This window comes from Cornus florida, unplaced genomic scaffold (assembly GCF_030987335.1).
Source record: "Cornus florida cultivar Cherokee Brave unplaced genomic scaffold, ASM3098733v1 CherokeeBrave_3.0.0_Hap2_Chr11, whole genome shotgun sequence".
Lineage (NCBI taxonomy): Eukaryota > Viridiplantae > Streptophyta > Magnoliopsida > Cornales > Cornaceae > Cornus > Cornus florida.
The window spans coordinates 7,363,549-7,435,637 of NW_026775581.1; the positions used below are offsets into that span (position 1 = coordinate 7,363,549).

Genomic DNA, 72,089 nt, shown 5'->3' on the forward strand with positions numbered 1-72,089 from the left:
TCCACTAGGAGATATTCATGTTTAAGTGAGATAGTATTAGGAATTCACTTAAACCACTATCTCACTTAAACCGAGAAGGGGTATTTGTGGGAAACCATATCTAAAGACCTTAGAACCCCTTGGGATGTTACTAAATGATTAGATTGAATTGATTTCACCTCATTTGACTTGTTTAGAATCAAATTTACTCCTTATTGGGTAAAATGCCCATTTAACCCTTAGTCCCATATTTTGTTCATTTTGACCTTAGCTTCCGCATTTGCCTTTGAGTTGAGTCTCGTGACCTCTTATGAGGTTATTTTGTTGTCCTAGAGGTGGTGTTTACCTCTAGTGACCTCTTCTATTTTTTTCGCTTCCGCATTTCAAACTCGATATCTGGTCAAGTTTTCGGGTTACTCGTTAATGCACCGGATCACGAGATTCGGGGCGTTACAATTTATATAGGCAATAGGCGTGTAAGGAAGTGGAGGCCGCATGACACCCCAAAACTCGAAACTTTATAGAACGCAACGATGGGCATTAACACCTACACAAACCGCTCCACTTCCAAAGGCAGTTAGAATTCCTTATATGAATCTGGTTCATAAAAGGAATTGGGGGCAAAGTGTGGACGGAGATTTTCCCACCAACTGTAAGACTCCACGTGTACACCATTGTATAAAGAAGCCAACCCAAGGAACTGAACTAGAAGGTGAAAGCCCAACTCAAAAACTGCCCAAAGGCCAAAGGGAGCCTCATGCACCTAATAGGCCCAGAAGCAACTTTACAGTCCAGATGGCCCAAAGCAAAGTCTTGACCAATACGGTGATGAATAACGCATGAACAAGAAAAAGCTAAAGATCAAGGATTGATTAATAATTTAAAAGGGAAAGTCCTTAAAGGGCTCTATTACGATTACAATGTACAATATAATTATAGCAAAGAACCCAAATAAAGCTAAGTTGTTCATGACCTAAGCATTCTTCTCATTTTTATCTTGAATAGTTCCCGTTCTGATTCATTTTTATATTTCTTTCTTGAGTATGAGTTCTTTATGATCTTCGGATCAAGCAGTAGTGCTCGACCCGAGATTTTGTGCACCTACATCTTTTAAAATTTAAATATATAAAACATAAGTTGAAAGATTCTTGAAAACTTATAAGGAATTATGAAAATATTGCATTGAATTTGTTTGAATTTTTAAAATTGACAACTAATTTGGGACAACCTAAAATGAAAAAATTTGATAACTAATCTTGGACTGAGGGAGTGCCTTTTTTTCATTTTGAAAATTAATAATTTGAATGGTTTTTTTTTTTCCCTGAATAATTTGAATGGTTAGATTGTCCTATGTATATCAAAAAGAAAAAACTATTGATAGAACCCTCATCTTGTGAGGTTTGGCGGTGTTGACCGAGTGGTAAAGGGCCAGGCCTTAAAGTACCCCCACCGTATTGATTGATGAGTACTGAAAAGTGCGCATTTAAACCCCTTAAGCTCAAGTATTCTAGGACCTTTATCTATCTTTTTTACCCGTTTTAGACTAATTTCATGTTATTGCCCTTTCAGGCGCTTATCCCCAAAATAAGTCAATTCAACCAAATTAGAGCATAAAAGAAGCAATCTCAAGCTAAATGGAAGAAGGAAGTAAAGTGGTGGAAAATAGCAAGTTTTGATCGATCAAACCAAGCTCAGATCGATCTCACAGTGATCGATCCAGCCTCACCAAGATGGATCAAACCCCTTGTCCTTATCCTCAAGAATTTCCATCTTCGATCGATCCAACATCCTTTCGACCAATCGAACTTCATTGATCTTATCCCCACCTACCACTTCTGTCTTTTTCCCAAAATATCTCAAAAATATCTCAGATTTGTCTTATTCCAAAAAGGCACTGCCAAGGTTTGATCGATCTGGCCATACTTTGATTGATCTGGCCATAGTTCGATAGATCTCATCAGAATACGATCGATCGAACCTCCTCAAGCTCAAAAACAAAAACAAAAAAAACAAAGTCCAGCTCATTAAAAGATGGCTCGTGGTGCAATCATTGGAGGGCCCCTAGTGCATGAGACCTGACCATTAGGTGTGACTCTTGAGCTACCTATATAAGGATTTTGAGCCATTTTTACAAAAAGAGAATAGAGAAGGGAATTAGAGAAAAAATCTTAGAGAGAAAGGTTGGAGGAGTCTAAAGATTGAGAGAGATATACACCATTTGGGAGTTTTTCCATTCATCTAGGGTTTTCATCGAGAAGAAGATCATTCCTACCATGAAGATGGCCCATGAAGGTTGGATGACTACATCAATGAGTGGCTAAACATCTTCTTAGGGCTAAAGTTAGCCCTAAGCATGCCTTCTAGATCTGAATGTTTTGTAATTTGAGGGGATTTGTGTTGTAATCTTGTCTTGACATTTGATTTATATATGAATCTTGTTTCTACAATGATTTGTGTTGTTTAATACTTTCAATTGATCATTTCATTCTACTCATATGTCTCTGTATGCTAGAATAGATGTTCATGTGTTTATCTCTTGGTTTTGTGATATTGATGCATGTCTATATGTGTTGATGCTATGAATTTAGAGATTGTCAAGACATAGTGCTTTAATGGAATACTCTTGTGGCTAGTTTGATGGTTCATACTCATTTCTTGATGGATTATGCCTCTTCCTTAGTTTAATTTTCATGTCTCTAGTTTAGTTGTAGTGTAGTTGCCTTATTTTCCTAGATAGGAGGACAATCTATGCTTGTTGTTTGATGTTCCATGCTTATGAATGCAACTAGTATAATTCTTTAACTTGTGAATGTGTTTTGATTGTAATCATAGAGGAAGGACTAATGGCTTAGTTTGATATATTATGCTATTCATTAGGTTGTCTAGACAATGTACACTTAATTAGTCATCCATGCTTGTTGATTCAATCAATCACACCTTTTAGTATTGCAACACATATTTCCCCTCATTCATTACACATTAAGTATCGAGAAGGTGATGTTTAGTGGTGACCTCTAAATACCAAGATCCTTCTCTCTTGTTCTCTACCCTTAATTTACTTTAATTGCCTTGTATTAAATTTATTTATATTGTAGTTTAATTTACCAATCAAACCACCTTTTGATCACTCGACCTACTAATCTGACCTTGTTTCCATTTCAAATACGCATCCGATCCCTTGGGACGATCCCTACTCACCCTAGCTATATTAGTAGTTAGAGGTAGTAGTAGCACTTTATAAATTTAAACTTGGCCACACTTTTGTATGCAATTTGGGTAGAACGATGACCACACACCAAGTATTGGCGTCGTTGCCGGGGATTTGGCAACGCCGTGTTTTGGAAACAATTAGGCATTAGAACTCTTTTGATCATGTTTTTACTTTATTTTCTTTTGGTTACTTATTGTGTTTACTCTTGATTGGCTAGGTGCATTGAGCAAGGAAGTGAAGCAAGGGAGAATTGAAAAGTAAGGAGCTAAGCTAAGCATAAAAAGGTATAAAAAAAAAAAAATCTAAAAAATTGCTAAGCTAAGCGAAAATTGAAAAACTAAATTGAAGTTGTTTAAGGACCCTTTGTAGGCTCTTTCTAACTCAATCTCTAGTTAAATCGTCGGCCCACGTGGTGGCAAGTTCTTAAATTCTTAGATAAATCGTGAGCCCGAGTGGAGGCAATTTACTTTTCTTTGCATATTGTTAAAAGCATGGGAGTATGGGATCAATGTATGTAGAGGATATTTGTTGATTGATTTGTTGTGGGGGCGAAGTGTTTGATCTATTGTTTTGTTGGTGTGTTACTTGAAGTTTTGTGTGGTCCTTTCCCTACCCTTCATCTTAGGCGTTCTAATGGAAAATCTAGAGGGTAATCTTGGCTATTTAGACCCACATTTCATGGGACATCCCCCTCTTAACCAACATCCCCACGGATTTCAAGCTCCAATTTCTCTAATGATTCTTCATGATCATTACAATCTTCATGAATACCATGCACCAACTTGCATCATGCTTCCTAATTTTGGGGCTAATCAATATGAAATTCAGCCCGAAACCTTTCAAATGTGTCCACTTTTCTATGGCTTAGATGATGAGGAACCATATAAACATCTTGATGAATTTCTTGAAATATGCTCCACTGTGAAGTACATGAATGTCCCGGAAGAAGTTCTTAGACTACTTCTTTTCCCTTTCACTCTTAAAAATAAAGCAGAACATTGGTTCAATAATTTTGGGGCAAATTCAATAACATCTTGGATGCAAATGCAAAGTGAATTTTTAAAAAAAATTTACCCTGTGAGTTTGACCAATTCAATGAGAACCGCCACTAGGGAATTCTCTCAAGGGAAAGGAGAACTTTTGCATGAGGCTTGGGAAAGATTGAATGACTTAGTAAGGAAATGCCCACACCATGGCATTCCTAAATGGCAAGTGGTTCAATATTTCAATGAAAGTCTATTCGACACTCGTAAGGACATTGTTGATACATCATGTGGAGGTTTATATTTTGGAAAACATAAGGATGATATTTGGCACCTTTTTGAAAAAATGAGTGAAAATTCATTACATAAGTCTCACACTTCTCGGTTGAGTCATGATTCGATTAACAAAGAGAGAAATTTGAAAGTATGTCAAATTGAGAGTCCAATGGAGATTGTTGCCAAGGTCAAAACTCTCACTCAAAAACTTGATCAATTTTTATTGAGTTAAAAACTGGTAACTCAACCATCCCCTCTTCTTAATAATCATCTTCATCATTCTTATGAGCCATGCATGACTTGTTCAAGTGTATTGCATACTACTTCCAATTGTCCCCATGGATATGTTCTTGATGAACACTATGAACAAGTCAATGCCGCATTTGCCCACCCTCTTTCGAATGCTTATGTTCCGGTGTGGAGTGAACATTTAAATCCTTTTCTAGCTAAAAATTTTTAAAACTGATATATTCCTCCTCATCAAAGAAATAAAGGTTCAAAAGGATTTGTTTCATCCTCTTCTTATCATCACAGAATGAATCATTTCTCTCATCCTCAAGCTTATAATTCTCAAAGTAGCTCTAATCATCCTTATGCATTTTCTAACAATTCCACATTTGAAGATAAGGTCTTAGTGGCTTTGGGTAGTTTGGAAATGAACACCAATTTGTTGCATTCTCATTCTCAATCGATATCAAAGCTTAAGTCTCAAATCGGGATGATAGCTAATGCATTGAATGCGAGAGAAATTGGTAAATTGCCTAGCCAACCCGAAAGGAACCCAAAACCCCAATATTTTGTGGAAGCAAACTCTGCATCAGGGTGCCCTTCCCAAGAGCAAGTGCAAGCAATTACCACTTTAAGAAGTGGTAGGCAAGTTGACAATAGGGTTGAACAACCAAGTGAAGATAATGAACCGGTGCAACTAAAAGTTGACACACGTCTCATTTCCAATCCTACTCCTACTTCCTTGGAGGAAAATATTCTAAATAGGAATTTTCAACCCTCTCCATCATCCCCTCAAGTTGCAAGGTCTTATGAACCAAAAGCTCATTTTCCTTATGCTTTAAAAGAGACTTCGCCTTTTGGGAGGCAAGAAGGAAAAATCCATGACATGATTGAGGTGTTTAAATAAGTGAACACAAACCTACCCCTCTTAGATGCAATTAGGCAAATTCCGCCTTATGCAAAAATTTTGAAAGATCTTTGCACACAAAAGAGGAAGAGCAAGGGACAAGGCCCTAAAAAAGTGTTCCTCACGGAGCAAATGAGCTCCATCATTCAACATAACACTCCACCTAAGTTCAAAGATCCCGGTGCTCCAACCATCTCATGTGTAATTGGAAACGATGAAGTTCATAGAGCTCTTCTTGACTTAGGAGCGAGTGCTAATTTGATTCCTTACTCCATGTATGTCCAACTAGGTTTGAATGAATTAAAGCCAACCTCAGTGGTGCTTCAATTAGCTAATAGATCCATCAAAACACCTAGGGGCATGGTTGAGGACATTCTCATCAAGGTTGACAAGTTCTATTTCCCGGTTGATTTTGTGGTTCTTGACACCGAACCAGTTGCCAACCCTACCAATCACATCCCAATCATCTTGGGGAGGCCATTCCTTGCCACTACAAATGCAACCATTAATTATAGATCTAGAGTTATGGACTTTCTTTTGGTAACATGATGTGTAATGACCCGGTCATTTTCCTTCCTTTCCTTTTTCTCAGATTTTCACGGATATTTTTTTTCCGTTGATCTTTTCTTTTCTGAGTTCAGTTTCTCATTACTTAGTGTCATCTCGGGTGCTCTAGAATGATTTCTGAGACTCTTTTCTTTGGATTCACAACTTCCTTTGAGGACCGCGTCATTTCCACATTTTAATTTTCCGGACACTATTCATTTTTCGTCATTTTTCCTAATTCGTCTTTTCCTCGTTTGTCACTTTGTTGGCATAATCACACTTTTTGTGTTCAGAGTTGGTTTTTGACTTCAAGTATCTTCATTCTAAGTGATTTCCACGAAATACGTATCTTTACTTTTGCAATAAAGAACTCTGGTTGCTCCTAGTGTCCATAGGGGCATGGGTGCATAGTTTTTCAGAATCTTTTTCTTTTCTTGGGGTGTTTTTTATAAATATCTTTTAAAGATATTTTATTTCAGGGGTTTTTAAGAAAATATTTTTGGAAGATATTTTTATTCTGGGTCCTTAGTGCAGTTTTTACTTTTTGGAGGGGCCATTGCGCAATTAATGAAAGTTATTGCAAAATGCCTTGTTTTGAGCCTGGATCCTCGTACGGGATTCATTTTCACTTTTCGTTAAGTCGTGTATTCATAGGATTTCCTTTTGGTCGTTTCTCTCTAGTTTCAGGGTTTCTGGCCCCAATTGCCGCTGAAATTTGATTGGGGCATATCTCTCTGCTCGGGACTCAATTTTTGATGTTGTTTCTTCCGTTGTTCATATTTTCTCATTTTGGTTCTTTTTCGTTCACAGTGTTTTGCCGTTTGAGCACGTCTGCTCAAATTCCAATTTTCCAGACCCGGCGGGACCCGTTCATGGCACTTTTAGGATTTTTCTATAAATAGGGTGACTTAAGAGAAAAAGCCAGATTTCTCTCTCTCTTTCCCCTCTCTTGGCCGGTAGCCATGGCAGCCAAAGGGCTGGCACCCTTCTCTCTTCTTTTTCGGCCACTTCTCTTTAGTAAAAAGCCGTAGTGCCTTTGTGTTTTATGTTCGCCTTGGCTAGGCCTTCGATTCTACCAATTGGAATCTCGTTTTGGCCATTTCTTGAGTTTGGGTTTGAAGTCAAGTTGTGATTTTGATGGGGCTTCCTTGGGGTTCTTGTTCATCGTGTTGTCCCCGACAAAACCTAGAAGTTTCGTCGGATTCGGAGCGGTTTTATTTTGGTGGCTTTTGAGATTTTCATCTCAAATTGAGGTAGGGGGTGTTTTAGGATTTTGTTTGTGTTGTATTGAGTGTTTTCCATGATTATACAACTTGTTTGCATGCCTTGTATCAAATCTAGAAAATTAGTAATATTTAATTCTTTGTACAAGATTTAATTTACAAGGATGCATGTAGCTTAGAATTGAATTATGGCATAATGATAAATTATGCTTTGATATGTTTGTTAACATATATTAAATTGGAATTATTTGAATAAGAATTGCACTTTTTATTTAATAATTATCTTTTGTGAAAGTTTAATCCTCATGGGTGTACCTTGCATGAAATTAACTTATGTTATGCTTTTCAATTAAGTCTTGGCATGTTCTTTAACATACTTTAATTTGAGAGCATTTGAATGAGTATGAAAATCTTGAGATTTTAATTAAAAGGATTAATTAAAATCTATTTTAGAGGTTCCATTGACTTAATTGTGTTTTAACTTGATATTTGTAATGACTAGGACTTGTATACTAGCATATGTTAATTTGGGACCATTTGATGTTGTTTTAGAATTTAGGGATTTGATTATCATGATTTAGTTAAATTCCATTTTATTGGTCAAATGGTCTAACCAAGTTTTTGAATTAATATATGTAATGATCAAGCTATGTTGTATAACATGTATTAATTAGGGACCATTTGATTGAGAATTAAAACTTAGAAAAATTAATTAGTTTACTTGATTAATTTTTGTTTCTATTGTATTATTGATTTAATCATGAGTTTGACATTGGTAATATGTATAAAGCATGATTTTAGATTCGTAATAGACTCTTCAGTTTATGTTTTCAATATTGAATTATATTGTTATAGCGTGTAACGAATCGTACACTGAAGATTCGACATGTGATGTTATTATGACGCGTAACGAATCGCGCTCTGAAGTTTCGACATTTGTCATCCTATAGTAGTTGTGGATTTAGAGTATAAGTTGTGTGGTTACAACCTACTTGTGCATGGAATGTAGTTTCATGTTTTATATATATTTCATATATAAGTTGTAAACTTATTTATTTTAGAGTCACTTGGGACATTGTTACTATGATATAGCTAGAGTTTGGCTCTAGTGCGGGAGGTATGAATTCTCCCCGTCAAGATAGTGCACACTAGGGGTGGTATTACCAGCGGGTTAGTGCCCGTAATAGCCGTTGAGGTCTCGGCAGAATTCGGAGCCCTTCCACTATTGATTTCACGCTTTTAGATTTCTAGTTGATAACTTAGAGAAACTATGTCTTGATGTGTGGTATTAGAAATTCTAATTATACTAAATTGTTATATTTAGTTGATTTCGCACTTTTAGATTTCTAGTTGATAACTTAGAGAATCTATGTCTTGATGTGTGGTATTAGAAATTCTAATTATGCTAAATTGTTATATTTAGTTGATTTCACACTTTTAGATTTCAAGTTGATAACTTAGAGAATCTATGTCTTGATGTGTGGTATTAGAAATTCTAATTATACTAACTTGCAATATTTAGTTGTATTCGCACTTTTAGATTTCTAGTTGATAACTTAGAGAATCTATGTCTTGATGTGTGGTATTAGAAATTTTAATTATACTAAATTGCTATATTTAGTTGATTTCTCACTTTTAGATTTCTAGTTGATAACTTAGAGAATCTATTTCTTGATGCGATGTATTAGAAATTCTAATTATGCTAAATTGCTATATTTAGTTGTTCTTGTACTTTAGATTTCAAGTTGATAACTTTGAGAATCTATATCTTGTTGCTTTGTATAGCATGCTTCTATGTTGGTTAAATTGCATCGATATTGTGATTCGTGTTTTGTTGTTCAAATGTAGCTTAGAAATGATCCTATAGATTCATTTGGAATATAGACGTTAGGTGGCATGACCCACTTTTGTTATTTTTGTATATTAGATTTCAAGTTGATGACTTTGAGAATATATATCATGTTGCTTTGTATAGCACGCTTCTATGTGGTTTGAATTGCATGGATGATGTGATTTATGCTAGAAATGATCTAGGGTAGCTTAGGATGCTCCCTGAGTCTCACCCTTGACATAGATGTTAGGTGGCATGAGCCCTTTAACATGCTTCACCTTAAGGTGATAAAATTGTAAAATGCTAGGTCGATGCATGCTCATTTCCTACGAGTAGCTTTATGTTACTCACCCACGTAGTGGGGACATTTTTCAGGTACAGGAATCAAGGTTAAAGATTCTCATTATGCTTGGATGATTAGTGAACTTGAAGGTTCCATTTTGTGAAGATTGGCTCGAAATGCCATTTGTAGCCTTATATGTCAAAATGTGTATATTAGATTCTAAACTTGTAATGTGTGCCTAAGCACACCTGTTTTGATTCTCATTTTATGTATATGATAGGAGGCCAAGGGCCAAGCATGTTTAATTTAGCACTTGTACTCATTTGGCGTCATATTTTGTTTAAAGACGTATTTTTATCAACTTTGGAGGTTTGATATGTGATTTGGAGTAAATGACATGTAATGAGGCCATAGGCCATTGTAACATACTTCAATACTTAAAGTACACTTATTGGCATGCTTATATAGCTTAAAATCTTATTTTTGGACGAAATTCATGTTAGGGTTTAAGGCTTGGGTGAAGCCTTAACATTTCTTGTTCATAACAGGTCCATTAGCAGCTTTCTAGTCATTTCGGTCATTTGAAATGCTAGTTCGATCGACCGATGGCTCTTGGGAACTTCATTGCACAGTTAAACACTCATTTCAGTAGCCATTTTCACCGTTTGTGCCCAGTTTGGTCGACCGATGGTTTATTTCTATAATGACCCGGTCTTTTTCCTCCTTTTCCATTTTCAGCGATTTTTCTTTATGTCTTTTCCTTTTTTTGTCTTTTTCCTGTTTATCGTTTTTCCTTGCGTAACCTTACTTCTAGTGTACGGAATTGATTCCGATTTTGCATGAATTCATGATATTTGATTTCCATGACATTGGTATTTTTACTTTTGTTGAAAAACATGCTAGTTGCTTACTTTATTCGTAAAGGGCATGAATGCATACTTTAGTGTAATTATTCATAACTTTTGGGATTTTGGTATAATTATGTAAAATAATTATTTTTCGTTTTAAGGACCTTTTTGCAATTTATTTTGGAAGATGTTTTGAAAAAGGACCATTTTACAATTTTTGGAAAGTGTGACAAGTGTCACACTCTCATGGAGCCATTTGTTGGCATTTGGATGAAGAGACTTGGCACCATGACTTCTTGACATTTGTAAGATGGAGATTCACCCACTTGTTGGCCTTAGATTAGTGCACATGTAGCCATTGATTTGTGACAAGTGTAGGCTTAAGATTAAGCCTAGGGTGGAGCATTAGAGTAGTGACAAGTGTCGGATCAAGATTTAGTCTTGCATTGTGTGTGTGAGAGAGGTAGTGCAAGAGCACATAGTGAGTGGAGGATTTCTAGCCATTCCACTCACCATTTTACACTTTACCTTTTTCATTTCATTGTCTCTCATGAACCCTAGCCAAGCCACCATTGGAGGAAAGCTTAGTTCATAGCTTATCCCTTCAATTTAGCTCACTTCCATTCACCTTAGAGTAAAAACCTTGGGAGAGAAAAGATTCCTCTCACTCTCCTCTTCAATAACCCCAAACTTGTTCTACATTTTGAGCTTGGTTGCTTGGATTATAGAGATTCGATTCTCTATTGAGGTAAGGGTGGTAATATGTTTATATTCTAAGTGTTTTATAATCCTTGGGGTTTAATATATATTGTATACATACTTTTAATATGATGGTCTTGCATATTATAGGAAACCCTCACATCTTGACTTAGGGTTTATTAATTTAAGCATGTATGATATGTGTAAACCATTTGTAGAAGGATTATATAATTTAGTGATATACTAAATTCTAGTAATTTCACATGTGTCGTCATATAGAACTCTTGTAGAATTATAAATGTATATGCAAATTCTATTGACTTGAATTGCTAAATTTGTTGTGATAATAATTCTATGTTCTTGTGAATTATAAATTGTGATTAATTTATAAGCTTATTGCTAAAATGTTGATAATTAGTATATAGAGTTTATTGTTGAGGCATGACTTGAATTGATAAGTTAGTGGTATTGTATTCTGCATAATATCATAAAGAGTACTTGTCATTTAGCATGTCATTCTAGACTTGGAACCCTAAGACATGGTGTGTATGGTTTCAAAGTACTTGTGCTTGTAAGGTGGTTGATATGCTTTATTATCTATATATATGAGTTTTTAACTTGATATATTTTGGATTATCTTGGGACATTGTTTAAGTGACATGGCTAAAGTTTGGCTTTAGTACGGGAGGTATGAGTTCTCCCCAATTGAGATAGTACGCACTAGGGTGGTCTTTCCAGTGGGTTAATGCCCGGAATAACCATTTTGTTCTTGGTTTAGTCCGAGACGTGATGTCCAAGTATTCCACTAATTTATTTCGCATTAAATTTTAAGTTGACAACCAATGCTTAATTGTAACTTGAAATTCTTGTTATTAGCGAATTGATGTTGTTAAGTACATTGATATTGATATGTATTGCTAAAGAATCATTCAAGTTAGCTTAAGATGATCCCTTAGAATACCTTGAACATAGGCGTTAAGTGGAATGCTCCCTTGTATTTGTCTATATTGATCTTGCAATGATATTAAAACTTTAGGGTATACGCATATGCTTCTTCCTACGAGTAACTTGATTACTCACCCTAGTGGTTTGGGTTGTTTTTTAGGTAAAGAGACCATGTTCTTGGATGCTCATCATCCTTAGAAACTTTTGAGCTATTTGAAGCATTTTTGTATATTGACATGCACTTGTTTAGCATGTCTTCCTTTTGGATGTTAAATTTTGTATACCATGCATGTATGGTATTGTAGAAGCTAAGATGGCTTCCTTGATGTGTAATGTATATCTAAGAACACTTGAAGATGTCTACTTTGTATGCATAACATGAGGCCAAGTGCCATGTACATTTATATCACATGTATGCTAGTTTAATCCCATAGTTTGTCTTATGAAATTATTAGAATTCGAGGTTTGATAGTTCGTATTTGTATATGACATGCTATGTGGCCATGGGCTATTGGACCACGTGTATTTATTCATTTTACATATGCGTGCATGTTTACTTTGGCATACAACACCATTTTTGATGAAATGAACACTTAGAGTAGCATTCATTTTCACATTTTTGCTAAATCAGACCTCAAGGGCATTTTTGGTATGTCACTTGAAAAATAAATGTTGGTCTTGACATGGTTGACCAGAAAACATGATTTTAAGGGGGGTTACTTCACAACTTTTTTCAAAAAAGGCCCAGAAAGTCCTCAAAATCACATTTTAAACTCAGTTTTCTGCTAAGCCTTCAGCAGAACGAGCGCTCAAATATGTCGCACGAGCGCTTGAAGATGGGGCAGAGAGTTTTGGCCCTTGGGAGTGTACTATACAAGCGCTCGAAGCCCTTGCACGAGGGCTCATGGTACTGTTCATGGGTGTGTGTGTATGTGTCTTGGTTCAGCACTGCACCTCTAACTTCAAATCATCATATCTTCTTCATTTTAACTCCGAATTGGTCGGTTCTTGAGTCTAAATTGACCGCGTCAAAATAAGCTTTCCAATGGTACCAATTAGAGTTTTAGATTCCTTTTATAGCTTAATATATTCAAATTTTAGTGGAGGGGTGTCAGTTTTTTGGCTCGAACCGGGATAGGGTTTTTCTTCCTTCGACTTCAAGACTTGATATCTTTGCCGTCTGCACTCCGAATCAAGTGATTCTTGAGTCCATCTTTGTTAATTTTTTGTTGTCTTTCCAATGGTATGCACGGTGGCATCCATTTCAGTTTGATATGACCATTTTACCCTTGGTTCATTTCTTATCGGGTTTGATATTCTTGCTTCATTGCTTGCCTCATATGAGTTCCATGGCTTTATGGGGATTCATTTTGGTGCCTTAGGGATGAAATACATCTCTAGAGGTCAGTTTACACATTTTGCTTCCGCATTTTGGATCCGTCATTGGGTCACCTTTCGGTCATCACCGACACACCGGGTTTATAAAACTTGGGCCGTCACAATTTCGGTCTACCGAAACAACCTCCCTTCAAAAATATGTTTTCAGCACAATTCTTGTCTAGTTTGGTCATCCAAAACTCCAGTTCGGTCGACCAAAATAGCCCTCATTCAGCTGCCTCTTCAGTTTTGTTTCAGCACTTTTGTTCTGACTTCAAACGGTCATATCTCCTTCATTTATAATCCAAATGGGGTGATTCTTGAGCCTAAATTCATGTATTTTGAGTCAATTTCCAATGGTACCAATGCCATTCTCAGATTCAAATCGTAGTAGGAGTTAATCATGTTTTAGTGAGGTAATGTCAGTTTTCGCTTAAACCGGGAATGGGCATTTCGTGGGATTCTTGGTCAAAGTTCTTAGAACCTCTTGGAATGTTGTGAAATGACTAGGTTAGGTTTTTTTCACCTCATTTGACTTGTTTTGAGTCAAGTTTCTCTTTTTCTTTGTGAATTGACCATTTTACCCCTTGATTAACGAATTTTGCCCGTTTTGACTCTTGTTTGTTCTTTCGTTTACCTTGAGCTCCGTGACTTCATGAAAGGTCATATTGGTGTCTTAGAGATGGTTTATATCTCTAAAGACTTTGGTTTATCCTTCACTTCCATATTTCAGATCCGTTATTGGGTCATTCTTTCGGTTCATCACTGACGCACCGGGTTGAAAAACTTTGGCCGTCACATGATGGTTAAGCTTAATGTTTTCAATGCAAGTCAACATCCCCTAGATGAAGATGAGTGTTGTCTCATAGATGTCTTGATGAAATTGTGGAGGAGTCCATTCCTTCCATGATTATAAAAAAACCAACCGAGGATAATCTTTCATCCCTTCTATCCGATGATCCTCTTTTATTTTGTCTCCTTGAGATGTATGAGAATTGCGGGTTTGATAATGAAGGATCAATGAGGGAGGTTAATGACTTAATGGAATCCATTGCAAGTTTGGATTTTCAACCTTGGAAAGCTCCAAAAGAACCTCTTCCTCCACTCTCTAGCACTCTACCGGTCCCATCTTTAGTCTCTCAACCCACTCTTGAGCTTAAAGCTCTCCCTCCCGATCTTAAGTATGCCTTTCTAGGCCCGAAAGAGACTCTTCCGGTCATCATCTCTTCAAGTCTTGAAAAAGATCAAGAGAATGCTTTTTTGAATGTGCTTAAAGAAAATAAGGAAGCTATTTGATGGAGTGTGGCGGATCTAAAGGGAATTGACCAAACTATTTACATGCATCGAATTCTTATAGAAGAAGATGCAAAACCTTTTGGAGGTGCCCAAAGGAGATTAAATCCAAACATAAAAGAAGTGGTTAAGAAAGAAGTTGTTAAGCTTTTAGACGCTGGTATCATTTATCTAATCTCTGACAGCAAATGGGTGAGTCCAATTCAGGTAGTTCCCAAGAAATCAGGGATTACGCTGGTTGAAAATTTGAAGGGTGAAGCAATTTCTAAGCGTACCGCCAATTCATGACATGTATGCATTGATTACCGCAAATTAAATGCCGCCACTAGAAAAGATCACTTCCCGTTGCCATTCATTGATCAAATTCTAGAGAGATTGGCCGGGCAACAACATTATTGCTTCCTTGATGGCTATTCGGGGTACAATCAAGTAGCCTTGGACCCTTTAGACCAAGAGAAAACCACCTTTACATGTCCGTTTGGCACATTTGTTTATAGATGGATGCCTTTTGGTTTGTGCAATGCTCCCGCAACATTCCAAAGGTGTATGATGTCAATTTTCTCGGATATAGTGGAAGAGTATCTAGAAGTCTTTATGGATGATTTTTCGGTCTTTGGGTCTTCATTTGATGCATACCTAAAAACTCTAAATTTGGTGCTTAAAAGATGTGAAACAAACCTGGTTCTTAGTTGGGAAAAGAGCCATTTCATGGTTCAAGAAGGTATTGTTTTGGGTCATGTCATCTCAAAAAGGGGAATTGAGGTTGATAAAGCGAAAGTTGAGCTCATTTCTGAATTGCCTCCACCTTTTACGGTGCGAGAGGTTCGCTCCTTTTTAGGTCATGCTGGCTTTTATCACCGTTTCATCAAAGACTTTAGCAAAATTGCTAGACCCTTATGCAATCTTCTTGCCAAGGAAACACCATTCGTCTTTGCCTTGATGCTTTTCATAAATTGCGTGACTTATTGTCATCTGCTCCTACTATGCAACCTCTCAATTGTTCATTACCATTTGAAATCATGTGTGATGCCTCTGATTATGCCATGGGAGCAGTTTTGGGGCAAAGGGTGGGAAAACTTCCATACGCCATATACTATGCAAGCAAGACTTTCTCGGGAGCTCAATTGAATTACTCCACTACCGAAAAAGAATTATTTACTGTAGTGTATGCACTTGATAAATTTCGGTCTTATCTCTTAGGATCAAAAGTCGTTGTCTATTCTAATCATGCTGCTTTGAGGCATCTTTTGACAAAGAGAGAAACAAAGCCTCGTTTGATAAGATGGATTTTGCTTCTTCAGGAATTTGATTTTGAAATCAAAGATAAGAAAAGCACCAAAAATGTGGTTGCCGATCATCTTTCAAGGTTGGTGGTAGAGTCTTCCCCGAGCCCACTAATTCATGATTCGTTTCCAGATGAACAACTATTCCAAATCTCTAATGGGCAAATGCCTTGGTTTGCTGATATTGTGAACTTTCTTGCAATTAGCAAGCTTCCTACTAATTAGTCAATGCAAGCAAAGAGGCGTTTCTTTGCTAGCATCCGGAATTACTATTGGGAAGATCTTGTCTTGTCTCGATATTATCTAGATCAAATTGTGAGAAGATGCATTCTGGAAAGTGAAATTCAAAGTGTGCTTGTGTTTTGCCATACCCTTGCATGCGGCGGGCATTTTAGTGTAAAGAAGACCGCTTTGAAGGTACTTCAAAGTGGGCTATTTTGGCCCACCATCCATAGAGATGCCTACAATTTTTGTAAAGAGTGTGAAAGATGTCAAAAAATAGGATCGATGTCAAGAAGAGACATGATGCCCTTAACAAATATTCTCATGGTTGAGATCTTTGACATTTGGGGCATTGATTTCATGGGTCATTTTCCTATGTCCTATGGTTTTCAATACATTTTACTTGCCTTTGATTATGTTTCTAAGTGGTAGAGGCTTGTGCTACCAAAACTAATGACCACTCCATGGTTGTTCAATTCATTAAATCCAATATTTTCACTCGTTTTGGTATGCCAAAAGCCATGATTAGTGATGGAGGAAAGTACTTTTGCAATCAATTCTTAAGGAAACCATTTCTTAAATACTCTGTCTCACATAAAGTTGCTACCCTTTATCATCCTCAAACAAGTGGGCAAGTAGAAGTTTCAAACCGAGAAATTAAGCATATACTTGAGAAAATAGTGAACACAACCTGGAAAGATTGGTCGCGGAAATTAAATGATGCTTTGTGGGCTTACCGGACGGTATATAAGATTCCCATTGGCATGTCTCCTTATAGACTTGTATATGAAAAATCTTGCCACCTCCCAGTTGAGTTAGAACACAAGGCTATATGGGCGGTTAAAAAGCTAAATCTTGACCTTGATAAAGCCGGAGAAAACCGTTCACTTCAATTGAATGAGTTGGAAGAGTTGAGACATAACGTTTATGATAATGCTAAACTCTATAAAGAGAGAACTAAAGCTTTTCATGACAAACACATTGCGAAGAAATCTTTTGCCCCTGGTCAAAAAGCTTGGCTTTTTAACTCTAGATTAAAACTCTTTCCTGGGAAGTTGCAAACCAAATGGTAAGGTCCGTATGAGATCATCTCTGTTGCACCTCATGGGGTGGTTGAAATTCAAAGTCTAAAGAATTGCAACACATTCAAGGTGAATGGGCAAAGGTTAAAACCCTGCATTAAGGGACAGGTTTTTCAAAGACATATGGAAGCTGCCCTTTTGGTAGATCCAATCTATGAAGAGATAAAGTGATGCACTCAATGTTCTCAAGAGAAGTCCAATTTCCTGCATATTCTTGCATGTTCGATCGATCTCAAAAAAAGTTTGATCGATCGAACAGTCATCTCTGCATCCACTCACCTCTCTGTTCCATCGTGCAAAATACTCCTGCATATTTCAGCTCTCTGTGTATCATGCGAATTGTCTTTCTGATCGATCTGAAAATTCCAAGATCAATCCAGTTTCCCTTGGATAGATCGGAGTTCTATATTTAGAAAATTTTTGGATCTCTGCATATTTCATCTATGTGTATCGTTCGAAGTTGTCTACAGATTTTCAGGTTTTGGATCGATCGAAGTTAGATCGATCATTCTTTGATAGATTAGGATGCCCTTATATGTATTTATGCTTCCATGCTTAGTGTAGGGCTTGCTTACCTTTTCCATCTTGTGTTATACCTTAGAGTGTATCATTTCATTTACCTCTTATTCTATTTGATATTTGATGTGAGTTTGCTAGTGTGGTTATTCAAGTAGGTTGTCAATTCCAAGTTTGGGGGAGACGTCTTTCGAATTGGATCACTCCCGAGCTTCATGTCTTTGCCACCACAGTATATTCTTTCCATCTTTCCCATTGTTCTCATTACACATTGAGGACAATGTGCGATTTAAGTTTGGGGGTAAGGTGACTTTGTTGCATTCTACTTAAGTTGGAGTTTTAATTGCATGATTGAGATGTGAAATCCTTGTTAGAGATGACTTTAATCTTTTGAGGACTATACTGCTTAAAATTTAAAAATTGCTTGACTTGAGAGTCCAATACTCCTTGTATGCCTTGTGGATGCCATTTAAGAGTAAATTTTTCGAAAGATTAATATCTTGCTTGCACTTATGGTCCACGTTATCCTGATTTTATGATTGTTTTGAGATTCACTCTAGGATTCTACACTAGCACAGGCGCACACTAGCATTCATTTATGAGGTATATGCTTTGTTGATTATTGATTTGATTATATCCCAATTGAGCTAGTAGTGCATTGAAAGCTTTCATTCTTGATAAAGGTGGATAATAAACCCTTTTCACTAAGTAGCCGGGATCCTAGTCTCATCAAGCACTGAATTTCTCGCGCCGAAAGGTGGAGGGCCCAAACTCTAGGTTAATAATTGAACTTGAAAAAAAAAATAGAAAAATAAAAAAATAAAAATTTATTGCAAAAGCAAATTAAAAAAAAAAAAAAAGTGAGGACTTCTCTTGTAATACCCTTAGTTTTCAAAATGATATAGTTGGAATTTAAATTTTTATTTCTTGTGCATTTTAGTTGTTTACGTGGCTATGTGGTTAGATGCTTTCATGATATATGTGTAATTGAATTAATTGTTTAATTTTGTGTGTGCTTAAGTGTTTTGTTTACATTAAGTGTTGAATGAAATTATTTGTTATTTGATTTTGGTGTATATTTTATTTTATTTTATTTTTAGTTTAAAATGATGGATTTGGATAGTAGTAATGGACCAACAGTAGGTCTCATGGACTACTTGAATAGAGGTTGCGGATGGGTACAAATAATTCCCATAGATGGTTGGTTGTATATATATATACTCGCGTATATATATTGGAAAATATACATTGTTATTATTGTTTGTTATTTATTTTAATGATAATAATAATAATATTATGTTACTAAGTTATATATATATATATATATATTAATGAGAAATTATATGTATATAATTGGTTAATACCTATAGGGCAGTATATGTATATGTAATTGTATTTTTATTTTATTTTCTTTTCTTTTAGAATTAGCCGACTTAGTATTGGGTTGGGACTAGGGTTAGTTTAAACCTATATATATTGTAGTGTTGTCTGCCTTAGGGTTCATAAAACACTATTCACGCCACCTTATAGACGAGAGTGGTAACAAAGAATTAAGAGAAAGAACAGAGAAGAGAGAAGAGAAACCCTGAGACCGGAGAGAGGGTTTGGGCAAATTAATTAGGCCCGACCAAGGAGGAAGGTTGAGGGCTATTCGAGGGTTAGAACCAGAGCAATAGGAGGCTTGGACGGCGACCAAGGATCGCCGGAAAGAAACTAGAAAGAAGAAGTTAGAGGTTTCAATTCGAAACCTAGAGGCAAGTTTTATTCTTACTCTCTCTCTTTGACCTGTGTTCTGTGCATGCCTAGGTAATCTCCAGGAACCTAACGGACATTAAAATTGACTATGTATGCATGATAAATTCGATTTTAAACTGTATTATATGTGTTGATTGATTTAAATTTAATTGTTGAATAAATTATTTTATGTATGGTTTTAAATCTTATAAAGATGCATACTGTGTTTATATGTTTTCTGGGTAACTTTGGGACATAGACGGATTTCTAGGAACTTAAATAAGATATTACAAAGTGTTTATAGCATTGACGGAGGCGAGGACGATGACAGAAAGCAGGGACAGAGCCAGCTCTCAAAGGAATGGAGCCGGCTGCATAGGATTTTTGGACCACGGCTCTTTGTGAGAGAAGGAGCCGGCTCCATGGAATTTAGGAGCCAGCTCCCTAGGTCATAGAGCTGGATCCCAAGGTTAGGGAGCCGGCTCCCTTGTGTGGGAGCTTGCTCTCACACTTTGAGAGCAAGCTCTCGTGCATAGTAACTTTATGGAGTATTTTTTTTTAAAAGCACAGGTTTGTTTTTAGATTTCTGGACTGGTTTGGGATATCAATGGGGGTTCTAAATATTAATTTTCATGGTATATTAAAACCCTAGAATGTATAATCTTCAATTATACACTAATGGTTTGTGCAGTATGAAAGGTTAAACAACTTTGCATGTTGTTAACGGATATAAGGGATTTAAATTGCTTCACTTTATATTAGCAATTTAATGGACTGTAATATAAGTTTTAAATCTGTATTGGATGCATAATAGGGTTATCTACTTCTTAGATTTTACTATGCTTATTTTGGATTTTAATTGATGAACCATTTAAATTCTGTTCTATCAATTACATGAATATTGTTCGGGATTTTAAATTGATGAACCATTAAATTTTGTTCTATTAATTACATAGATATTGTTCTAGATTTTAATTGATGAACCATTAAATTATGTTTTTATCAATTATATGGATTTTGGGGATTTATTTGATGTACTGTTTTAAATGTTGCATCATTTATGGATCATATGCATTATATGCACCGGTATGGGACGGTGGCATATTAGGGATGGATTAAATCAAAACGTTAATTCCTACCTATTCATACATACGGAATGGATTAACTAAAACAATTAAATCCTACATGGATTCATGTCTTGTCAACTAAAACAGTTGAACGACATACTGGATGTTTGTTTATTTACATTCTGTATTAGGAAGGATATTATATATATATATATATATATATATATATATATATATATATATATATGTTTATGATGCCGTGATATGAGCTTGAGTCTTAGGATCATGGTTAGGGTGCGTATATTGCCTAGGATGAGTAACTAGACATAGTTGATGTTCCATGGTAGGTCTAGGTATACATGGCACTGTAAAGTGTGATTTACATGTTACCTTCTATTCAGGTTGAGACAGACCTATGGACCAGCGAGCGTCTTATAGTGTGTATTTATACATATATGGACTACTTGGCTATTGTTGAGTTATCTAAGATGTATCTGCCTGTCAGGTCTCTACTTGGACTGTAGTAGAGTATAACTTGCATGTGGGCCTGACCCACCATCATTTTTCAGGTATTTATCGGGAGTAGGGATTGTTTGTGCCGAGCAGAGATCATCTACTTCACTTTTCCGGATTAATTACATAGAAGTTTGCTTTATGTTTTTAGTATTCTGATGTAGTCACTTGTTCAATTGGAATTTTGTAGGGGTCCACATTGTATGGATTCCCGAGTTGTATTAGTAGTGGAGGATTGGATGTACCAGAATATTTTCTTATTTATAAAAATTTATTCTGAGGTTTTCATTAGTGGATTATAGTTTTAGTTTTCTTTCAGAAAATTTTATTTATTCCTAGTTATCATATTTGTATTCTGTGTTCGATTATTGCCATTTATTTTTGATATCCTCGGGTATTCGGGCGTGGGCCTGGCCAACCCGCATCAGGAAATCCGGGGGAATCACATCTCCCAAAAGGTGAGAAGTGCAAAATGATTAGATGGATGTTGTTTTGATTTGTAGCCAAGTTGATTTGAGCTTATAAGTCCTTAGGAGTGTTTAAACACCTAATGCCCTAAAGCCGTCTGGTTTGGAAGTCATTGACCTAACGCTTGACCTCATGGATTGCAAGAAAGCTTAATAGATCAACACATTGCACCATGTTTCCATCTTTGATCCTTAGGGTTAGTAAATAAATCGAGTGAAAAGAATAAGCGCACCTAAATCAATAAAGCTTTAATAAAAGGTCCACTCTTCGTCTTGATGATTGGTACTAGACTTGTATGCTAGTTTGAAGGTAAGGATGTGACCATTTCTTTAGTTAGCTTAGATAGCAACATACTTGATGCCGGTTCACTCAAAAAGAATTCTAAAGTTATTTTTATTTGCATGATCATTTTCTTGATGTATGAAGGACCATACTTGCTTGCTTGATGTTGAGATTTTGGGAGATTGCTTGGAAATGATTGAAAAATTGCATACTTGAGGTAGTTTTCTTCCAATGCTTGTTTGCAATATTGGTGCCTCTTTTATGAGAATGAGCTTAATGTTTATGGGTATCACTTCTGGAAACCCTCACGAGACTTCACTCATCCGCTAAGGGTAACCTAGGGGTTTAAAAGGCTTGTTGCATACACTAAATGAAATCGTGTTCCCTATAAAAGTGGCGTTGTAATGACCATGTCATTTCCTTCATTTCCTTTTTCTCAGATTTTCACGGATATTTTTTTTCTGTTGTTCTTTTCCTTTCTGAGTTCGATTTCTTGTCACTTAGTGTCGTCTTAAGTGTTCTGGAATGATTTCCGAGACTTTTTTTTGTGGATTGACAACTTCCTTTAAAGACCGAGTCATTTCCACATTTTTCTTTCTTCGACACTATTCACTTTTCGTCATTTTCCCTATTTCGTCTTTTTCCCTATTTTGTCTTTTCCTCGTTTGTCACTTTTTGGCACAACCTCACTTGTCATGCTCGGAGTTAGTTTTTGACTTCACGTATCTTCATTCTAAGTGGTTTCCACGAAATACGTATCTTTACTTTTGTAGAAAAGTACTCTAGTTGCTCCCGGTGTCCATAGGGGCATGGATGCACAGTTCTTCAGAATCTTTTTCATTTCTTGGGGTGTTTATCATAAATATCTTTTGAAGATATTTTATTTCAGGGGTTTTTAAGAAAATATTTTTGGAAGATACTTTCATTCTAGGCCATTAGTGCAGTTTTCAGTTTTTGGAGGGACCATTGTGCAATTAATGAAAGTTATTACAAAAATGCCTCGTTTTAAGCCTGGATCCTCATACGGTATTCACTTTTACATTTCGTCAAGTTGTGTACTCTTAGAATTTCCTTCTGGTCGTTTTTCTCCAATTTGAGAGTTTTTGGCCCCGATTGCCGCCGAACTTGTTCGGGACTCAGTTTTTAACGTCGTTTCTTCCGTTATTCATATTTTCTCATTTTGAATCTTTTTCGTTTACAGAGTTTTACTGTTTGAGTGCATCTGCTCAAATTTTACTTTTCCGAACCCGGCGGGGACCTTTCGGGGCACTTTTTGAGATTTTCTATAAATAGGGGGACTTAAAGTCAAAAAGTCATCTTCTCCCCTCTTCACGCACGACCAAAACCTGCTATGGCAGCCCCCCTTGGGCTGCCATCCTTCTCCTCTCATTTAAACCTGTAATGACCCGGATTTTTTCAAACAAATTTTTTCCGTTGTCTTTTCCCTTCTGAGTTTGGTTTCTTATCGATTAGTATCGTTTCGAGTGCTTTGGAGTGATTTCTGAGACTTTTTTCTTTGGATTGACAACTTCCTTTGAGGATCGAGTCAATTCCGCATTTTTTCGTTTTACGACACTATTCACTTTTTGTCTTTTCCCTATTCTGTCTTTTTCCCTATTTCGTCTTTTCCTCGTTTGGCACTTTGTTTGCGTAACCACACTTCTTGTGTTCAGAGTTGGTTTTTGACTTCACGTATCTTCATTCCCAATGATTTCTATGAGATACGTATCTTTACTTTCGTGAGAAAGTACTCTGGTTACTCCTAGTGTCCATAGGGGCATAAATGCAAAGTTCTTTGGAAACTTTTTTTTTTCTTGGGGTGTTTTTTATAAATATCTTTTGAAGATATTTTATTTCAGGGGTATTTAAGAAAATATCTTTTGGAAGATATTTTCATTCTGGGGCAGTTTCGCAGTTTTCACTTTTTGGAAGGGTCATTGTGCAATTAATGAAAATTATTGCTCAATGCCTTGTTTTGAGCCTGGATCCTTGTATGGGATTCATTTTCACATTTCGTCGAGTTACGGACTCTTAGAATTTCCTCCTGGACGATGTTTTCCAGTTTCAGGGTTTCTGGCCCCAGTTTGCGCCAAACTTGTTTTGGGTATAACTCTCTGCTCGGGACTTGGTTTTCGACGCCGTTTCTTCTGTTGTTTATATTTTCTCATTTGGAATCTTTTTCGTTCACGGAGTTTTGCCATTTGAGTGCGTTTGCATGAATTCTACTTTTTCGGACCCGGCGGGGCCTGTTCGGGGCACTTTTTGAGTTTTTCTATAAATAGGAGGTCTTAGAAAGAAAAATCAGATTTTTCTCTCTCTCCTCTCTCATGGCTGGTCCAAGCTCCATCCATGGCTGCCATCTTCTCTCTCCTCTTTTGGACTTCTTCCCTTCATTAAAAAGTAGTGATGCCTTTGTATTTATTGTTCCCCTCGGCGAGGCCTTCGATTCCAACCGATTGGAATCTCATTTTAGCCATTTCTTGAGTTCAGGTTTGAAGTCAAGTTGTGTTTTTGATGGGGCTTCCTTGAGATTCATGTTTGTGGTGTTGTCCCCGACAAAACTTAGGAGTTTCGTCGGATTCGGAGCCGATTTATTTTGGTGGGAATTTGAGATTTCATCTCAAATGGAGGTAGGGAATGTTTTAGGCTTTTGTGTGTGTTGTATTGAGTGTTTAGCATGATTATACAACTTATATATGTGCCTTGTATCAAATCTAGAAAGTTAGTAATTTTTAATTCTTTGCATAAGATTTAAAATTCATGATGATATATAACTTTGTTTTGAATTGTGGCATGGTAGAAAATCTTGTTTTAATATGTTGGTTAACATATATTAAAATTGGATTAATTAAATAAGAATTGCTCTTTTTAATTAATATTTACCTTTTGTGAAATATTTAAGTTCATGGCCATACCTTGCATAGAATTGAGTTGTATTATGCTTCTAAATTAAGTTTTGGCATGTGTGTTAACATACTTTAATTTGAAAGCATTTGGTTGAGTTTGGAAATCTAGAGACTTTAATTAAGGGTATTAATTAAAATCTATTTTGGTGGTTTCATGGGCCTAATTAAGCTTGTGTGTGAACATATGTAATGACCATGATATGTCTATTAACATATATTAAATTGGGGCCAATTGAAAATGATTTGAAATCTAGAGAGTTTAATTATTTTGATGTAATTAAATTCTATCTTGTGTATCCATGGATCTAATCATGTTTTAGAAGTTGTTTCTATTTTAAGAGCATGGATTTAGACTTGTGAAGTATTTACTTGATTGTGTTATATGCGTTGAAGGACATTGTTGTTAAATTTATATTCATGAGAGTATGTTTCTATATGAATATATTGTTGGCTTGTGATTTCGTAGCATTATGGATATGAAATGCTTATTATGCACAATTGAGAGTTATATTGCTAACTTGTTACTATGTAATAGTAATATGTATAAGTTATGAACTTATTTGGCTTATTTTGGAATCTTAGAACATTGTTGAGTTGAGATGGCTAGGGTTTGGCTCTAGTACGGGGACGTGAGTCCTCTAAGTCATTGAGATAGTGCGCACTTAGGGTGGCCTTCCCTGCGGGTTAGTGCCCAGAATAACCATTGAGATCTCGGCAGAATTCCGAGCTTGATGTCCAAGTATTCCACCGTTTGTTTTCGCATTCAATTCCAAGTTGACAATCATGTTTACCTTGTTAACTTGTAGTTTTGGCTATTAGCGATTTTGATGTTGTTAAGTACATCCATACTAAATTGATATATTTAGTTGATTTCACACTTTTAGATTTCTAGTTGATAACCTAGAGAATCTATGTCTTGATGTGTGGTATTAGATATTCTAATTATGCTAAATTTTTATATTTAGTTGATGTTACATTTTAGACTTCAAGTTGATAACCTTGAGAATCTATATGTTGTTGTTTTGTGTAAGCATGCTCCTATGTTGTTGCTTTGTATAAGCATGCTCCTATGTTGTTGCTTTGTGTAAGCATGAACCTATGTTGCTAAAATTACATGAATGAGGTGATTGATGCCAGAAATGATCTTAGGTAGCTAGAATGCTCCTTGAGTCTCACCTTTGACATAGACGTTAGGTGGAATGAACCACAATGATTAAATCATGCAACTTGTAAAACGTAGGTCGATGCATGCTCATTTCCTACGAGTAGCTTTATATTACTCACCCCTACGATACTGGGGCATATTTCAGGTGCAAGAATCAAAGTTGAGGTCTTCATTATGCTTGGATGGTTTGTGGACTTGGAGACTTCCACTTTTGTGAAGGTTGGCTTGGAATGCCAATTGTAGTCTTATATGTCAACATGTGTACATTTGACTCCTTATATGTAATGTGTACATGAGTACACTCTTTACAATGTATTTGACATGTATGAGATGAGGTCGGAGGCCAATGACATGTAATTTGTATCCTATGTAAATTTTGACTTCATGGAATATTAAGAAAGTATTGAAAAATATTAAGTTTTTGCTTCACCATGTTTGCATTGGGTGTGGGAATTCTATTTTGATTCTTCCATAGGGTCTCATTAATGATGTATGAAGTGTGGCCAAGGGCCAAATGGTATTTTGAAACCATTTCATAGTTTTGAATTCCAAGTTTTCGTTCCAAACTTCATTTTTGGCATTTTGGCCGTTGGGGGGTCATATTTTGCATCGGCCATATTTTTGGACCATGGACCATTGTATCACATCTTACTAAGTAAGTTACGTTTGCATGCATGGTCGTTTCCTGGCAAAGTTTCTTCTTTGGTGAAATGAGCCTCCTACGGACTCATTTTACACTTTTATTGCATATTCTGACCTAAGGGTTTTTTGGGAATTTTCTTTGGGAAATAAATTCTGTTCTTCACATGGTCACTTAGAAAATGTAATTTTAGGGGGGTTTCTTCTTCGTGTTTTTCCAGAAAATTCCATCTTGGCATCGGAAATCGCATCCGAAGTTCAGCTTTCAGTTTTTAAATTTAGCAGCTTTTTGGACCCTCTGGACCAGTTTTCTTGGGAGGGCATTTTGGGCATTTCATAGTGAGTTTTTTTCGATTTTTCTCTTATGCCATGTAGAAAACTCGATTTTGAGGGGGGTTTCTTCTTTGAGTTTTTCCAGAAAATGTCATCGAGGCCCTCAAATTTCCATTTTTTTCGGAAAAACCCCTGCTGCCAGGTTTTTGGGTTGCACTTTACTGCCCTCTTCACATGTAAACGGTTACGAGGGGTTTCGTAACCGGTTACATGTGCATGGGCTGTGTTTTTGGCGAGATTTTTGGCTTCCTAACCGGTTAGGAAGGTCTCCTAACCGGTTAGATGTTCTTGGTTGCCCCCTTTTTGACCGTTTTGCCCCTTCTTCTTCCGTAAGCTATATCTTCTTCATCTAGACTCCAAATCAAGCGATTTTTGAGTCTAAGTTCATTGATTTTTTGTTGTCTTTCCAATGGTGTGCTCGGTGGCACCCACTTTTAGGCTAGAAATGATGATTTTGCCCCTAGGTGCATTCTTGTCCGTTTTTGAAATATTGTTTCCGCATTTGATTCCTTTGTGTCCCGTGACCTCGTTGAGGGTCACAATGGTGTCTTAGAGTCATGTTGTATCTCTAGAGACCGTTGTTTGTCTTTGACTTCCGCATTTCGGATCCGTTATCGGGTCATCTTTCAATTCATCACTGACGCACCGGGTTGAAAACTTGGGCCGTCACAAAACCTCCTTCCCTTTGTTATAAAGTCATAGTGCCTTCGCGTTTTGTGTTTGTCTTGACTACGCGCTCCTTTCCCCCTTATTAGAACCCATTTTTAGCCAATTTTTGAGTTTGGGTTGGAGGTCAAGTTAGGATTTTGGTAGGTCCTCTTTGGAGTTTAATGTTCACGGCGTTGTCCCCGACAAAACCCCAAAGTATTGTCGAATTTGGAGCCGTTTCATTTTGGTGGCTTTTGAGATTTTGATCTCAAATTAAGGTAAGGGATGTTTTAGGATTGTTTATGTGTTGTACTAAGTGTTTCCCATGATTATACAACTTGTATGCATGCTTTTGTTTAAAATCTAGAATTTAATTTAATTAATTTTTATGGTTAAGATTTAATTCTCATGATGTTATATGACTTAGAATTAAATTGTGGCATCTAGAAAATTAAGTTTTGATATGTTTGTTAACATATATTAAATTGAAATTATTTAAATAAGAATTGCACTTTTTATTTAATGATTGTCCTTTGTGAAAGTTTAATTATCATGGACGTACCTTGCATGAAATTAACTTGTAGCATGCTTTTAAATTAAGTTTTGGCATGTTATTTAACATACTTTAATTTGAGAGCATTTGGTTAAGTATGAAAATCTAGAGATTTTAATTAAAATGATTAATTAGAATCTATTTAAAGGTTCCGTTAGCTTAATTAAGTTTTTTTTTAACTTAATATTTGTGATGACTAGGACTTGTACACTAGCATATGTTAAATTGGGACCATTCGATGTTGTTTCAGAATCTAGGAATTTAATTATCATGTTTTAATTAAATTCCATCATATTGTTTTAATGACCTAATTAAATTTTTCATGTGGTATATGTAATGACCATGCTATGTTGTATAACATGTGTTAATTAGGGATCATTAAATCCAGACTTGAAACTTACAGAAATTAATTAGGTTATGTAATTAATTTCCGTCTCTATTGCGTTGAAGATTTAATTATGTATATAACATTGGTAGTATGTTTGAAGCATGATTTATAAGTTATGCTTTCAATATTGATTATATTGTTATAGCGTGTAACGAATCGCACACTGAAGATTCGACATGTGATATTATTAGAGCGCGTAACGAATCGCGCTCTGAAGATTTGACATTGTCATCCTATAGTAGTTGTGGATTTAGAGTATGTATTGTGTGGTTTCAACCTACTTGTGCATGGAATGTAGTTTCGTGCTGTATATATATATTTCGTATATAAGTTGTTAACTTATTTATTTTTGAGTCACTTGGGACATGGTTACTATAATATGGCTAGAGTTTGGCTCTAGTACGGGAGGTATGAGTTCTCCCCGTCGAGATAGTGCGCACTAGGGGTGGTATTACCAGCGGGTTAGTCCCCGTAATAGCCGCTGAGGTCTCGGCAGAATTCCGAGCTTAGATGTCCAAGTGTTCCACTAATTGATTTCGCACTTTTAAATTTCTAGTTGATAACCTAGAGAATCTATGTCTTGATGTGTGGTATTAGATATTCTAATTATACTAAATTGTTATATTTAGTTGATTTCGCACTTTTAGATTTCAAGTTGATGACTTTAAGAATCTATATCTTATTGCTTGGTATAGCATGCTTCTATGTTGGTTAAATTGCATAGATATTGTGATTGTGTTTTGTTGTTCAAATGTAGCTTAGGGGTGATTCTGTAGATTCATTTGGAACATAGACGTTAGGTGGCATGACCCACTTTGGTTGTTTTCGCACTTTAGATTTCAAATTGGTAACTTTGAGAATCTATATCATATTGCTTTGTATAACTGCTCCTATGTGGTTTGAATTGCATGGATGATGTGATTGATGCTAGAAATGATCTAGGGTAGCTTAGAATACTCCCTGAGTCTCATCTTGACATAGACGTTAAGTGGCATGAGCCTCTTTAGCATGTTTCACCTTAAGGTGATAAAATTGTAAAACGTTATGTCGATGTATGCTCATTTCCTACAAGTAGCTTTATGTTACTCACCCCAAAGTTACTGGGGCATATTTCAGGTATAGGAATCAAGGTTGAGATTCTTGTTATGCTTGGATGATTTGGGGACTTGAAGGTTCCGTTCTTGTAAATGTTGGCTTGAAAATTCATTTGTAACCTTATTTGTCAAATGTGTATATTTGATTCCAAACTTGTATTATGTACTTAAACACTTTTTGACATTCATTCCATATATATAATTTGTGGCCAAGGGCCAAACTTTATTTGAAATCCATGAATATTTATGAATGTTAAATTTTATCTTTAATGAGAAAAGTATGAAAATTAGGGTTTTGATATGTCATTCTCACACCGGTGTGTGCATTTTGTGTAAAATTCATCCTTCAGCATTCATTTGCCATATGTGAGGTGTGGCCAAGGGCCAAACACCATTTAGTTTTCATTTTTGCATTTTAGTTCACATATTGCGTTTTTGGGCTAAAATAGTAGAAACCAAGCATTTAAGAGTTCATTTTCAAATCGGGTGATGCAAACTGTGTTCTGGCACCTCCACTAGGTCTCATTAATCATGCATGAAGTGTGGCCAAGGCCCAAACGGTAATTTGAAATCATTTGTGAATTTTAAATTTCAAATTTCCCATTTCATGTGCATTTTCGCCCTTTTGGCCGTTGGGGGGTCAAATTTTGCATCGGTGGTATTTTTAAGCCGTGGATCATTGTAGCGCGTCTTAATAGGTAAGTTACGTTTTCGTGCATGGTCGTTTCTGGGCAAACCTTCTTCTTTGGTGAAATGAGCCTCCTATGGACTCATTTTGAAATTTTCTTGCATAATCTAATTTTAGGGCATTCTGGGGTTTCTCTTCAGAAAATAAATTCCGGTTTTCACTTGGTCACTTAGAAGACGTGATTTTAGGGGGGGGGGGGGGGGTTCCTTCTTTGTGTTTTTCTAGAAAATGTCGTCTTGGTACGGGAAATCCCTCGTGAAGTTTCAGCTTCCAGTTTGCATTTTAGCAGCTTTTTGCTCCTCTTGACTAGTTCTGATCTAAGGGCATTTTGGGAATTTTGCAATGAGTTTTTTTCGTTTCCTTTCACATAACCGGGTAGAAAACTTGATTTTAGGGGGGTTTCTTCTTCGTGTTTTCCAGAAAAATTCGTTTAGGCCTCCGTTTCAAGCCTCAATTCTGGAAACTCCCATTTTTTTTCTTGCTGTCAGCATGTGCATGCCATTGGGCGCCGGTGGGCTGGCGCATGGGCACCGGGCGCGCCATGGCCTTCGTCGGGCCGCCGCGACGTCTCAACTTCAAACCCTCGTTTCTCCCTCGTTCGGACTCCAAATCGAGTAAACTTTTTTTAAAACTTGACTAATTTTTCGCTGTCTTTCCAATGGTGTGCTCGGTTGCACCTGGATCTTCCTGGATAATTACCAGTTTACCCTTTTTGCTTTAAGTGCTCGTTTTTCTTCGTCATGCCATTTCTCTTTCGTCCGGACTCCGAATCATGCGATTCTTGAGTCCATCTTGATTAGTTATACGTTGTCCTTCCAGCGGTGTGCTCGGTGGCACTCGAGTCCACAGTTTTCAGAAATGACTATTTTGCCCCTGGGGGCTTATTTGTCATATTGTCGATCTTTTGCTTCCGCATCAGTTCTCATTGAGTTCCACGACCTCATGGAAGGTCACTTTGACTTCTTAAACTCTTATTTTCTATTTTCGCTTTCGCATTCGGATCCGTTATCGGGTCAATCTTCGGTTCATCACAAGACGCACTGGCTTGAAAAACCAGGGCCGTCATAGGCATTATCCTTTTATTACTTTCTAGATCATAGTTGTATAGATGTTCATTTCATTCCTTTAGTTTATAGTTCATTGCTAGGGACTAGCAATATATAAGTTTGGGGGTGTGATGAACGTTGAAAAGTGCGTATTTAAACCCCTTATCGAGTATTCTAGAACCTTTATCTATCTTATTTTCCTATTTTAGACTAATTTCATGTTATTGCCCTTTTTAGGCGCTTATTCCCAAAATAAGTCAATTTAGCCAAATTAGATCATAAAAGAAGCAATTTCAAGCTAAATGGAAGAAAAGAGCAAAGTGGAAGCAAAGTGGTGGAAAATAGAAGTTTTGATCGATCAGACAAATCTTAAATCGATCTCACAGTGATCGATCTAACCTCACCAAGATGGATCAAACCCCTTGTCCTTCTCTTCAAGAATTTTCGTCTTCGATTGATCTAACATCCTTTCGATCGATCGAACTTCTTTGATCTTATCCCCTCCTTCCACTTTTTTCTTTTTCCTAAAATATCCCAAAAATATCTCAGATTTGTCTTATTCCAAAAAGGCGCCGCCAAGGTTTGATTGATCTGGCCATACTTCGATTGATCTGGCCATAGTTCGATCGATCTTATTAGAATTCGATCGATCGAACCTCCTCAAGCTCGAAAAAAAATAGAGTCCAGCTCATTAAAAGATGGCTTGTGGTGTAATCATTGGAGGGGCCCTAGTGTACAAGACCTGACCATTGGGTGTGACACTTGAGCTACCTATATAAGGATTTTGAGCCATTTTTACAAAAAGAGAATAGAGAAGGGAATTAAAGAAAAAATCTTAGAGAGAGAGGTTGGAGGAGTCTAGAGATTGAGAGAGATACACACCATTTGGGAATTCTTCCATTCATTTAGGGTTTTCCATCAAGAAGAAGATCATTCCTACTTGAGGGTTGGATGACTACATCAATGAGTGGCTAAACATCTTCTTAGGGCTAGAGTTAGTCCTAAGCATGCCTTGTTTTGTATTTTGAGGGGATTTGTGTTGTAATCTTGTCTTGACATTTGATTTATATATGAATCTTGTTTTCACAATGATTTATGTTATTTAATACTTCCAATTGATCATTTCATTCTACTCATATGTCTATGTATGCTAGAATAGATGTTCATGTGTTTATCTCTTGGTTTTGTGATATTGATGCATATCTATGTGTGTTGATGCTATGAATTTAGAGATTGTTAAGACATAGTGCTTTAATGGAATACTCTTGTGGCTTGTTTGATGGTTCATACTCATTTCTTGATGGATTGTGCCTCTTCCTTAGTTTAATTAGTTTAATTTTCATGTCTTTAGTTTAGTTGTAGTGTAGTTGTCTTATTTTCCTAGATGGGAGGACAATCCATGCTTGTTGTTTGATGTTTCATGCTTATGAATGTAACTAATATAATTCTTTAGCTTGTGAATGTGTTTTGATTGTAAGTTTAAAGGAAGGAATAATGGCTTAGTTTGATATATTGTGCTATTCATTAGTCATCCATGCTTGTTGATTTAATTAATCACACCTTTTAGTATTGCAACACATATTTCCCCTCATTCATTACACATTGAGTATTTAGAAAGGTGATGTTTAGTGGTGACCTCTAGATCCCAAGATCCCTCTCTCTTGTTCTCTACCCTTAATTTACTTTAATTGTTTTGTATTGAATTTATTTACATTGTAGTTTATTTAACTAATCAAACCACCTTTTGATCACTCGACCTACTAATCCGACCTTGTTTCCATTTCAAATACGCATCCGATCCCTTAGGACGATCCCTACTCACTCTAGCTATATAAGTAGTTAGAGGTAGTAGTGACACTTTATAAATTTAAACTTGGCCACACTTTTGTATGCAATTTGGATGGAACGACGACCACACACCATTGACCTTAGGTTCGATTTCCCCCTCCCCAACTAACTACTAATTACCAGGCTAAATAAAAAAGTAATAAAAAAATTTCCCCTCATCTTGTGAGGAGAGAGATAGAGAGAGAGAGAGAGAGAGAGAGATTAATTGGCATGAGTGTAGTACGTGGTCGTAATAAACGACGGGTAAAATAACTATTTTAGTTAAATGATATTTTGAAATAAATGGTATTAAAAATATTAAAGGTAAAATTATCTTTTTATAACGGTGTCAGTAATAGTAAAATTGAACATAAGTGATGGTAGTTTCGAAAAGTGTTTTAATATAATATTTGTTCAAATACGAGGAGGTGTTACTAAAATTAACCCTCATACAAGAGAAACAAAACAAATCTGGTAACATTACTATTCTTCTATACATACAAAGAGTATAAAAGTAATTGAAATTATTGAAACTCATCAAATTTATTAATTGATATTAAAAGTGAAATCCGCATAGTGTTGAAATATAGAAGTGGGATTTTTTTTTTTCCCCTTTTTATTTTTTCTTCTTATAATTAGCTAATTTTCTCAAACTACTCCAATAGAGAATGAGTGATCACATTGTATTGGATTGTGCACCATGTGAATCTCTAAGATATGAAATGAGTTCATACTTTGATTTACTGATGTGTAGATTCAAATGTAGAAGCACGGTAAATGAATCGACAAAATTCGATGTAAGAGCATCAAAATTCAAAGTTTTAACTAAATTTATTTCGATTTCAAATTCAAGCTGCCTTAAATATAGATGTTACTAAGGTGAATTTTTGCCCATATGTGCGAAAAATGATAGTTTATTCAGAACATTGTCCAGGTTTTACTCATCTTATTGCCAAACCAAATCCTAAGGTGAATTTTTCAGGAAGAACCCCAATTAAACTAAAAGAATAGACTTTTTTAATTAATTACATGCCCATTTGTCCAAAATAATGGTAAAATTTTAGGTACAGCTACCAAAAATTTAAAAAGGAAGTAAATTCAACAGTATAATTGCTCTTAATTTGTAAAATGCGTGTGTGAATATTTTACCAAACCAAAAAATAAATAGAAAAAATTATTGCTGCCACTTTTCTCTTTAAATGGCTTCTTCACAAGTAGAATTACAAGAATCTGAATCACCAGTTGGCACATATATCTCCTCAGCTACCTTTGTTGGAAGTTTAAAACCTTAATGCAGAATGAAAATACCAAGGCAAAGAAGACAGTGAAGCCAACCAAAACAGCAGCTACTGGCCCCATGAAATTCAATTCAAACCCAAAATGGTTTTGCACATACCACTTGATGGTAGGATCTGGTTCAATTCCAGGCACCTTGATGGTGTCCTCCAAGTCACCATATTGTGACACAATGAGTCCATAAACAGTCCATGCCACAGGGCAAATCCAGTAATACCATATCCACCACTTGGGGATTCTCTGAAATTCACAAGTAATCGAGTTTTATTAATATGTTGTGCCGATTCAATCATACATATGCTTGTAGATATATGCCTATGTTAAAAAATGAATGAACTTACCAGTCTGGGGATGAAGAAGCCAGAGAAGAGGGTGAAGAGTGCATAAAACATGGATGCCAAGATGGCAGCTACTTCATGGTTTGGCGTGATTGAAACCATCATCATTCCGTAGTATGTGAAGTAGAGGAAGGAGAAGAAGGAGATGAAGAAGAACCAGAGAAACTTTGCTAGTGTCCATTGGAAGCTCACCATCGCATAAACTATGAGTGAATAGTAGGTAGTTTGAATAAATACATATGGTATCTCAGCAATCACCTGCACAAATAACCCAAAGGCTAAAGCTAGTTAATTAACTGAAACAAAGGTATATATATACTAGTTTCTGATTTTTTACCACTTAATAATTTAAGCAATGTGGGTTAATGATCCTCATTATCACCTGTGCCATGGCATATGGTAAAGCAGAATACATCCCAGCTGCTCTTTCTCGATAAAAGACTGTTCTTTCAGTGTCAACGACTGGCTGCACGGTTGAGCAGTTGTTGATTCCAATGAACAAGACCGCAACGTACATGGCTCCAATGATCATGGTTAAATCAGTTGAATTTTCCCTGAAACATTAAAATTCAAGGAAAATTGAGTCACCCGAAAAGGGAGGAGAGAAAATTGTGACAGCTGATGTTAGGAATTAGTGACTGACCTTTTGGTGCCAACCTGCCAGAAGATTGTGCCAAGCACAAGAGCAGCTGCCAAGGAAAAAAAGAATCGAACAAGGTTATAACCAGGACTTCTCCAGTAAGTCCACCATTGCTTCCAAAGGCAGGATTTGAACTGCCCCCATGTGGACTGAGAGTACTGTGTAGGAAAGTGAAGGTCTTCTGCATCTTTGGGTGGTGTGCCCAATTCCTTTACAAGTTCCTTGTTTTGCCTGCCCATTTCATTTCAAATTAGCTCAAGACACATTTTGTATCTGTCAATACTAATATAATTTATAGTTTACACTTACTGATACAAGGATGATGATTTGTAGTGTTCGCCAAAATCAATTCCTAGACGGACTTCTGTTGCAGCAGAGCTTGCTTCAAGCATCCATGCTGCTGGATTGTAATTTTCTCTTATTTTATGAACCCCGGAAATTGCCTGCAATAATCATCGATCATAGTGGGATGAGGTATGTTTATTTACATTCTGTTAACTATTAAGACCATTAAGAAATTTGGTTGCAAATGATAATTACCTCAAAATATTCAACGACATTGTGAGAATTCAGACCCAAAGGTCCTGAGTAGATAACTTGTCCTCCTCTTTTCAGTAGTAGCAGCTGGTAAATAATAATGTTAGTATGAGAGAAAGAGAGAGAAAGAGAGAGAGAGAGAGAGTATTACCTCGTCGAAGGATTCAAATATATCAATGCTAGGCTGATGAATTGTGCAGACAACAGTTCTTCCAGTGTCCACTGTGTTTCTCACAGTCCTCATGACAATGGCCGCTGCCCTTGCATCAAGACCTGAAGTTGGTTCGTCCATAAATATGACGGAAGGATTAGCCACGAGCTCAACTGCTATTGTCAACCTCTTCCTTTGTTCTGTTGACAAGCCAGTTATTCCTGGAAGCCCAACTATTGCATTCTTGAGAGAGTCGAGCTCAACTAGTTCCATCACTTCATCAACAAAGTTCTAAAACAAAAATCCAAGGTTAACGTGGTGATGATACTTGACCTTTCCTAAATCAAATTGAACTTCGAACAAGCCATAAGATTTTTTCGAGTCTTACCATCTTTTCTTCATCATCAACTTCTTTCGGGAGCCGGAGGAAAGCCGAGTAGATTAGGGATTCTTTGACTGTCACCTGGGGAGAGTGAATATCATTTTGCTCACAGTAACCTGAAATTCTTGCAAAGGTTTCTTGTTTCTTTGGGAACCCAGAGATTCTAATATCGCCTTCAATGAAGCCCCCAGTTTTTCTTCCAGCAAGAACATCCATCAGTGTTGTCTTTCCAGCCCCACTAACTCCCATTAAAGCCGTTAAGACTCCTGGTCTAAATGCTCCAGTGACATCTCGCAGCAACTGTAGTCTGTCCTCTGTAATTCCTTGTTCCTTCATTTCCTGTTTAAACCAGTAGAGTTAGAGAAGAGGTGGACACAATTACCATTACTTGGCTCTATATCACAAAAGTGAAATCTAAAGATTGTAAATCAAGGTTAAAGGGAATAATAGACACTCACCTTAGGCATGTCCACATAATAAGTTACACTGTCAAAGGACATGGACAGTGGTTTGAATTCTAGTATCATTCCTCTCCTGGTAGCAACCCCATCAGAAGCTTGAATGCTAGCTTCATTGGCACCCGACTGGTTATTTACTTGCCGAACTGTCATTTCTCCTCAAAGATTAAAATCCATGTCAACAAATTTGAAAAACTCCTATTTTGTTCCATAAATCTTAATTAGATTAAGCGATGTAAAACTTCTTACTTGAATTGTTTCCATCGGTGTTGGTATATCGCTTTGATCTGTTTCCAGGTTCTTGCTTTTTCTTCACGCCATGGTTGGATGGTACCTCATTTGCAGCTTCTTCAGAAATTATAGCTTGAGGCTTCCCAACAGCTATCATAAGGGGAAAAAAATTAATAAATAATAAATAATAAATTCATGTCTCAACTAAGAGAACGTATGGTCCCAATTTCAACCTTGTATTGTAAGGTAAATTAGAATCCAGACAAAACAGGTTCTTTAGACTTACGATTTAGGTACATGAGCGATACAGTGAATAGAACGTTGAGGATAATGGTGAACCCGAAAAGCGCCACTACCCCAATCCAATACCAATATTTTTTTGGGACGACACCGAAGTTCTCTAGTACTGCCACACCCAACTGCGTAGCATTGTCTGGTGCCTGGAATTAATGCAGTCGCGATCTTTTAATAATTTGTTTTCTTGTAATATTACAAACTAATATTCTCTTACATTTATCATTTCTCTCAACCATATTGTCTATGATTACGCTAATGATATCCATTATGTGAATGTATTACTCCATTTTTTTTTACTCCTCTTTTCTTTGCTTGATTGATTATAGGACCTATTATCATCAAACAAAAGGCAATACTTATCTAAATAACATACCAATTTGTTCATCCACCTTGGTGAAAGCATCTCATTGACTGTCATGGCATTAAAACCATAAAATAGAGGTGAAACCCAGTGAGCCCACTTCCACCATATTGGGATTTGGCCTGTTACTCCAGAAGCAATACATGAGCAAATTATAAATATAAAGAAATAACAGAATATGGAGAGGCTTTTATAAATCACTTCCTCGTGTAAAATTAAGTGAAAAAAAAAAAAAAAAAAAAAAAAAAAAAAAAAAAACAGAAAAAAAGTAATTATGCTGATGAGAAGTTGAACATGGTGCCAACATAAAAAATCGAAGTACTGTCAACCTGAGAATCGAATAATTCAAAAAAGAAGCAGTTTTTATCATGGTAGTACTACTTGTCAAGTTGTCACAAACTATAGACATTTTAATTTATAAGATTGCTAATAATGATCCATGTATAAGACCTTGTGGAAGGATGAAACCTCCTAGCAGAAACACGAGGAGAAGAGAAAGCGCTCCCCCGGTGTGAGCAATGATCATGCTCCTACACACTCCTGCAATGACCCTAAATATTCCAGCAGCCATTTGTTGGATTAAAAACACTAGTAGTAGTTGCTTGCAAAATCTGAACAGACAAGAGAGAGAGAGAGAGAGAGAAAAAAAAAAAAAAAAAAGAGAAGAAGAAGAAGAAAAGGGAGGGGTCAGAGTAAATTATCACTTTTCTATTTACATAAAGGATTGCCTAAAAAGTATGTAATAACATTTCTTGCAAAAACAACTTTAATTAAACTTACCTGCTAGCTTCTGGTGCAAATCCAACTGTGTAGTACATCACGACAGTCCAAACTATGGACTCCAAAGCTGATATTGGGATCCTGAGCAAGAAATTGGGGATAGTAAAAGCCCAAGCCGGCTGTAAGAGAAGGTCCCTATGCTTGTAGAACACGGGCAGCCTAGTGACGGTGAGAGATAGCTCTGCGAAACCATTGAACATGTTTACGATCATGGAGAATATGATCGCACCAATATAGAGTGCCCCGTCATTGTATGTGACATCAAGGGTGGTCCTTAGGAACACCGTTGATGTTATGAGCGCCACGATGAAGATCTGGACGGTCTTGAAGATGTAGACGAATGAGTGTCTCTTGATCAAGAGCAATTCTTTGTCAAATGAGGCTCTGAGGAGCTCCATTTTTGGGATAGTATATTTTGAAAAGACAAGAGCTGCTTGGTGATTTCTGTCTTTATCATAGGGGATCAAGAGCTCATTCTCAAGCTGCAGGCCGACATGGAAGGCCTTGAACCGGCTTACAAACTCTGTAACTGATATGTAATGGTAAGGTATGCTCCTGTCTGCCCAGTATTGCTCTTGATCCTTCTTTGAGATGACCTGTAACAGTTTGAAATATAGATACACTTTAGTTATAGTAATATTTTATAGTTTTGGAGGTTGTTGCTAACGTGGTATCAGACTAAGGATGTATGTTCAAAGGCGATCTCATTTGATGATCAACTGACCATTGAAATTATTGGCATGCATAATGACAATAATATAAATGTCTTAACATTTACCAGTCACGGGAAATTATTACATATGATTCTCCATATTCAAATTCAAAGGTTTCATAAGGAGTCCCAGAGAGTTGAATCACCTCAGGACTTGTTTAGGGTTGCAATTGAGTTAGCGAACTGAGCCGAGCTGAGGTTGAACTTGTTTAGGTTCGGTTTACTTATTTAGGCTCAACTCAAATTCGGCACAAACTTGTAACGAGCTTCGATGTGGGTTATTTTCGAGCTCCTAATCTAGCAACAAACCCACATGAACTTATCCAAAAATTTGTAATCTACCCCCATCCCATAAAGGCTCTGATTGTATCGTAAGTGAAGTATTCAATTATAGGGTGATTAGGGTTTGGACAAGGGCATCAACTCTTTAGGGAATGAAATTTCAACTTCATAATGTATTAAATTTGTTTTCCCCTTCTCCTAGTATTACCCTCAATGTGGACTGTCGCACTTAAATTTGCACATGTCCAAACCACTGATTTTTTCTCATTTTATCTCCGATTAATATATTTTTTTTTTGATAAGTAATCTCCGATTAATGTTACTCCAACTATCTTACGAATATGGTCATTTCTACTTCTATATTTTCAAGTCTTACCGCACATCCATCTCAACATTTGCATTTCTGCCACACTCGCATGGGATCATAAAATTGACCCAAAGACATTTTAGTCAATAGAAAATGGTAAAATAGGGATTTCATAACTGATTTGTCTCGTGAAATACACGTGATGTCAACTTTTTTTAACATTCAGCAAAAGGATTGCAAATTTTTGGATTAGTTTAAGAAAGTTTGCTGCCAAATTAAAAGAAAATGGAGGCAAATGGCAAATTTCATCCTTCTAGTTTACCTCTTGCAAGAAGTCAGCAATGCCCTTTCTCTGTGGACACCTGAATCCACAGCTTTCAAAGAACTCAAGTGCGTGCTCCCGTGGACCCTGGTACACAATCTGACCCTCTGATAGAAGGATGATGTCATCAAACAGATTGAACATCTCAGGAGCCGGTTGGAGTAGGGACATCAAGATGGTGGCATCGGTCAGGTGCGCAATCTGCTGCATGCACTTCACTATCTGGTATGTGGTGGAGCTATCGAGGCCAGTTGATATCTCATCCATGAACCAAGCCTTTGTTGGTCCCACAATCATCTCCCCTGTATCAACCACATCAAAACATCATAAGGCCAATATAGTTTTATATATATATATATATATATACTACACTTTTTATGTATATATGTATTTTAGAGAGTGTTGTGTATTATTACCTGTTGTTACTCGTTTCTTTTGTCCACCAGATATTCCTCGTTGCATCTGATCTCCAACTATTGTGTCCTTACATATATCGAGACCCAATAGCTATTCAAATTCAACATTTTTCAGTAAGCAATTGGTTCGAAGGTCATAAAATAAACAAATAAATGATCACTTATCAAGCAAACAAATATTTTTACCAAAAACATTGTTTCTCATAAATTTATCTAACTGATGCCGGAATTTTCAAATAAAAAATGAAATTTTGAACAACTTTTCCCAAGAAAAAAGTTAAGAAAATACTCGATAATTCTTTGTTCCAATAGGTATAAAAATTGGACAATCAAAGTTCAAATTACAAAACCTATTGGACTTTGATATGATGACAAAAATGTTTTGTAAGTATCCAAACTGTCCATAGTAGCACCTTCAAAATAAGAAATAAGTTGTTATCATACATTCCTTTTATGAAAATCTATAACAATATATTCTTCTAGAAAAACAAGCATTATTGATTCTCAATTTCATATTTCTTCATTTACTTTATTCATGGCTGTGAAGATTTTGGAGTTTGTTGGGTTGAAGACAAAAAGTTTCTCACCTTGAGTGTGTAATCAGTTATGAGGCTGCTCTTGGCTCCCTCCACAGCAATTGCCTGTTCAAAAAGATACACATCAAAATATAGTCAAAGCATTGAGTTCGCATTTATAAAATTTGTCATTCATTTTTTTCTTTTGTTTTGACATAAGCACACACACATGCATCTATACCTTCATGAAAAGATCAACAACTGCATCAGGGTATATACCAGCATCCTTCTCCTTTTTTGCTAGCTCGTTTAGGAGTTCTGGAATTTCACCATCCAGCAATCTCAGTTATTAAAATCAATACAAATTCAGATAGATTTATAAATTTTAGTTGATATAACTTAATTACCATATCGGTGCCCAACCCCTTGAAACCTTGCCGAAAAATCTAGGGTTTCTTTGACGGTAAGAACTCCAATGTGGACATCATTTTGGCTAATGTATGCCGATGTCTTCCTTGGTACAAATTCATTTCGTCGATGTCCATTGTAAGTGACTTCTCCTCTTACCTGAATCACATACAAGATGTCGTTGCTATTATTTTAGTTACTTTTATCAGAATTACAACATTTATAAGTCATTGTTTAGTGCAGTGATAAAAAGTCCAGGTCATAAAGTGTGTGAACATATAATCAAGTTTAAGGACAGTCATTTTGTATAAATAATGTCAAAGATTTTATATCATATCCAATCTGTCAAGTCCTATTGAATTCAAATGAATTAATAAATCATATGAAATGCTGAGATTGATTTACCCTTAGACTTGGGTCCAACTTTCCAGCCAGTGCCAACAAAAGGGTCGTCTTGCCGGATGAGGGAGGACCCAATAAAAGGGTCATCCTGTGATAAGAAAGATAATCATTATCCTTGTAACCAACCACATCCAAAAAAATAATAATAAAAGCAACTTTGGTATATTAAGTTAATGATTTATATGATTTACCTCGATGGCTTTATTATCCCAGATACAGCCCTGAGGATTTTATGTTTTGTTCTCTGAGTCAATGTGATTTTGAGCAAACCCAATGCTGATTCAACTATGTTTCTTGCAGTGTTTAGAAGTGTTGGAAGAGCTCTGGTACCAACATAGCAATCGGCTTCGATTTGTAAGTGCTCAAATCTAACTTCTATAGTGGGAAGTTGGATCCCAGCCCTGGAAAAAAGAAAAGTAATAGAATTACTTATAATAAAAAATAAAATAAAATTAAAAAATAAAAATAAGGGGTAACAGAAACAGTAATGGTCAAAATACCCATGATGAGATAATGCTAACAACAAACAATGACATAGCATTGTTTTTACTTCTTGTCCAAATGAGTAAATCTGGTATTTTTTAGTGATATTCTAGTAATTGTTAATTGCTAGATGAGATTGGTCAATGCAGCAAGCAATGGTAAAGTATGTTATATGAATTATTCTAAAAGCTAAAGAATTTTGTATGTCTATGGATACAAGATATGTGTTTGAGCATGCGTATCGGATAATTCAAGTACAATATAATTATACTAATATCCCTTGAGGTAATGGTGTATTGCCTAATTACCAGCATGTGCATATTTTGCCAATACCTACAGTAAGACCCCCTAAGGTTTGGCACCTGATTTCTACCAACCCTCTACCGTCATCCAACCATTTGGACGGTACACAGACACCGCGTGAAAAGACCCTTTTACCCCCTCTTCGCTTAATGAAAACACATGTTTAACCTTAACAAATAAGTTGAAAAGACCAACTTACTTTATTTTTACTTTTTGAATGGAGCAAAACTACCCCTTTTATCTCTTTAACTTGGAAACTATATAGCAGCAACAACTGGAGCAATATATATCATCTCATTTCTTGCGTTTTGTTTTGAAGAGCAATCAAGCTGAAGTAAGTTCAATGTTCAGCTAATAAGGTAGAAACTCATTGGTGGTTTGATATTTAACAAATAATGGTCATGCACATAATCACCAATGAAGAAATTGGGATGGAGTGCCAACTGAATCAATCTCATGCTCTCGGCAAGACGACAACTTAAGCTGAAAGTTTTACCTATCAGTAGACAATTCATCCTGATTACGAGAGACGAGAAGAAATAAAAATGCAGAGGTGACATGGAAGCAAATTGGGCTTGGTAAGTCTATTTGGATGTTCCTAAAGAATCATTCAAACAATAAAATAAATTGAGTATAATGCATAAACAATAAAATAAATAGGCTCTGAAGTCTATTGGGAACTTGGGACTCGTCAATCAGGCATCAATGTGCATGTGCAGCCAACCACAACACCAATAAATATGTCATTCACACACTAATGTTTAAGAATTGCACAAAACTGAATCAAATAAGGATCCATGGAGAGTGATTATAGGGCAGTATCATGTGAAAATATTGGAGAATTACGGCAAAAAATTAGATAATAAATTAAAAATAAAAATAAATTAATACAACATTAAGGTCAAATTCAACAATGAGAGTAAAGATGATGCATAATACATGAATCTTCAAAAGAAGGGTCTTTGGATGTCCTTGAGAAGGAACCATAATCAGCCATGAAGTCCAGAACGGTAACAAAGAAGCAAATGGGCTCTATGAATTCTGCATTTTTGTCAATGGTGGCCTTCTGTTTCGCCATTTCTTCAACTTTCTTCATCGTTGGCTCACTCTGGTAGGCAAGGGCAACCAATAGGCCTTTGATCTACTTTGGGTTTGGATTAAAGAGAGAAATGGTGGTGGGTTGACCAGAGGGGAGAAAGTGTACAGGTACCTACTGTGCAGTACTCAGTCAACCAACAAGTCAAGTCTGATTACTAGTATAGTTTGTAGCCGAGTATTTTTTACACCACCTCATGTGACATATTTATCCTCGATCGAAAAGAACCTAATAATCAAAACTCAAAAGTTTTAGGGTATTATTGGTTAGTACTTTTCTTACGTATTTTTTATTTTTATGAAGTATATTTGCTAATATTTACTGTGATTTGAATGGTAAGAAAGTGTTTTAAATTTTTTTTTTTTTTAAACAATATTTTTGTGTTTTTGGCCCCAATTTTTGAAACTCTCAGTACTATTCAAATGACAATAAATATTACCAAACATGTTTCGTGCTTTTGCTATAGTAAATTTTTTTTAACAGTGTTTTGATACAATGTGAAAACAAACAAAAGTTACCAAACATACTTTGTACTTTTGTTTTGTTGTAGTACACTAACAAAAGTAAAAAAACACAAAGAGAAGCTTTAATTCCAATATGTGTTACAAATTCAAGAGAAGCTTCAATTCCAATATGACGATTTTGTTTGCTTTCGCATTGTAGCAAAACACATTTGAAAAAAAAAAATTCTTTTCAAAATTAATATTTTTAACTAGTCATTCAAATTTTCAAACTTGTAACACTTTTTACCAAACATATTTTCATATTTTTGCTTTCAAAAATCTTGCAACAAATTTACGTTACCAAACAAGTTTTGAAGTAATGTAAAATACACTCTGAAGTATAAATATTGTTTCTACTTTGAGTCAAAGCAAAAGCACAAAGAAACTGTGGTTGCCAAACAAGCCTTTAGTTTGTCGCTTCCGTTGCACTGAATTCCATAATTTAATTTTGAAATCGCATTTTTAGTTCTATAGAAAAATGTTTGAATATTTTGACATTTTTGTTGAATATTCAAATGAAATCAGATTCTTCTTAAAATTAATATTTATCTTAGTTTAATCACTGTGGTCTACGTTTTTCCTGTAATTTTTTGATACGGTGCCAAATTAACTGTTTTTAGGTTTCTTTTACTAGTATAAAGATAAGAGCATAATTCATTCAATAATTAATAATATTATGAAATTCTTTCTTAAACTTTTTGAATTTAAAGTTATTTTGTGTTTAAGTTTAAGCAAGATAACTGTGAAATATCACTAATAAATGAAATTTGCTCTTGCAATGTTTTACAGTATATTAGTAAAGAAATCCAAAAACAGATGGAATCCCTAAAACAGTCTAATTTGACACTAGTTTTAAAAATTACGAAAGAATTGGAGATACGTTATAGAAGAGTGATGCAAGGGCAAGTCTTGATACGGTAGTATATGGAATTCACAACGTATTTGTAAAAATGACTGCTCACTCTTACAGAGTACACAAAGGGTAGAATTTAGGGATGAAGTGCAGCTTCTGTTCAGGGTTGGCCGTGGGCGTACATATTTCTTTTCTTCTATAAAAGATCTTACTTATAAAAAAGAAATAGTCATGTGCATAGCAATGGCATAGGTTGATGAATTAATTAGATTGTTGATATTTATAAATAGTTGTAAATTATAATTACTATTAGACTATTTAGAAAAAAACCAATCTATAAAATCAATCCAGTCTTTGTACAAATGAATTATTTTAGTTGAGAGGTTCTCAACAATTCAACTCCGTTTTAATTTTCATGAAATTTAGGCAAGAATGTAATTTTGCTAGAAAAAATTGTTAGAGGTGTAATTTCAAAATACGTGCATATAATTAGGCCTTAGCCAATTACCCTAACAAAATATCAAAGGATCAACTTAGCCAATTACCCTAACAAAATATCAAAGAATCAAGTGGCCAAACCCTTCTCTCCTTAGGGTTCGAGCCTCAATAAAGAACATGATGCTTGAGTAAATAACTTTCATTTCTAAAAAATAAATAAATAAATTACCCTAACGAATTCCTTGTATTTTGTCAAATGAACGAATTGTTCATATTAAACTTCCTTTGTAAGAAAAATTAAAAATTAAAACCATTCCACTTATTTCAAGAGTCATAAATATTTGACATATTAGATACTTCGAAATTTATCCACTGACATAACTAAATATAAACATTGAATTCGATTACGTTTGACCTTTAATTACTAAATGTACCAATTAAGGCACGTTGAATTAACTTATATATATAATTTTTATTCAAGTCCCATTAATTGCTAATTAGTTTTTCAAATAAAATAAAATGAAAAAACGAGGTCTAGCCCATTAAATTGGTAAAACTACTATATATGAAAATGAGAGGTGCATATAAGAATTTCAATTTTATTTGTCAAACAAAATATATATATATATGCACACATATCCGATTAAACGTATTGAAAGGTAAAAAAAAAAAAAAAAAAAAAAAAAAAAAAAAAAAAAAAAAAAAAAAAGCCAATATAGAAAGAGTCTAAACAATATTAAGAAAGAAACATTTTTACCTAAAAAAAAATATATTAAGAAAGAAACATACTTATCAATACGGTCTCTCAACTTTGTCAAGAACTTGTCATTGTCTTCCTCAGCAACCATGAAATTGGTCTCGATGAATCTATTCCGGTCACCGGGTTCGAGCTTTCGAACATCGACCTCTTTGTATTCCATCTTACTCAAGTGGTTTTCTCTGCTACTCTCTGTAGTAGTATCATCACAATACTGCAAAATAGTTCTTCTTAACCTATCATATGTTGGCAGTTTCTCTAAAGCAACCCATCTTAGAGCCTCTTCATCATCTTCCATCTTTCACTACTTCGAGAAATCTATATATCTATAGCTTTCTTTGTAATGTATAAGTGCATATAATCATATATATATATATATATATATATATATATATATATATATATGTTTATGTATGTGGAGATGTCTTTTTCTTTGTTATGTATGTAGAGTTGTTACCATGAAACACTACTTAACCTAGAATATAGTATTAGGGAACGTATAGAGAATGAACAACAAATGAAGTTTATTGGGATTAAAACTCCTAAAATTTAGATATTAAAAAGAAAAGAAAAAATAAAAATAAATAAAAAAAAACATATGAATTTTTAGTTGTGTTGTGACTTGTGAGGAATCCTAATGTGAAATAAATGCTATAATAATTAAAAATATATATATTAGAATTAATATAAATTAAATAGCATTGTTGTGGTTTCTAGAAAGAAATTGAGGGTACGTGGTTTGTTACTAAGTTGCAAGGAGAGCTAGGTATGCGGAACATGCAAAGATGGTGAACTTCGTACAAAACAACAAATCTTTAAAGAAAGTGTTTTCAAGAGAAATTATTAGGTTATTCGGTACCCACTGCACACCCCTTCATTTGTGCGTCCCGGCCAATCCTTGGCTCCCATGTCAACTCTTATGTCAATATGCAAATAAAAGCAAATTAACATAAGGAAAATGATATTTATGGTGGAGGAATTTGGCCAATTTGTTAGGCAGAATCCTGTATGTCTGTCCAGCTGGCAAAAAAAATTCGCCCCTCTATGGCCAGACAACGACAAGGCAACGTATGATTCTGTGCCTTTTTAGGTCTTCATTGTCCCCCTTCTCTCTTTCTCTCTCCTGCTTCATCCACTTATAGTATGATCCAGTTTTCTGCTTATAGTATGATCCAGGTGCAAGCAACAGTGGCCGTCGTTGGGTGGTGTTGGTGCGAACAACGGTGGCCAGTTTTCACCCAACAGATCTCTCTTCCAAAGCTATAACTATTGGATGATCATTTAATTTCACAGTGGCCAGAACACTCGAGGTTGACACCGACGAAAAACCTCACCAACGCTAAATCAGTTCTCTGGGGATGCACCGGTGGTGCAATGAGCGTGGGTGAAGTGGAGGAGAGGACGTTGGTGTTGTTCTTGGTGGGAATCATCGCCGATGGATATATAGGACGTCAGCGTTGGTTTTGCTTCCTTGATGATTTTGGTCACCGGAGATTCGCTTGCCGGGGAGTGATGATGGCTGCAAGCGCATAAATGGGACTGGTCCGGCACCTAATAGTGTGTGAAACGTAATCGCCTCTCTCTTCCTCCTACTGCTTTTCAACCCACCACATTCTCCATAATTTCCTTATCCCCATCTAAAGCAGTAATCAAATCACCATCCACCTCTACTTCCTCATTCTCTTTGCCTTCACACTCCACCAATTCTCCTTCCTTATGATTATTAGAACCATCCACTTTCCTATTAGATGATACAGGTGTGGATGTGGTCCAGCCACGTCACCGAGGGCCAAGTCAAACAGTCAACACTTTGACAAAGTCCACCTCAGCAAGGCATGTGATAGTCGATCACTGGGCCTCAATCTTAGCCCTACATTCGGTCGATGGGCCTTGAACCTCGATGTGATAGTCACAAATCATCGATTAAAACCTTGATCTGAGTCACAAATTGTCGATTGACGGGCCTTGAACCTCGATCTGACCTTTTGACAATTTGTCGGTCGATGGACCTTGAACCTCGATCTGTTAATCATAAATCATCGATCAACAGGCCTTGAACCTTGATTTAAGTCACAAGTTGTCGATCGACGGGCCTTGAACCTCGATCTGACCCTTTGACAATCTGTCGATCGACGGGCCTTGAACCTCGATCTGACCCTTTGACAATCTGTCGATCGACGGGCCTTGAACCTCGATCTGGCCCTTTCACAATCTGTCGATCGACAGACCTTGAACCTCGATTTGACCCTTTCACAATCTGTCGATCGATGGGCCTTGAACCTTGATCTGACCCTTTCACAATCTGTCTATCGACGGGCCTAGAACCTCGATCTGACCATTTTTTACAATCTGTCGATCGACAGGCCTTGAACCTCAATCTGACACTGCCATAAACCATCAATCGGTGGGCGTCGAACCTCGATCCAAGCAACGAAGAGTTATGGTAGGGCTCTTCAAGCGACATTGGGACGCAGAAGGGATTTTGGAATGGAGGATGGAAAATTAGTAATGTCTTGCCCACTAAGGCAAGACCCAGTCTAAGGATAAGAGCAAAAGACAGCTGGAATAGTACAATTGCCTTTACAGCCTGCTATTTTTGGATTATTCACCAGGAAAGGTACACTTGGCAGTGGATCCAAAAATGTAGGGATTAGGGCAACATGACCCAAGAAGGACCCTGACCCATTCTCAACATGGAGGCCCAACAATCTACCACCTGAATGACCTAGGGCTATAAAAAGAAGGTAATGACGAAAAAGGGAGGCAGGAACTGACGGCAGCTTCTTCCCTACCATTGCTCTAATTCTCTGACTGGACTAGTTTTCTCTCCCTTCTTCTACCTTTCTGCATTCCTCACATTGCTTAGTGATATATTCCCAGACCTCTTTTCTTTGACTATTCAACCGACGAGAATCAGGTATCTACATTTGGTGACTTTACTGGGGATTATCCGGGCAAAACGATGAATCCAGATGAGGTTTCTCCTCCGGCACAGGCAGAGGTGTCCGCAGTTGGAGCCACCGGTGTCGAGGTTGTCACTACCAAATCTGCTAGCCACCAAGCCACAAGTGCCAAAGCCACCAGGGCCAGAGACACTAGCACTAGGGCTACTAGCACCAGGTCTCATTCTTCAAGATCTAGACACAGATCTAGCACCGATGCTATTTTGGAGGCTATGCAGAACATGAATCACCAACTGATAACCCGAATGGAGAAGTTTGAGGAAGCTCTCCATGTTCTTGATAGGGGGGTCTCGGCGACGCCGACCATAGTTCCAACGGAGCTCCCTTCAACTACTCAAATGGTGTTCGGTACCAGTACCCCAATTGGTGTGACTTTGCCTCCATTACATGAGCAACAACTCATGAAGTCCCCAAAGGGTCTAGATCGTAGTGCAGACCTATCACAGCCCATTCCGGAACTTTACAACCCTGAATTACAGGTAAACCCTATGGCTCCTCGAGTATTCCTATCTCAAGGCAAAGAACCCATGTTTTGCTCCCCACCCACTTATGCTCAGGCGAACCCTAAGGCACACCATCCTCTACCCTCCTATTCCTACTCTGCCCTAAAAGAAGTGTTCACACGTTCTGAAGTGCGTGATCTTTTCAAGAAAGGCACCCCAACTTCTCGCGCCTTAGACTTTGGCAGCGCGTCTCCTTACCCTCTTGCTATTACACAAACTCCATATCCACAAGGATACTTGGTCCCCAAATTTCCCTAGTTTAATGGCAAGACCGGTGATCCTAGGGAACTTGTCATGCGCTTTGTTGAGGCTTTGGGTCATTTCGGTGATATCATGTGGTTCGTCTACGCGAGTTCTTTAAATCTTTAACTGATCGGGCATACCGTTGGTATTTCAACCTCGAACCAGACTCCATCAGCACCTGGGAGCAACTGAAAGATCGCTTCCTCACCAAGTTTTTCCAGGCTGAAGAACGTGTCACCACCTTGTCTCTCACGAAGGAGGCTCAAGAAGACAATGAGGACATCCTCGCCTTTATCAATCGGTTCAGAGACCGTGTAGGTGAATGCTTTAAAAGTAGTAATGAAATGGACTTGGTTGATATTTGCATCCAGGGCATGTTACAGATTTACAAGCTCCACCTTGTCAACCTAAGGATAATTAGCTTTGGCGAGCTCAAGATTGCAGCCCGGAATCTCAAGGATCTCAAGCCAATCGCTGCTAAGTATGAGCCTCCAAAATATGATGCCCCTAAGTGTGAAGCTCCAAAACCTTCCAATCGCAGGCCTGCACCTATAGCGACCATTGAGGAACACCCTCGAAAGCGGTTTGACAAATCCCAATTCAAGCCACAAGGCGAGGAACCACCACCTTTCCCCATCCGTATTGAGGAAGTTAAGAATACACTCGCCCAATGGGTTAAGGATGGTAATGTTGTTTTACTTACCCCACGTCGCGAGCCCACCCCGGCAGATCGAGCTAATGCTGATTTCTGTGTTTACCATCAAAGTGTTACTCATCCCACTATTAATTGTTGTGGTTTGCGCCGCTTCTTTCAACGGCGAATGGCAACTGGTGATCTAGAAGTCACCCCTCCTAAAGATGTTCGTAGGTTCCCGTACCGCGATCATCATGTGGCTGTTATCACCTACTATGATGAACTTGCATAAACAAATTCAGGCCATGAGGCAAAGCTTTCTTCAGAAGCGAATATGTGTCCTTTGGTCACCTCTGTTAAACATGATAAACACCGAATATTACATATTTAAGCGCCCTTTCTTGCATTAGTTAAGTCCATTATTAGAGGATAATGTACAATTTTAATTCAATTGTGTATTTCTTTCTGATTTCAAGTATTTTTCCCAAGAATGATCAAAGAAGTGGTTTTGACAACTTTCTGTTGAATTACGTGCGCTGTGTCGGGGAGTCATCTTTTGGACCTTACTTCTTCTGTTGCCGTTTTGTGAAGTCATGACTGAGTGTTCGTCGTCGAAGTGCATCCACGGTCTGGCGTGAAGAAAGCTTACAAGGAGCCTTGTTAATGTAGCAAAGGCAAGCTCCCGCGGGCGCCCGCCGTACCACCGCGAGCGCCCATCGAACCCTCAACTCTCTGGCCGCTTTCGCGGAGCCTTGGTGAGCCTCCGCAGAAGCTCCCGCAGCCCTTCGCGGGCGCCTACCGTGCCACCGCAGGCACTCGCCATTCACTCCAGTGCAAAAAGCAGTTCAACTGCTCCTGTTTTTCAGCATTTTTGTCTCCTTATCTTTATTTTGTGTGGCTTAGCTTAATGCAAAGGGGGGAGCTCGGGATTTGGGGGGTATGGTGAGTAGGTTTTGGTTGGAATAAAGGAAAAGCTCACATGTTGGATCTCATATCTCAAGTTTTGGAGGAGGCTAAGGGCTAGAGAAGGAAAGGAGTGTTCTTGAGTTTAGGGTGTGAAAATGGAGAGTGGTTATTCCTCTTCTTCTTCATACTTTGTAATTATGGGTAACTAACTCCCTGTTTAGGGAGGTGATGAAGCTCCATCTTGTAAGCATTACTCTATTTTGGATTATATTTGGAGATTAATGTATATGTGTGATCTTTCCATGAACTAGAGCAATTTATATTATGTAAAGAACTCCAATGCTTATAAATGATCATTTTGGGTTAATTATCTTGTTTTAGATTATTTTTCTCTCATGATTATATTGCTACATTTTCATAGTGACAATGGGGATGAGTTCATGGAAGTGTTTTTATTGGCATGATATTTAGGAATTTTGATAATCTATTGCTTAGGGCTTTCCTTTGATAGATTCTTCTTGATTTCTATTTCATGTGCTCCTATTATGAGATTAAGGGCTTGATAATCTATGGCTTGGTGATCATGTCTAAGGTTGCATCCTAGTCTAGGTGACCACAACATGTAATGCTTTGATAGGTTATTCTTGCATATTGATTTCATAATTTTCTTGAAGGAAATATAACTACTTTATGTTGTTACATTCTATGGTCATTTATATTTTTTTTTTCCCCAAAGTAAATCATGCCATAGCATGCTTATTGATAGGTAGTGGATTCACCTCCCTAACTCCCATTTTTTATTGTCTTTGTCTCGTACTCCCTTGCATTCTCAATTTATGCACATTTTAATTCCTACCTTTGGTGACAATCTAACAAATCCTCTATAAACCCCTTTATCATTCTAAAAGATGATTCTAGTTACTTAGGTTACCATAAACTAGCAGTCCCAGTGGTTCGACTTACCCGTCCAATAGCCCTATTTTACAATGATTTGTGCTATTGCAAAAGTTAATGTATAATTGACAACCGATCAAAACCCAACCCTCTTGCACTAAAGAAAACTTTATCCTTCTCGGATGCTGACAAACAGAGCCCAGGTGCCTAAAATCGACCATTGTATGTGTTGGCTTCTATCAAGGGAGTAGAATTCAAGCGCGCTTTTCTTGACAATGGTTCTTCCATCAATGTCATGCCTCTCTCCACCTTTCGCAAAGCCGGCATCTCCGAGGATCGTCTGATCAAAGAGCCAATCAAAGTTGCAGGATTTGGCAATGATCTTCGTCGCACGATGGGCTATGTTAATGTTGATCTAGCTGTTAACAAATTCCAAGCCTCCGCGAAGTTCTATGTTATTGACAGTGACACTTCTTATCATATCCTTCTGGGACGCGCATGGATGCACCGCTTTGGCATTGTCCCTTTCATTTACCATCGATGTTTCAAAAGCATTTGGAATAACAAGGTTGTCACCGTCCCCTATTCAAATCGCCCCTTTGCCACCTTTGAGGCTCATTACACTGATGTATTTATTTTCAATGACCTTGATGACTGCACGCAAGACTGCGATGCAACCATTATTAGCACTCCTCTACCTACCTGGGCTGAAGCCCAAAAGGACATTTTTCACCCACCTTTTCCCGTTCAGACAGACGATGCCCCACGTGAATGCAAACGCGTTCGCCTCTCCAACGGTCGTGTCATCTACCGTTTATGACGGTGCCTGGGGTTAGCAGAGGTTCACTCTACTGACTCCCCAGCGTATCAGCCTCGAATTCTCGAGAAAGCACCACTGCCAGATCTTGTTGAAGTTAATCTTGCCCATCCCAATAAGCCGCCTCGCATCACGTTCCTCTCGGGTACACTCAGCTCTCAAGATAGATCTCACCTTGTCTCTCTTTTGTAGGAATTTCAAAATATATTTGCATGGACATACAGCGAGATGCCAGGGCTTTACCCTTCACTGGTCTCTCATCATCTCAATGTTTTGCCTAACATTCACCCAGTTAAACAAGGCTCGCGAACCTTCCGGCCAGAGCTTGAGTTGCAAATTAAAGATGAGGTCCAAAAGTTGTTAACAGTCGGCTTCATCAAACCTCTCATTCATCCCACGTGGTTGGCCAACATCATTCCTGCGCAGAAGAAAAATGGCCAAATCAGGGTGTGTGTTGATTTCAGAGATCTCAACAAGGCCTGCCCAAAGGATGACTTCCCTTTGCCCATTTTTGATACTCTGGTCGATGGCACTGCAGGCCATGAAATGTTCTCTTTCATAGATGGTTTTAGTGGTTACAATTAGATCTAGATGGCCGAGGGTGATGTAGAAAAGACAGCCTTTCGAACGTCTCTTGGTAATTTCCACTTTGTCATGCCTTTCGGTTTGAAAAATGCAGGTGCCACATACGAACGAGCCATGACTGCTATCTTCCATAATCTACTCCATCACAATCTCGAAGATTATGTGGACGATTTGGTGGTCAAGTCTAAACTGAAAGCCAATCATCTCCATGACTTACGCCAAGTGTTCGAGCGTTGCCGCCAGTATAATCTCAAAATGAATCCCCTCAAATGTGCTTTTGGCGTCAACCATGGCAAGTTCTTAGGTTTTATGGTCACTCGCCAGGGTATTGAAGTCGATCCAGCAAAAGCCAAAGCAATTCTTGACATGCCATCTCCAACGACTTCTAAGCAGCTGAAAAGCTTTTTGGGCAAAGTTTCGTATCTTCGTCGATTCTTGCCAGCCCTCGCAGAGGCAACACATGTCTTTAGTACCCTTGTTAAGGGAAAAACGAAGTTCTCATGGATGGATATTCATCAGGTAGCCTTCGAGCAGATCAAGCACGTGCTATTGTCCCCGCAGATCATGCATGCTCCGTAAAAAGACCAACCCCTCTTCCTGTATGTTACTTCTACACCTCGATCCATTGGGGCACGACTCGCACAGGAAGTTGATAATCAAGAACGCCCAGTCTATTACATTAGTCGTCTGATCCTTGACGCTGAAGAACGGTATTCCCTTATTGAAAAGCATTGTCTCGCCTTGGTCTTTGCCGGGCATAAATTCCGGCACTACTTCCTCGCCCATCGCATCATTCTCATCACTAAATGTGATCCCTACAGGCACCTTTTCTCCAAACCTATGCTTACAGGCAAGGCCGCACGATGGCTTCTCTCCCTAGCAGAATTTGACATCACCTGCCAACAGCCGAAGGCCATCAAAAGTCAAGCTCTCGCAGATTTGCTAGCTCAATTCCCCAACGCAACTCACGAGCCGGTGGATGAACAGTTACCTCTCGATGACCTGCAGGTCGCCTCTCTCGAGCAAGCTCAGGAATGGCACTTGTCTTTTGACGGTTCTTCCACAGTAAAGGGTAGAGGCTCAGGCATTGTGCTCTCCTGCCCGACCCTCACCTCCACCGCTGCTGTCAAACTTGACTTCAAGTGCACTAACAATGAAGCTGAATATGAAGCACTCATCTTGGGGCTATTAACAACACTTGATAAGCAAATCTCCCAGTTATGCATCGATGCCGATTCAAAGTTGATTGTCAAACAGACTTTAGGTGAGTTTGCAATTCGCGAGCCCTCTTTAGCCTCGTATCGCACAATCATTCAGAAGCTTCTCTCTTGATTCACCACCGTTCGCTTGGCTTATGTCTCTCGATCTATCAATCGATATCCCGATGCTCTTGCTACGCTCGCATCCAAACTTGACATCTCTAGCCCCACCCAACAGATCACTGTTCATAAACAAACGCAGCCTGTCATCACCAGTTTGCTCCCTCTTGAAGATATCACTAATTTGCGTCGCCCAATTATCGATCAAATGCAGACCTTTACCGATTCATTACCCCTTGCTCAGCTCAAACGCTTTCATCTGATCCAAGGAGTCCTTTATCATCGATCCCCCTCTGGCATGCTCAGTCGCTGTCTCGGGGACGCCGAGGCCCCTGAAGTTCTTCACTGTGTTCATCAGCAACATTGTGCTACTACTGATATCGCTCTTTACCGGCGGCTCCAGCGCTAAGGCTATTACTGGCCTCAAATATCCAGTCAGGCTGCCGCGTTGCAGCGCGCATGTGTTGCTTGCCAGAAATGCCCTGATGAAACTGAGGTCCTCAAGCTCGAGCTAGCTGATTGGTGGACCCCCTTCATTCGTTACCTTCAACATGGTCATCGCCCAGACAATCCAACCTTGGCCGCCAAGCTCAAGCACCAAGCGCCACGCTTCCAAGTTTGCGATGGTCGTTTGTTCTGCCTTTCTCGCGAAGGGCACCTCCTGCGATGCCATGCTGGCGCTGAGATCCGTGAAGCACTTCATCAAGCTCACTCCCTCGAGCATCAGGGTGCCTACAAATTGTTTCAACACTTGATCCACAAAGGGCTCTACTGGCCAACTATGGAGCACGATGCTAAGATGCTTGTTCAATGATGTCAACCATGTCAATACCATCACCATCGGATCCATACTCCCCCAACAGTACTTCATCCACTTGCTGCCCCTTGGCCCTTCCACACTTGGGGTCTGGACCTTATTGGCCTAATCAATCCTACGGTTCGTCAAATGCATTGGATCCTCACAGCTACAGATTTCTTTTCCAAGTGGGTTGAAGCCATCCCCTTGTGCCATGCCACATGCGTCGCTGTTACAACCTTTATTCGTGAAAATATCATTTGCTGGTTCGGCATCCCAGCGATCATCCTCTCAGACAATGGCACCTCCTTTGTTAATTATCGGGTTGCTCAGCTTCTTCAGCAATATAATATCACACAACGCCGATCTTCTGCTTACTATCCCAAAGGCAATGGCCAAGCTGAAGCAACCAACAAATCTCTCCTTAAAATTATTAGTCGTACGGTCGCCGAGCACAAATCTAATTGGGTCGATCAGCTGCCCTTAGCTCTTTGGGCCCATCGCACCTCCAAAAAGCGCGCCACAGTTGAGATTGTTATTCCTGCTACTGTTTTGGCCGCTCGAAGCGAGGTTGACCACTTTACTCATCTTGAGGCCTTAGATGAACGACGGGAGTTAGCACGCCAACATCTCAAGGTCTACCAACATACCTTGGCAAAGTCTTATAACAAGCATGTACGACCTCGTACTTTCCAGGTAGGTGACCTTGTTCTTAAAGCTGCTAAACACATTATACACAACACCTCTGCCCCAAAGTTCACCCCCAAATGGGAAGGGCCCTATGTTGTCATCGAAGGTCCAACCCAGTGGTTACTGCAGACTGCAGGGTGATGGGTGCAAGGCTGAACCCATAAATTTCAGTTGGCTAAAGCTTTACCACAGTTAGTTCTTTTGTACTTTGTGTTAGTCCTATATCAGAAATAATATATGAAAGTTTGTTATCACACTATTTCTCTAGCTGCTCAACTTTCATTCAATAACAAAAGATAATTCATAATGAACCTGCTGGTCATTAATTTACAATCATTAGCCTACTCATAACTTAGCAGAATGGTTACATCGCCACCAAGCTCATTGTATGTCTCTTCTACCAGGGCCCGCTATTGTTCTGCCATGGCCAGACGAGCCTGAATCTCCTCCATTATACGTCCGTCTCTCACAATTCGGGCATCTAACTTTGCCATCTCCTTTGCTAGGAGAGCTTGTCCCACCACTCGCTCACAAGCATCTAGTCTCTTGTTCAGCCATTCTATTTCCACTCGGTCCTTGAGCAGCTCAATTAGCTCGCGGGCCTCCTGCACTACTTCGTCCGACCCCTCCCCTTGTGCCACAGTCGCAAATATTTCGAGTACTCGCCCCAAGGCTTCGTACCCAAAACGATGGAACATCGGATGTCTCCTTCCAATCGTTTCCACCGTCACTAGCTGCGCTCGGTTCGCTGCCTCTAGCAAAGGGATAAAGTGTGCCCCAATCATCACTCCTCGCTAGGCTATCTCCTTTCTCGCAACCGTTGCACGATTCACCCCAATCTGTTGCCTCCCTTCGATTGGGGGCACCCCACCTATCCCACTATTCTTGCCACTTTCAGCTTCCTCGCCCGACACTCACCTGTTCAAGGTACTATTTGAGCCTTCCAGGGAAGATTGCAATTGTAGCACTTCCACCTCATGAGGGTCCATCTGTATCTTGGCTTCCATATCTTCCAACCTCACGGTGTCTCCTGAGGCCTGCTCTTCCACTACTACCTCCTCTTTTTCCTTCGCATTGGATGCCCCCTTACCCGGGTATTCTAATAGCAGCATGGGCATCAGCGATTTTGGTATCGAGGGCTTCTCCACTCGTGGCATACGCAAGATAGTTATCGGCGTCTTCTTTACAATCTCCGGTCGACGTCCTGCAACCCACAAATGATGATATTAATTGTAATTCAACACATGGTAAATCGAATAATCATTGTTTCACTACTTACCCATCGCTGTCCGGATCGGAGGCAAAGCGCTCTAAGCTGTCATCAGTCGTCTAACGATATCTCTTTTCGAGCCCACGGCAGCTAGCACTGCCCCGACACCTCCACTAAACTTTTTGCCCGCGCTCGATGCCTTCGCCGTCTCCACATTTTCTACCCTCGGCAAGGCATCACTACTGAGCTCCACTACTTCTTCTATCTCCCCCATCGACTTTTCATCCTCTAATACTTGGATTACCAAGGCTTTCTGCTTTTTCCATCTCCGGTTGGCGATCGGTTCTTCACTGTCCACTTTCTTGGACTGAGCCTCTGTCGATGCCCTTCTACCTCTTGGCTCGACGGGTGTAACGGATACATACGCCTCGGGCACAGCATTATACGTTACATCGCGCATTTTTGCAGCTAAGGGAGCCATTATCGATCTATGGCCTCTCACTCTTGGCCTGGGCATGCGTAGGGACACATCATCCTTGTATATAGGCATGAGAGCAAAAGGATGAGGAGTCTGCAGGCAAAACCTCCTGAAGGCCCCCACGTAATCTACCCAAAATCGCCTGTATTTTCCTGTTATGTCCCCATGGCGATTTCACGAAGGAATCACGATACTGCCATTTTCTTCCTCGGATAGGTCATATAGTACACTATATCGGAATAAGACTTCATCAAATTCATCATATCTTTCTTCCAAGCCACAGTCGCTTGGAACACCTTGATCATAGCCAAATTGCCTGGGTACCCACCTTGGGTTGTACACTTTACTCACATCGCCCAGCTCAAATCGCCGGGCAGATGTCCTGGCAGCACCACCAAGGCAAAAGTTTGCTCATCTGCATCCCCCATTTCTTGCCTTAGCGTGAACACTCTCGCATCTTCCCAATAGATCCCCATGTCTGCCACCCCTGCTATCTCCTCTTGATAGGGTCTGAACACAAACTCTCGCTAGGAGTCTATCACTTCCCCAAGTGCCCGCCTGCACATCTGCCCTGACCAACGTCTTCCTTGTGCCCCATGGTCGCTCAACTTCAAGGGTAAAGGGCCATACGCGGGGAATCTCTCGTACAAGAACATCTGTAAAAACCCACTTGCTATATAGGACACCATGGGGTAGCGACCAGTCGAGCGCATGTTATGCTCGGCAATCATATCCAATCGATGGTACAATGTCCCCAAGAATAACAGCCACAGTGGGATCATAATCCCACTTGCTATCTTCACCGCTATCAGGCACCAACGACTCAAGGGTGCATCGTCTGGGTCCCTGGGAATATATATTTGGACAACCAGCACAGTACATATGCTGTGAGTTCTGCAGGATGTCCAATCTTGTCTCCATCAACAAAGGGACGCTTTAACTTGTCCCCCTTGAAGGAAGGCTGCAGGTCCTTGAACCAGTAGCGTATCCAGGCTCCTGTTGTACATTTTCTGGCTCCTTCCGCTCTCTCTTCGCGTCTAGCCCCCTTCGCATTAAAAAAGGATCCATAATTCTTGGTCTTCTCCAACCCTTCCTCAAATGCAGCCATGATACCCTTCTCCGCTTCATCCATTGTCAGGGGCACGGTAAATCCTCTACCCATGACATGGAGGCCAAGTAATTTGGTCACGTTTTCCAATGTGGGTGTAAACTCTCCCCTCTTCGCCACAAACATGTGGGTTACACTACACCATCTTGACACTAGCAATTCTAATCCTGGGGTATCGCGAGGCACTTTGAATTTGCGGGACAGACGTATGGCTCGCGCAACTCGTGCTTGTCGCAGCTATAGCATATACATTTTGTGGCTGAAGATGTACTCAGACCACTCCTCCCATCCTGCACATGGGCCCACTGGTGTTTTGAACTCCATAAAACAAAAGGGATACATCCCTTATTCAATGGCAAATCAGTGCACAGAGTCCGCTGCCGGCCGAGTTCTTGCTTCCACGGCAACCTCGCATTCCATTAACTGGGCCACATCACTGTCAATCTCGTCACTGGCTATGTCTCCTTTAGCTGTCCAGAACCTATCCATGGGTCCAAAGACCGGAGCCCTCTTCCATTCCTCCTCCGGCGATACTTCCGGCACTGGTTCACCGGGTTTGCTCAACTGCTTTCTCTTTGTCATTTTATCGAATATCTTACCCGCTCTTACATACAGTAATAGCGTTGTTGCCCTCACACACTCGTTTGTTTAACACAATACGCTAACTCCACTTTGCTTCTTAGCCTGACACTGTATTTCTCTTTTTCTTTTCTTTCTGTAATGGCTTCCTCTTTCTTTAACCTGGTTCTATATATATACCACGGTTAAAGCTTTGGAGAAGACAACAACACCGAACAGTTGTGTCTCATCACCTCCCCATTAAATAAGTAACTGTCAGTAACTGAAAAGACATTGGTTTCCAAAGCAAGACATTATTACGTTTTCTATGCACGCGCCGCTTTATCCTTTTATTTCAAAATTCAAAAATGCCACGTGCAGGGGGACTAAATGTGGACGTGGTCCAGCCAAGTCACCAAGGGCCAAGTCAAACAGTCAACACTTTGACAAAGTCCACCTCAGCAAGGCATGTGATAGTCGATCACTGGGCCTTAATCTTAGCCCTACATTCAGTCGATGGGCCTTGAACCTCAATCTGATAGTCACAAATCATCGATCAAAACCTTGATCCAAGTCATAAATTGTCGATCTGACCTTTTGATAATTTGTCGGTCAATTGGCCTTAAACCTCGATCTGTCAATCACAAATCATCGATCAACGGACCTTGAATCTTGATCTAAGTCACAAGTTGTCAATCGACAAGCCTTGAACCTCGATCTGACCCTTTCACAATCTGTCGATCGACGGGCCTTAAACCTCGATCTGACCCTTTCACAATCTGTCGATCGACGGACCTTGAACCTCGATCTGACCCTTTCACAATATGTCGATCGACGGGCCTAGAACCTCAATCTGACCTTTTTTTACAATCTGTCGATCGACGGGCCTTGAACCTCAATCTGACACTGCCGTGAACCATCAATCGGTGGGCGTCGAACCTCGATCCAAGCAACGAAGAGTTATGGTAGGGCTCTTCAAGCGACATTGGGACGCAGAAGGGATTTTGGAATGGAGGATGGAAAATTAGTAATGTCTTGCCCACTAAGGCAAGACCCAGTCTAAGGATAAGAACAAAAGACAGCTGGAATAGTACAATTGCCTTTACAGCCTGCCATTTTTTGATTATTCACCAGGAAAGGTACACTTGGCAGTAGATCCAAAAATGTAGGGATTAGGGCAACATGACCCAAGAAGGGAATGACCCTGACCCATTCTCAACATGGAGGCCCAACAATGTACCACCTGGATGACCTAGGCCTATAAAAAGAAGGTAATGACGAAAAAGGAAGGCAGGAACTAACGGCAGCTTCTTCCCTACCATTGCTCCAATTCTCTGATTGGACTGGTTTTCTCTCCCTTCTTTCACCTTTCTGCATTCCTCACATTGCTTAGTGATATATTCCCAGACCTCTTTTCTTTGACTATTCAACCGACGAGAATCAGGTATCTACAACAAGTTTTGAGATATCGTTAAATGTACTTCTTTGAGAGGTCAACGAAGAAGGAGATGAAAATACAGACCAAATGAATATAAAACACAGATCAGTAGAAAGAGAGAGGAGAGGGAAAAAGAGGGATTTCAGAATCCCCTTCACAGAAGAAACCAAAACAAAAAAAAAAGTTGCTTACTTGACTGCCAGTGTATTCTGTCAAACGGCCAAAATCTTCGGCCCATCTATCACGACCCCATAACATAAGCCTTGGCTGCCATGCACATTAACGTAATCGGCCCATTTTAATGTGGGCCCATAGCGATTCGTTCTGTGAAGACAAGAGAAGTCAAAGGGCTTTAGCTGGAAGCCTGCAACTGATATAAATATATTGAACTTAGGGCCTTAGGCAGATCTTCACATTAACTCTCAAGTCTCGCTCAATAGAGGAGGTACACAACAGGTTTTGGTAATGCCCTAAAACTCATTCTTATTTGGTGATTTTTTTATGATTAAATAAATTCCATTACTGATTTTGGGGCATGCTTGAAGTATTTATACTGATTTTGGGGCATGCTTGAAGTATTTATTGAGATTAACGTGTGTGTTGATGTGTGTAAGGGTTTGGCGTACATAGATTCATACATATAAATATAATGTCTTGCTCATCAGCCAAAAAAATATATATAATAATGTATTCACGGTTGTTGTGGATAAAATTTCTTGTTAAGCAAGAGATCATTTATGATATATATGTATACACACAAAATATTTGGGATTATTCTTTAGCAGGTTAACATATTTGTTAATCTAATATGGTAATCAGAGCTTGGTATGTAGGATGAAAAGTGTTAGAGCTTGATATAAATTGTTGGAACTGTTCTTAATTGTTTAAAGCTTTTGAGGCAACGGCTAATCTGACAATATATAAAGAAAAATTATGTTAATGTGATTTTATTTGCATGTTGGCTTCTGATATAGAGCTAGCCACACACATAAAACAAGAACTTTAATATTAACTCCTCTGCATCTCCTAGAACTTTAATGGTAATGTGAGACTACGTAGTTCCTTTACAGTTTTGAATTTTTGTTCGTGTTGAAAATGCTCTTACAGTTTTGAATTTTTGTTTGTGATGAAAATGCTCTTCTGTGTTCAACTACTGGCAATCTTTCATTTTGTATTCATGTTAAATAGCATGTAATTATGTCAAGTTATCTACATTTTTCATACTTTGGTATCGCTTGTTTATTAGTTCTTTGAAGTCTTCTGGAACTTTGTTTTCTTTCTTGATTCTTCTTCATCTCAAAATTTTAAAATCTTCTGCTGCTAATGATAAACCATAAATTGTTATTATATTGTTATTACATTCTTATCGTATGATATTGATATATATGATCCAGGAAAAAACAAATAAAAATTCAGAAAAACAAAAAACGGAAGAGAATATACGAAATCACAACTAACAAATTAAAACTTTGTATTAATAAGGACCAATGGAGCTTACATTTACAACCTCAAAACTCGTGAATACATCTCCAAGATCTGGTTGGTGGTGAACATCCACCTTGTTTAACCCAAAAGTACAGTTTTAATCCTAAATACTAGTCCATATATATACTACAATTTGTCTCCATTCCTAAATCTTGGATGGATTCATATATATATAGATATATATTTACAAGAGTCAATTTCACTATAAGATTTCTTCTACCTCATCTGGAAGTTGAGAGTTTTAATGCAGTAGGTATAGATGAATGCAAAGAAGACTGTGAAAGCACACAAAACTGCAGCAATTGGCCCCATGAAATTCGGGTCATATCCGAAATGGTTTTCCACATACCATTTAACGGTTGGGTCGGTCTCCATCCCTGGCACTTTTAGGGTATCCTCTACATCTCCATACTGTGACACAATCAATCCATAAACAGTCCATGCCACCGGGCAAATCCAGTAATACCATATCCACCACTTGGGAATTTTCTGAATTTTCAAGAAAGAGTAAAAATCAGCATCTTGTTAAAATACAAGTTTATTGAAAGCCTTAATCAAAAGCCTGAAAATGAAATAGACTTACCGGTTTAGGGATGAAGAAACCGGAGAAAAGATTGAAGAGTGAATAGAAAGCGGCTGCAAAGATGGCTGCTATTTGGTGGTTCGGTGTGATGGAAACAGTCATCATTCCATAGTATGTGAAGTAGAGAAAGGAGAAGAAGTTGACAAAGAAGAACCAGAAGAATTTATGTGCTGTCCATTCAAAGCTCACCATGGCATACACTATAAGGCTATAAGACGTGGTCTGAATGAACACATATGGTATTTCAGTGAAAACCTACATTTTAAATAACCAAAAAAATTGTTAATAAGACTGTAAAAAGTTGTTGCCGTATGTTATAGATGATGAACAAGCATATAATGATCCATATCATTTAAATAAACACGTCCCTCACCTGTGCCATGGAATATGGTAATGCAGAGTACATCCCAGCAGCTCTTTCTCGATAAAATACTGTTCTTTCGATGGCTACTATTGGCTGCACTGTTGCGCAATTGTTAATTCCAACGAACAGGACAGCAGCATACATGGCCCCGATAATCATGGACAGATCAGATGCGTTCTCCCTAAACCACAGAAAATTGAAATAAGGAATTTTAACTTGCCTTTTGATTCAAATATTAGAAATGGATTGAAAGATAAGAGTTAGAATTATATAAAAGCTAGAATAGGCAGGCACAGACCTTTTAGTGCCAATCTGCCAGAAAATTGTGCCAACCACGAGAGCTGTAGCCAAGGTGAAGAAATATCTAACAAGATTATAGTCCGGACTTCTCCAATAAGTCCACCACTGCTTCCATAGGCAAGATTTGAATTGTCCCCATGTTGACTGAGAATACTTTGTATGGAAGTATACATCTTTTGCCCCTGGTGGAGGTGCGCTTAGCTCCTTCACTAGAGCCTTGTTTCGTCTGCTCGTAGCCACATATGTCAGCTCAAAACCCATAAATCTTTAACACCCTGTAAGCATTCACTATTTTTGAAAATTAAATTTCACTTACTGGTGCAGTGCTGATGATCGGTACTGTTCAGCAAAATCAATATCAAGCCGAGCTTCTGCTGCAACCGAACTTGCTTCTAGCATCCATGTTGCAGGATTGTATTTTTCTTTAATTTTTGGGACCCCGGGAATCGCCTGAAATAAGTATGAACTTTGAGATTTGATGACTTGTGGTTGGTTCTTCTTATGAGTGAAAAAGGTTTAGAAAATTTAATACCTCAAAATATTCAATAATTTTGTGAGAATTCCGGCCCAATTGTCCTGCGTATATCACTTGTCCTCCTCTTTTCATTAATAGCAACTGATGCACAATATGATATATGAATCAGAGGAAGAGAGAGAGAGAGATAGACAGATAGGATATAGACAGACATTTCTATATATATTACCTCGTCAAATGCTTCAAAGATATCAATGCTAGGCTGATGAATTGTGCAAACAACAGTTCTTCCTGTGTCTACTGTGTTTCTCACCGTCCTCATAACAATGGCTGCTGCTCTTGCATCAAGTCCGGAAGTTGGTTCATCCATGAATATGATTGAAGGATTAGCAACAAGTTCTACTGCTATTGTCAATCTCTTTCTCTGTTCTGTTGATAAACCTGTAACTCCTGGAAGCCCAACAATAGCATCCTTGAGATTGTCTAGCTCAACTAGCTCCATCACTTCATCTACAAAAACCTGAAGAGAGAACAAAAAGAAAAAAAAAAAATTAAAAATTGTTTTAGTTCTTAAGATTGAGCTCCATATATTTAGGAAAAAATAAGAATGTTAAGTAACCATAAGTTTTTACCATCTTTTCTTCCTTGTTGACTTCTTTAGGCAGCCGAAGGAAAGCTGAGTAGATCAATGATTCTCGAACGGTGACTTGGGGTGAGTGGATATCATTTTGTTCACAATAACCTGAAATTCTCGCGAAGGTCTCTTGATTCTTGGGGAAACCAGAAATTCTTATATCACCTTCAATGTAACCGCCTGTCTTTCTTCCTGCTAAAACATCCATTAAGGTTGTCTTTCCAGCTCCACTAACTCCCATTAGTGCAGTCAGGACTCCAGGCCTAAAGGCACCAGTTACTTCCCTAAGCAATTGGAGCTTGTCCTCTGTTACTCCTTGTTCCTTCATTTCCTGTTGATATCAATAAAGTTCATCGTTAACGCAGTTTTTTTAATTGGCCACCTTTTCTAAAACTTGATTCAAAAGCCACCATGTTCTATAGTAACACTAATAAACTACATGATTGTTCATCACAGTTTTAGGATGACAAAGAGTGAAAGAGGAATGAGATTCTTACAGCGGGCATATCCACAAAGTAATTCACGCTGTCAAAGGACATAGCGAGAGGAGTGAACGGAAGAACCATTCCTCTCTTTGGAGCAACACCTCTTGCAGCCTCAAGACTTGAATCTTCATTTCTACTAAGCCCATTGGCATTCCCTCGACTGCTCATTCGTCGTATTATCATTTCTCCTGAAATTAAATTTGAATCCCATGTGAGAAACTATGGCATTGCCATATTAATTATTGATTCTGAAGTATTGAGCTGTTAGATCATGTTTCTTACTTGTATTGTTTCCATCAGCAGCAGATAAGGATCGGGGTAGTGAATCTCTCTTCGACCTGGTTGGTCTGAGTCTTGGTGCTTCCTTAGTTTCTTCTTGGTCATCTTCCATATTCATTGCCGCTTCTTTGGATATTATAGCTTGTGGCTTTCCAGGAGCTATTATATTTGAAAAAGATTTTTTTTATAAAAAATAAATAAATAAATAAATAGAAAAGAAAAGAAAAGGATTTGAAGAGAAAATTTCATAGTCCACCCCGAATAGAATGTTATAACTTACCATCTAAGTACATGAGAGCAAGGGTAAACAGAATGTTGAATAGAACTGCAAATCCCAGAATAGCTGCAGCACCAATCCAAAACCAACTTCTGTCTGGGGAGACATCAAAGCTATTTAGCACTGCCACGCCTAACCTAGTAGCATTGTCTGAAGCCTGCAAGGCAATCAAATTTTCTTAGGAACTCGTTTTAATGTATGAAACAAATGTCTAATTAGTAATTACCCTTCTACTTTATAAATTAATTTGCTTAATTGTGAAGTGTGGAGAAGTAGTATAAGTTGCATACCAATTTGTTCATCCACCTTGGAGCAAACATCTCATTAACGGTCAAGGCATTGAAACCGTAGGCCATAGGCGAAATCCAATAACCCCACGCCCACCATTTAGGAATTTCACCTGTCACAAACGAAGCAACTTTCTATAAGTAAATTTAATCTAATAAAAACAGATCTCTTACTGAAATAAAACAACTTTTAGAGGTAATGAGAACTGTTGTGAGAGGGGTCATGTTTTCAGTTACACAAATAAACATATACTCTAAAAGCTTAAGCTGTACAGGGGCCCTTCACGTGTGGCCTTCTTTTGGTTCAACATGTATACCAATTTTAATTATCAGGGTGACTATGAGCTTTGAATTCGAGACATTTTGGCTTTGATCCATGCTAACCACCAACTACGCTAAAAACTTAAACCATTGAAAGAGTGTAATTTTATTATTTATATTCCCCAACATATTGAATGTAAAACATTCAGTTTCAAGATTTTTTAGTTTTGCTCATTTCATCAATTAATGAAGGCATACTGTTGAATCACATAAAGCTTGCTATGTTGGCAACTTCTTATCATCTGTTTGTTTATTTATTTATTTTTCATTCACCACATTTTCAATTAATTATCTTTGGACTCGAACTAACCTTTAGGCATGATGAAACCACCAAGCATGAACACAAATAGGAGAACGAGAGTTCCACCGGTGTTGGCAATGATCATCGTCCTACAGACTCCAGCAATGAGCCTAAATAACCCAGCAGCCATTTGTTGAATCAAAAATATCACCAGTAGTTGCTTGAAGAACCTGAAAATGGAAGAAGGAGAATGTTAGATTCACATTTTTCTCAGCACTACCAGGTAGGCTAAATAAGAAAATACTGTGTCCAATGCAATGACACTAGGCTACCTTTTTCAGAGTCGTCGTTATTGATGGCTTTTATGCCTAATCTGTATCATTTTGGTTTCTTTGGCAATCCATTTTCGTAACACTTATAACTTGTCTTTGCTATAGAAATCTAAGTTCAGGTTATACACATTTCGGCCTCATTCAATTCCATTGTTAGTCTCAATGAAAAAGTGTTTCAGTTTATCTAAGTTCAAGTTCATGTTAGGTTACCTGCTAGCTTCAGGTGCAAATCCAATGGTGTAATAGGTCAGGATCATCCAAACAATGGACTCAAACACAGAGATTGGTATTCGGAGAAGGAATGTTGGGAGGGTGAAAGTCCAGGCTGGGTGGAAGCGAAGATCTCGGTGCTTATAAAACACTGGAAGTCTCTGCATGGTGAGTGAGAGTTCAGCAAAGCCATTGAACATGTTGATGATCATGGAGAACAAGAGTGCACCGATATAAAGCGCGCCATCCGCTTCATTCCTTGTGTGCATTTCAGTCCTCAGAAACACCGTGGACGTGATGAGGGCCACGATGATGATCTGCACAGTCTTGAATATATATACAAATGAGTTTCTCTTGATTAGTAGCCATTCCTTGTCAAATGAGGCCTTAAGGAGCTCCTTCTTTGAGACCAAGTAGTTTTTGAAGACGAGAGCGGCTTTGTGACTCCGGGTCTTGTCGTAGGGCACCGAGAGCTCGTTCTCGAGCCGCAGGCCGACGTGGAACCGTTTGAATCGTTGGGCAAACTCAGTGACTGATATGTATTTGTATGGTTTGTTTCTGTCTGCCCAGTACTGCTCTTGGTCCTTCCTTGAGGTAACCTGTAACAAATTTCACACATTATTTTTGACACTGCCAATTGGGTTGGGCCGAAATTGCCCTACTAATTGGATCACAATATTGCTTTGTACCTTTTTCTCTTGGACACTCTCTACGCTTACAGGTTAAGATAGACCCAATGTAGTTCCTTTTGCTAATACCTATATTGTCCCATTTATGTAGTACTACTATTTAAGATTTTACAATTTATACATGTTCATTATCTTTTAAACGGGCCTGGATCAGGCCCGTTGCAACTTTGGCAAGCTTGGGCCCAAGAATCCATCCGGACCAGTACTCGTCTTTTTAAACAGGGTTTTTTATGTTATTTTATTTTATTTATTTATTTGTTTGTTTTGTTTTTTTGTTAGGTTGTTAGCTCTGGAAAATGGAACTTTTAAATTGGAAATAGAATTTAGTGGAATACGATTTTTTTATTTATTTTATTTATTATTATTATTTTTTGATATAGGAGATTATGTTGCACTAGCTATTGTATTAAAATGACTCCAACCATGAGATTTTACCTCTTGTAAGAAATCAGCGGTCCCTTTTCGTTCTGGACACTTGAATCCACATGTCTCAAAGAACTCGACTATGTGGTCTCGTGGGCCCTGGTAGACAATCTGGCCTTCTGATAAGAGTATGATATCATCAAAGAGATCGAACGTCTCTGGAGCCGGTTGGAGTAGGGACATCAAGATGGTGGCCTCAGTGAGGTGCACAATCTGCTGCAAACACTTCACTATCTGGTATGTTGTGGAGCTGTCTAGACCCGTTGATATCTCATCCATAAATAGGGTTTTTGTGGGCCCCACTATCATCTCGCCTGTATTAAATCAATATATTTTAGTCCCATCTCGGACCACGTTGATCTTTGAATTAATAATACAAAATGTAAAGACCGATCTTGCACAGTCACAACTATGAAGTGCAAGCAATTCAAAATTAAATTAATCTCATGAACATAGTGTATTAACATAGGGTCTATAAATTAATCCATTATTTATAGACCCTTCAATATTGATCCAAATCGTGCCATGTATGTTATTATTCAATGAGATAAGATTGATGAACCACCAACAGGTAGGATGTGGGGTATATATATGACTATGTCACAAGTTGGATCTACACACAATCGTGTATGTGTCTTGTGTGCAGTGTGTGGTTGGTTATGCATGTAGACAAAGTGCATTAGGTCATTGGAAATTGTTTAATGTGACAATTTTGAATCTTCTAAGACATTTTGGGTGACTGATTTGGAATGTCGCCAAAATTCGATTTTATTATCTTTTATGTCGGCCCCATGATGAATCTTATCAGTGGAGAAATTATTATTTGATTCTCACGTCCTAATTTGATTATTAAGTTTTTTTTTTTTTTTTGTTTGTGATAACTCAGAGTATCCGAAACTTCGCCCTGATTAATCTCCGAGGGTCTAGGAAGGGTTTCTCCCCACCCCGAGTGAAGTAAGTCGCTGAGTATGGCAGCGGAGTTATGGCTCCAAATTGTCGTAAGTTTTTAATAAAAATCGAACCCGACCTTAATACTAGTAAACACTCAATCTCAATCTCAGATGACTCAGTCGATTATTAGTTGACACCTAAACAAAATATGTTTAAAATATATAAATTTTAATTATTTAATTATAAAAGTGTAAGCTTTGTTTAGACCGAATAAAACTTATATATTTGTAATAAATTTATACATATCAAATAATAATTGACCGAGTCCGATGATCCAAAACCAAAGCAATAATTTCCCCTTATCAATCACCTTCCACTAGGCTAAGGGGGTTGGTAGTTCAACTTTAGGATTTGGTCAAAATAGATGCATTGAAGCTTTACTTTTCAAATCAAAGTTTGCTACCAAGCTTTGCACCCTTCCCTTTTAGAGAATGACGACAAAACCCTAGTAGGGTTCCACATTTGATCTTTAGATGCTCTACTTTGATTTTAAAAATTGAAATGATAGATTTACTAAAATTATACTAGGTTCCGATACAACAAAATAAGAAATAATTTATTTGTTAAAAATTACAAAATAAAAAAAATAAAAAATAAAAAGAGAGAAGAAGAATTACCTGTTGTTACACGTTTCTTTTGTCCTCCTGATATTCCTCGTTGCATTTCATCTCCGACAATGGTGTCGCGACAAATATCAAGTCCTAATATCTATAAAACAAAATCATTGGGATTTTAATTAGCACACTTATTTATTTTTATTTTTTGGTGGGTGTTTAATTAGTACAATGCCTAGTTACCACAGTTCTATTTTGGAAAATTAAAAAGTTAATTTGAGGGTGAATTTGTAAATTTATTCCGAATAAACAGTTGTTCACCAACCAAAGCAAAAACAAAAAAAAAAAAAAATACAGACCAAGAAGCCCCAATCTAGGTAAGTTGAAAATGTTGACTCAAGAATATAAAATCAAATCAGAAGTGTTTCGGGAGTGGGGTTGGTGGTGACTTGTCAACACCTAATTTGCCAAAAAGTCATAAAGGAACTATTTGGGTCCCATTTAATTTCAACCAATCTCGGAAATTAAAAAATATAAAACATATTATGAATCTAAAGTTAGTATAGAAATTAATCACCCAAAAAGACGCTACGTTAGAGAGTTGATGTCCCACAACGTACCTTGAGTGTGTAGTCAGTAATAAGACTGCTCTCAACCCCTTTCATTGCAGTTGCCTGAAAATACAAAAGTAGTATAATGTATGAATTACGGACTTAAAATAAAAAAAAATAAAAAATAAAAAATAAAAAAACAATCTTATACGTGAGAAAAGAAGAATGTGTTCATCTAATTCTCATCCGAATCCGTACTTTCACTCGACATGTTACATAAATTTGCATTTACATACCTTCATGAAAAGGTCTACCTCCGCGTCAGGAAAAATTCCGGCAGCTTTCTCCCTCCTTGCAAGTTCAGTTAGGAGTTCTACATAATTCATTTATTAGTAAACAAAAATAATGGATCATATGTAAAGGTGTTACATTGTCGACATTAATAAAATTAATTAAGTACCATATCGAGAGCCGACCCCTTGGCAGCGTGCGGAGAAATCTAGGGTTTCTTTCACAGTCATTTCTCCTACATGAACATCATTTTGGCTAATGTATGCTGATGTCCTCAGTGGTACAAATTCGTTGAACCTATACCCATTGTAAGTTACATCTCCTCTAACCTGTTCCACATTCCCAATATATATATATATATATATATAATCACCATATAATAATATTGGATATTAATTATTGATATATATATATATATATATAGATATATTTGACGTATTATAAGAGTAATAATCAACCTTTAAGCTTGGGTCCAACTTCCCAGCCAGCGCTAACAAAAGAGTTGTTTTTCCAGATGACGGTGGACCTAACAGAAGGGTCATTCTGTAACATAAATAATTGATAGTTACATAATGTCAACACTATAATTAATTAAACGTACTCACCATATCTCTATATATATCCTCTATATATATATATATATATATATATATGGAGAGAGAGAGAATATATAGTTGTTTGAAGGAGTGTAGCAATTGGCTAACAAAGTAATGAATTTACCTTGATGGTTTTATAATTCCAGAGGCATCTTTTAGAATTGTAAGCTTTGTTCTTTCGGCCAATGTGATCCCCAGCATACCGATAGCCGACTCACCAATATTTCGGGCAGCATTTGTTAGAGTTGGAAGAGCTCTATTGCCGATA

The 72,089-nt window shown here is 37.9% G+C and overlaps 2 protein-coding genes across 5 annotated transcripts in view; both read right to left on the reverse strand.

Moving 5' to 3' along the window:
• Positions 1-34,077: 34,077 nt before the first annotated feature.
• LOC132283749 (ABC transporter G family member 42-like) lies at positions 34,078-46,661 on the reverse strand. 4 transcript variants are annotated; one of them, XM_059785763.1, is made up of 22 exons: positions 46,384-46,661; positions 42,110-42,319; positions 41,922-42,006; positions 41,516-41,675; positions 41,350-41,426; positions 41,181-41,234; positions 40,594-40,684; positions 40,178-40,479; positions 38,555-39,150; positions 38,225-38,385; positions 37,787-37,896; positions 37,403-37,556; positions 37,135-37,266; positions 36,886-37,043; positions 36,434-36,766; positions 36,046-36,336; positions 35,898-35,981; positions 35,667-35,800; positions 35,361-35,588; positions 35,100-35,271; positions 34,721-34,975; positions 34,078-34,619 (listed from the first exon to the last, which is right to left on the reverse strand). In XM_059785763.1, the coding sequence occupies exons 1-22, from the start codon at positions 46,647-46,649 to the stop codon at positions 34,347-34,349; spliced, it is 4,326 nt and encodes a 1,441-aa protein (XP_059641746.1). In that variant the 5' UTR covers positions 46,650-46,661; the 3' UTR covers positions 34,078-34,346. The 4 variants fall into 4 exon arrangements, with proteins under 4 accessions (XP_059641746.1, XP_059641744.1, XP_059641743.1 ...); XM_059785761.1 differs by lacking the exon at positions 46,384-46,661 and adding an exon at positions 43,644-43,960 and having other exon boundaries at positions 36,886-37,040; XM_059785760.1 differs by lacking the exon at positions 46,384-46,661 and adding an exon at positions 43,644-43,960.
• A 16,286-nt stretch (positions 46,662-62,947) lies between these two features.
• The window catches only part of LOC132283053 (ABC transporter G family member 29-like), an 11,114-nt gene continuing 1,972 nt past the window's right edge, over positions 62,948-72,089 (reverse strand). Inside the window, exons 3-23 of the mRNA XM_059784932.1 lie at positions 71,946-72,089; positions 71,684-71,768; positions 71,395-71,554; positions 71,231-71,307; positions 71,004-71,057; positions 70,447-70,537; positions 68,891-69,192; positions 67,767-68,365; positions 67,294-67,454; positions 66,666-66,775; positions 66,379-66,532; positions 66,102-66,257; positions 65,832-66,007; positions 65,333-65,665; positions 64,930-65,220; positions 64,758-64,841; positions 64,542-64,675; positions 64,224-64,451; positions 63,935-64,106; positions 63,562-63,816; positions 62,948-63,467 (exon numbers count right to left, since the gene is read on the reverse strand). The exon at positions 71,946-72,089 is cut by the window's right edge and continues 66 nt beyond it. Coding sequence (XP_059640915.1) covers positions 63,195-63,467; positions 63,562-63,816; positions 63,935-64,106; positions 64,224-64,451; positions 64,542-64,675; positions 64,758-64,841; positions 64,930-65,220; positions 65,333-65,665; positions 65,832-66,007; positions 66,102-66,257; positions 66,379-66,532; positions 66,666-66,775; positions 67,294-67,454; positions 67,767-68,365; positions 68,891-69,192; positions 70,447-70,537; positions 71,004-71,057; positions 71,231-71,307; positions 71,395-71,554; positions 71,684-71,768; positions 71,946-72,089 — 4,039 coding nt within the window. The 3' untranslated portion in view covers positions 62,948-63,194. The remainder of the gene's footprint in view (positions 63,468-63,561; positions 63,817-63,934; positions 64,107-64,223; positions 64,452-64,541; positions 64,676-64,757; positions 64,842-64,929; positions 65,221-65,332; positions 65,666-65,831; positions 66,008-66,101; positions 66,258-66,378; positions 66,533-66,665; positions 66,776-67,293; positions 67,455-67,766; positions 68,366-68,890; positions 69,193-70,446; positions 70,538-71,003; positions 71,058-71,230; positions 71,308-71,394; positions 71,555-71,683; positions 71,769-71,945) is intronic.

What these genes read in the sequence shown, in the direction of transcription:
- LOC132283749 (XM_059785763.1), bottom strand. Translation starts at nt 46,649, where the DNA reads ATGGAAGATGATGAAGAGGCTCTAAGATGGGTTGCTTTAGAGAAACTG. An exon ending in TAACTGATTACACACTCAAG is followed by an intron (nt 40,685 to 41,180) that starts GTGAGAAACTTT and finishes GAATTTGAATAG; the next exon opens with CTATTGGGTCTCGATATATG. An exon ending in TACCATATGCCATGGCACAG is followed by an intron (nt 34,976 to 35,099) that starts GTGATAATGAGG and finishes TTATTTGTGCAG; the next exon opens with GTGATTGCTGAGATACCATA.